The sequence below is a fragment of the Scyliorhinus canicula genome, chromosome 13 (genome assembly GCF_902713615.1).
Source record: "Scyliorhinus canicula chromosome 13, sScyCan1.1, whole genome shotgun sequence".
NCBI lineage: Eukaryota > Metazoa > Chordata > Chondrichthyes > Carcharhiniformes > Scyliorhinidae > Scyliorhinus > Scyliorhinus canicula.
Window position 1 is genome coordinate 26796507 of NC_052158.1, and position 71475 is coordinate 26867981.

At 49.0% G+C, this 71475-nt stretch overlaps 2 protein-coding genes and 2 pseudogenes across 4 annotated transcripts; 1 reads left to right on the plus strand and 3 right to left on the minus strand.

Annotated features, from left to right (window-relative positions):
- Positions 1–3243: 3243 nt before the first annotated feature.
- Positions 3244–15477, minus strand: vars2 (valyl-tRNA synthetase 2, mitochondrial). Its single transcript, XM_038816999.1, has 6 exons — positions 15114–15477; positions 13909–13993; positions 11895–11995; positions 10070–10191; positions 7780–7846; positions 3244–3365 (listed from the first exon to the last, which is right to left on the minus strand). Exons 1-6 carry the CDS (start codon positions 15288–15290, stop codon positions 3264–3266), a joined length of 654 nt encoding a protein of 217 aa, XP_038672927.1. The 5' UTR covers positions 15291–15477; the 3' UTR covers positions 3244–3263.
- Positions 10329–11538, plus strand: LOC119976463 (annotated as a pseudogene).
- Positions 15478–31927: 16450 nt separating the features above from the next.
- On the minus strand, positions 31928–51918 carry ppp1r11 (protein phosphatase 1, regulatory (inhibitor) subunit 11). Of its 3 annotated transcripts, XM_038816332.1 has the most exons (5): positions 51833–51882; positions 36524–36697; positions 35589–35781; positions 34693–34801; positions 31928–32394 (listed from the first exon to the last, which is right to left on the minus strand). In XM_038816332.1, the coding sequence occupies exons 3-5, from the start codon at positions 35682–35684 to the stop codon at positions 32198–32200; spliced, it is 402 nt and encodes a 133-aa protein (XP_038672260.1). In that variant the 5' UTR covers positions 35685–35781; positions 36524–36697; positions 51833–51882; the 3' UTR covers positions 31928–32197. The 3 variants fall into 3 exon arrangements, with proteins under 3 accessions (XP_038672260.1, XP_038672258.1, XP_038672259.1); XM_038816330.1 differs by lacking the exon at positions 36524–36697 and having other exon boundaries at positions 51833–51918; XM_038816331.1 differs by lacking the exon at positions 51833–51882 and having other exon boundaries at positions 36524–36829.
- Positions 51919–60883: 8965 nt separating this feature from the next.
- LOC119975463 overlaps positions 60884–71475 on the minus strand; it is a 16787-nt pseudogene continuing 6195 nt past the window's right edge.

Below are 71475 nucleotides of genomic sequence, written 5' to 3' on the forward strand. Positions count from 1 at the left end.
AAAATAAATTTAGATTACCCAATTATTTTTTCCAATTAAGGGGCAATTTAGCGTGGCCAATCCACCTACTCTGCACATTTTTGGGTTGTGGGGGCGAAACCCACGCAGACACGGGGAGAATATGCAAACTCCACACGGACAGTGACCCAGTGCCGGGATCGAACCTGGGACCTCAGCGCCGTGAGGCGGTTGTGCTAACCACTAGGCCACCGTGCTGCCCTCACTCCCTCAGTACTGACCCTCTGACAGTGCAGCACTCCCTCAGTACTGACCCTCTGACAGTGCAGCATTCCCTCAGTACTGACCCTCTGACAGTACAGCACTCCCTCAGTACTGACCCTCTGACAGTGCAACACTCCCTCAGTACTGACCCTCTGACAGTGCAGCACTCCCTCAGTACTGACCCTCTGACAGTGCAGCACTCCCTCAGTACTGACCCTCTCACAGTGCAGCACTCCCTCAGTACTGACCCTCTGACAGAGCAGCACTCCCTCAGTACTAACCCTCTGACAGTGCACCACTCCCTCAGTACAGACCCTCTGACAGTGCAGCGCTCCCTCAGTACTGACCCTCTGACAGTGCAGCGCTCCCTCAGTACTGACCCTCTGACAGTGCAGCACTCCCTCAGTACTGACTCTCTGACATTGCAGCACTCCCTCAGTACTGACCCTCTGACAGCGCAGCATTCCTTCAGTACTGATCCTCTGACAGTGCAGCACTCCCTCAGTACTTTTTTAAAATAAATTTAGATTACCCAATTATTTTTTCCAATTAAGGGGCAATTTAGCGTGGCCAATCCACCTACTCTGCACATTTTTGGGTTGTGGGGGCGAAACCCACGCAGACACGGGGAGAATATGCAAACTCCACACGTACAGTGACCCAGAGCCGGGATCGAACCTGGGACCTCAGCGCCGTGAGGCGGTTGTGCTAACCACTAGGCCACCGTGCTGCCCTCACTCCTTCAGTACTGACCCTCTGACAGTACAGCACTCCCTCGGTACTGACCCTCTGACAGTGCAGCACTCCCTCAGTACTGACCCTCTGACAGTGCAGCACTCCCTCAGTACTGACCCTCTGACAGTGTAGCACTCCCTCAGTACTGACCCTCTGACAGTGCAGCACTCCCTCAGTACTAACCCTCTGACACTGCAGCACTCTCTTGGTACGGACTCTCTGACACTGCAGCACTCCCTCAGTACTGACCCTCTGACAGTGCAGCACTCCCTCAGTACTGACCCTCTGACAGTGCAGCACTCCCTCAGTACTGACCCTCTGACAGTGCAGCACTCCCACAGTACTGACCCTCTCACAGTGCAGCGCTCCCTCAGTACTGACCCTCTGACAGTGCAGCACTCCCTCAGTACTGACCCTCTGACAGTGCAGCGCTCCCTCAGTACTGACCCTCTGACAGTGCAGCACTCCCTCAGTACTGACTCTCTGACATTGCAGCACTCCCTCAGTACTGACCCTCTGACAGCGCAGCATTCCTTCAGTACTGATCCTCTGACAGTGCAGCACTCCCTCAGTACTTTTTTAAAATAAATTTAGATTACCCAATTATTTTTTCCAATTAAGGGGCAATTTAGCGTGGCCAATCCACCTGCTCTGCACATTTTTGGGTTGTGGGGGCGAAACCCACGCAGACACGGGGAGAATATGCAAACTCCACACGTACAGTGACCCAGAGCCGGGATCGAACCTGGAACCTCAGCGCCGTGAGGCGGTTGTGCTAACCACTAGGCCACCGTGCTGCCCTCACTCCTTCAGTACTGACCCTCTGACAGTACAGCACTCCCTCAGTACTGACCCTCTGACAGTGCAGCACTCCCTTGGTACTGACCCTCTGACAGTGCAGCACTCCCTCAGTACTGACCCTCTGACAGTGCAGCACTCCCTCAGTACTGACCCTCTGACAATGCAGCACTCCCTCAGTACTAACCCTCTGACAGTGCAGCACTCTCTTGGTACGGACTCTCTGACACTGCAGCACTCCCTCAGTACTGACCCTCTGACAGTGCAGCACTCCCTCAGTACTGACCCTCTGACAGTGCAGCACTCCCTCAGTACTGACCCTCTGACAGTGCAGCACTCCCTCAGTACTGACCCTCTGACAGTGCAGCACTCCCTCAGTACTAACCCTCTGACACTGCAGCACTCTCTTGGTACGGACTCTCTGACACTGCAGCACTCCCTCAGTACTGACCCTCTGACAGTGCAGCACTCCCTCAGTACTGACCCTCTGACAGTGCAGCACTCCCTCAGTACTGACCCTCTGACAGTGCAGCACTCCCTCAGTACTGACCCTCTGACAGTGCAGCGCTCCCTCAGTACTGACCCTCTGACAGTGCAGCACTCCCTCAGTACTGACTCTCTGACATTGCAGCACTCCCTCAGTACTGACCCTCTGACAGCCCAGCATTCCTTCAGTACTGATCCTCTGACAGTGCAGCACTCCCTCAGTACTGACCCTCTGACAGTGCAGCACTCCCTCAGTACTGACCCTCTGACAGTGCAGCACTCCCTCAGTACTGACCCTCTGACAGTGCAGCACTCCCTCAGTACTGACCCTCTGACAGTGCAGCACACCCTCAGTACTGCCCCTCTGACAGTGCGGCACTCCCTCAGTACTGACCCTCTGACAGTGTAGCGCTCCCTCAGTACTGACCCTCTTGACAGTGCAGCACACCCTCAGTACTGACCCTCTGACAGTGCAGCACTCCCTCAGTACTGACCCTCTCACAGTGCAGCACTCCCTCAGTACTGACCCTCTGACAGTGCAGCACTCCCTCAGTACTGACCCTCTGACAGTGCAGCACTCCCTCAGTACTGACCCTCTGACAGTGCAGCACTCCCTCAGTACTGACCCTCTGACAGTGCAGCACTCCCTCAGTACTGACCCTCTGACAGTGCAGCACTCCCTCAGTACTGACCCTCTGACAGTGCAGCACTCCCTCAGTACTGACCCTCTGACAGTGCAGCACTCCCTCAGTACTGACCCTCTGACAGTGCAGCACACCCTCAGTACTGACCCTCTGACAGTGCAGCACTCCCTCAGTACTGACCCTGTGACAGTGCAGCACTCCCTCAGTACTGACCCTCTGACAGTGCAGCACTCCCTCAGTGCTGCAGTCAGTGTAGTTTGTTGCGCTGAAGGACCATGAAGCCCTGCCCTCCAACTCAGTAGTGTGCGCGCTACCCACTGACACCCGAGCCAGGCCGGGAAGCCGAGCGACAGTTAGCGAGATTGCTGAGAGCAGTACTTACATTTCCTTCCAACGCCACACCTCCCTCAAGAACTCTGCTCGAGGCAGGTCCTGTCGCCTGAGTCCTCGTTCCCTCAGCAGCTGTTTCTCCACAACCACCTTCCAACAGGAGGAGAAAGAGAGAGAGAGAACAGGCTGAGCGTGATTCTTGGCTCCAACCTATACACCGAGCAATCCCCGTCACGGCAAGAGATTCTAGCGACCATCATTTCTATTGTCCCACCACTGGTGGCCACGCTGACCGTGTCACCAGATCCTCTCAGCTCCTCTAAACCTCTCCCCACCCCCTCTCTCAGTCCTTAAACCCCCCCCCCCCCCCCCTCTCAGTCCTTAAACCCCCCCCCCTTCAGTATCCTGGCCAATATTTGTCCCTCAATAAACGTGGTACAAAAAATGATTATCTGGTTATTATCGCACTGCTATTGGTGGGATCTTACTGTGCACAAATTATCTGTCCGGTTTCCTACGTTACAACAATGACTACACTCCAGAAAGCACTTCCTTGGCTGCTGTAAAAAGAGCTATAGAAATTGCCATGAATCTGCCTGGAGACAGTATGCAAAGGGGCCCCCGTTGGTATGTGTCTCCCAGTCACAAATTTAGAGCGGCAGTTTAGATAATAATCAGGTATGACTAGCAAATGGAGGACAAACAGATTATAGCGATTAGATAAGTTCCTGAGACATACACATGTCAATGTATAGTTAAGGAAGTTGATAGGGGCAGACAGCCTACGCAGAATATATAATCAAAGAGCAACAAAGGTGCAATTGCCCAGACCCTGAGATGCCAGGAGAGGCAGTTATCATCGAGCTGCCTCAGAGAGTGGGCAGGCCAGTTTCCAGCCACCAAGCCTGAAGCAAAAAAAGCATCTAAATCTCAAGGCCAAGGCAATGCAGAAAACCTTCGTCACAGCAGTTTTAAAGTATCTTCACTGGACCAGGAAAAAGATGGTTCCCAGATTGGAGCATCATCCCTGTATTGTGGTAATTATAGATGGTTATTCATTTTGATGTTGTTTGGGAAGTTTTAGAGTTCAGCTATCGTAGACATATTTTTTAACAAGGGATATGTTCTATATAAACTTATTAATAATTAATCTGTTTATATAGAACATACCCGTGTTAAAAAAATATATCTACGATACCCAAACTCTAAAACTTCATACATCACAAATAGTGGGACGATATTTGCAACCTTCTAATCTTTCAAGGAATCTTTCAACACTCTGGGTTGGACATTCTGAATTCTCCCTCTGTGTACCCGAACAGGCGGAGGAATGTGGTGACTGAGGGCTATTCACAGTAACTTCACTGCAGTATTAACGTTCCCCCACTTGAAGGAGGGAGGGAGTGAGAAACTACAGACCTGTTAGCCTGACATCAATGGGAGGGGGAAATGTTAGAATCTATTGTAAAGGATGTGACAAATGGGCGCCTGGATAATAATAGTCGACACAGATTTATGAACGGGAAATCATTCTGACACAAACTTGTTTTGGAGTATTTTGAGGATGTTACTCAAGAAACTGATAAACCGAAGTCAGTGGACACAGTATTTTTGGACTTTCAGAAGGCTTTTGATAAAGTTTCCCCACAGGAGGTTAATTAACAAAATTAAAGCAGAGGGGACAGCTGGCAGGTTTGGTTCAATTGGCTGTACATCTGGTTCGTGATGCAGAGGGAGCCAGTAGTGACGGTTCAATTCCCGTACCGGTTGAAGTTATTCATGAGGGACCTGCCTTCTCAACCTTGCCCCTTGCCTGAGGTGTGGTGATTCTCAGGTTAAATCACCACCAGCCAGCTCTCCCAGTCAAAGGGGAAAGCAGCCTATGGTCATCTGGGACTGTGGCAACTTTACTTTTATTACACTGACATAGATTGAGGTTGGGCTAAACGGGCAGAAAACAGAGTAGGAGTAAACAGGTCATTGACTCGTTGGCACTTTGTGGCTAGCAGGGTAGCACAAGAATCAGTACTCGAGGCGTCAGCTATTCACAACGTATATCAGTGTTTTGGATGTGGGGACCAAATGTGATATTTCTCAATTGGCAGATGACACAATGCTCTGCGGGAATGTGTGTCGTGAGGAAGATGCAAAACGGCTACAGGAGGATTTGGACAGACTCAGTGAGTGGGCAAGGACGTGGCAAATGGAATGAAAGGTGGTTTGATCCAGTTTCAGAAGTCCTGAATGAGGGGCCATAAAAGGAGGGCTCCTTCAGTGCCGGCTTGGCTGCACAGAGTGCATCAGAGCGCGTCTGGAGTTTGGTGAAAAGGGGAATTTGGTGAAAGCGGGAGGACCCGAGGGGAGCACCTCTACCCGGGCAGCGGCTTGAGTTTGGAAAACAATCCAGTAGCGACGTCACAGAGCTAACCTTGAACATCAGGCAATTAGTCAAAGTGATAATGACCCCATCCGGGAGGGAACACTAGAATATTTTTTAAAAATTTAGAGTACCCAATTCATTTTTCCAATTAAGGGGCAATTTAGCGTGGCCAATCCACCTACCCTGCACATCTATGGATTGTGGGGGTGAAACCCACGCAGACACGGGGAGAATGTGCAAACTCCACATGGACAGTGACCTGGAGCAGGGATTGAACCCAGGTCCTCAGTGCTGTGAGGCAGCAGTGTTAACCACTGCGTCACCGTGCTGCCGTTTGGAAGTACCTCAGAGCAGTTTGGGCTTGGAGCAGTGTTTACCACCCGGGTGAAACGTCTGTAGAACGTTCCCGTGATGAGCGTGCGGACTAACACCACCAGCTCAAAATACTTCCAGCTGCACAGAGGCACAAGGCAGGGATTCCCACTCCTGCTCCTGGTTATGTTCTGAATGTGAGGTCCTCCACTTCAGAAGGAACATATGTGGAGCATTTCTTAAATGGTAAGAAATTAGAAAGTGTAGATGTACAAAGGGACTTAGATGTCCTTGTTCATACGTCACTGAAGGCTAGAATGCAAGTGCAGCAAGAAAGCCTCATGGAACGTTAGCCTTTGGATTTGTTTATTGTCACATGTCCCAAGGTACAGTGAAAAATATTGTTCTGCGTTCAGTCCAGACAGATCATTCCGTACATGAAAAAACATAGGACATACATAAATACACAATGTAAATACACAATGGATTGGTGAAGCATACGGAGTGTAGTACTACTCAGTCGAAATGATGCATAGAGAGATCAGTTCAGTCCACAAGAGGGTCATTCAGGAGGCTGGTAACAGCGGGGAAGATGATGATTTTGAACCTGTTAGTGCGTGTTCTCAGACTTTTGTATCTCCGACCCTATGGAAGAGGTTGGAAGAGAGAATAACCAAGTGGGGTCTTTGATTATGCTGCCCACTTTCCCCAGGCAGCGGGAGGTGTAGACAGAGTCAATGGATGGGAGACGGGTTTGAGTGATGGACTGGGCGATGTTTACGACTCTGTAGTTTCCTATAGTCTTGGGCCCAGCAGTTGCCATACCAAGCTATGATGCAATAGAATAGGATGCTTTCTCTGGTGCATCTGTACACATTGGTAAGAGTTAATGTGGGTTTGCCGAATTTCCTTAGTTTCCTGAGAAAGTACAGGCGCTGTTGTGCTTTCTTGGTCATAGCGTCGATGTGGTTGGGCCAGGAGAGATTGTTGGTGATGTGGACACCTAGGAATTTGAAGCTGTCAATCATCTCCACCACGGCACCATTGACGCAGACAGGGGTGTGTACAGTACGTTGCTTCCTGAAGTCAGTGACCAGCTCTTTAGTTTTGCTGGCATTGAGGGAGAGATTGTTGGCATCACACCACTCCACTAGGTTCTCTATCTCCCTCCTGTATTCTGACTCATCGTTGTTTGAGATCCGACCCAATACGGTCGTGTCATCAGCAAACATGTAAATGGAGTTGGAGCCACATTTTGCTACACAGTATGGGTGTACAGGGAGTATAGAAGGGAGCTAAGTGCGCAGCCTTGCAGGGCCCCAATACTGACTATCGTGGAGGGGATGTTGTTTTTCCCTACTGATTTTAAAGGGGGGGAGGGGTGCAGGGATTGTTAAATAGTGTGGAGGGTGCAAAAGAAAGGTCAGGGAAAGGTTAGAGAGTGGAGGAGATCTAATGAAAAAGAAGTTATGGAACCCAGGCAATGGGAGCCCTGATAGCAGTATTCAAGACACAGCCTGGTCAGTACAGGTGTTAATAGCAGATTAAAGGAGAGTGCTGTCGCAAGGCAAAGTAGCAGAATGTGTTAGCAGCAGAATAAGGCCCTCATTGTCTGATTTATCGCTGGCAAAGTGTTGTGGGATTAAATGTCAGTCACTGCGACAGAGCTACAGGAGACACACAGCCCCGATTACAATATGTCAAGCAGTGTTGGTCTAATACAAACTAGGGCAATCGTCAGACCCCATCCTCCCGTCGACAACCCATCCCCAAGTCACCTATTCTGTCCTTCAGCATTGGGAGCACAGCACCAACTGGGCGAGTATCCAGGGACCAACGCAAATGGCACCGAGAGGCCGAAGCAAGACTCACCTGAGTAGCGATTCCCGCATGGTCACAGCCTGGAAGCCAAAGAACCTTCCAGCCCTGCATCCTCCTCCTGAAAGAAAAGGTCATGCACTTTCAACTCTCAACTCCATGCTCAGCTTAACATTGTAAGAAGTCTTACAACACCAGGTTAAAGTCCAACTTGTTTGTTTCAAACTCTAGCTTTCGGAGTGCTGCTCCTTCCTCAGGTAAATCCTCAGGTGAAGGAGCAGTGCTCCGAAAGCTAGTGTTTGAAACAAACAAGTTGGACTTTAACCTGGTGTTGTAAGACTTCTAACTGTGCTCACCCCAGTCCAACGCCGACATCTCCACATCACAGCTTAACATTGCCTTCTTTGTGTTACAGGTGTCAACACTATACCCCACTGTTATACAGCGACAGACCTGTACCCACCGCACTGTACCCCAGTGTTATACAGTGACAGACCTGTACCCACCAGCACTGTACCCCAGTGTCATACAGTGACAGACCTGTACCCACCAGCACTGTATCCCAGTGTTATACAGTGACAGACCTGTACCCACCGCACTGTACCCCAGTGTTATACAGCGACAGACCTGTACCCACCGCACTGTACCCCAGTGTTATACAGTGACAGACCTGTACCCACCGCACTGTACCCCACTGTTATAGTGACAGACCTGTACCCACCGCACTGTACCCCACTGTTATAGTGACAGACCTGTACCCACCGCACTGTACCCCAGTGTTATACAGTGACAGACCTGTACCCACCAGCACTGTACCCCACTGTTATACAGTGACAGACCTGTACCCACCAGCACTGCACCCCACTGTTATACAGTGACAGACCTGTACCCACCGCACTGTACCCCAGTGTTATACAGTGACAGACCTGTACCCCCCAGCACTGTATCCCAGTGTTATACAGCGACAGACCTGTACCCACCAGCACTGGACCCCAGTGTTATACAGTGACAGACCTGTACCCACCAGCACTGTACCCCAGTGTGATACAGTGACAGACCTGTACCCACTAGCACGGTACCCCAGTGGTATTCAGTGACAGACCTGTACCCACCAGCACAGTACCCGTGTTATACAGTGACAGACCTGTACCCACCAGCACTGTATCCCAGTGTTATACAGTGACAGACCTGTACCCACCAGCACTGTACCCCAGAGTTATAGTGACAGACCTGTACCCACCAGCACTGTACCCCAGTGTGATACAGTGACAGACCTGTACCCACCAGCACTGTACCCCAGTGTTATACAGTGACAGACCTGTACCCACCAGCACTGTATCCGTGTTATAGTGACAGACCTGTACCCACCAGCACTGTACCCCAGTGTGATACAGTGACAGACCTGTACCCAACAGCACGGTACCCCAGTGTTATACAGTGACAGACCTGTACCCACCACACTGTATCCCAGTGTTATAGTGACAGACCTGTACCCCAGTGTTATACAGTGACAGACCTGTACCCACCAGCACTGTATCCCAGTGTTATACAGTGACAGACCTGTACCCACCAGCACTGTACCCCAGTGTTATACAGTGACAGACCTGTACCCACCAGCACTGTACCAGTGTTATACAGGGACAGACCTGTACCCACCACACTGTACCCCAGTGTTATACAGTGACAGACCTGTACCCACCAGCACTGTACCCAATGCTTATAGAATAGCATTTACAGTGCAGAAGGTGGTCAATCGGCCCATCAAGTCTGCACTGGACCCTGGAAAGAGCACCCCACTTAAGCCCGCATCTCCACCCTTTCCCCGTAACCCCACCTAATCTTTTTTGGAGACCAAGGGCAATTTATCTTGGCCAATCCACCTAACCTGCACATCTTTGGACTGTGGGAGGAAACAGGAAACTCACAGAGACACGGGGAGAACATGCAGACTTCGCACAGACAGTCACCCGAAGCCAGAATCAAACCTGGGACTCTGGAGCTGTGAAGTAACTGTGCTAACCACTGTGGTACCGTGCTGCCCACGTGCTGCTATCCAGTGTCTGTTCCCCATTGTACAGCTTAAACTGATTACCATCGAGGGGCGGCAGAGTGGTGAAACACTGCTGCCTTATGGTAGTGAAGCACAGCAGCCTCACGGCGTCGAGGACCCGGGTGCAATCTCGGCCCATGTCACTGTGCGGAGTTTGCACTTTCTCCCCAGTGTCGACACGAGTCTCACCCCCACTTCCCAAAATGATGCGCAGGGCAGATGAATTGGCCACGCTAAACTGCCAATAATTGGAAAAAATGAATTGGGTATTCTTAATTTAAAAAAAACACTTACCATCGAACCACAGCATCCTGGATCGCAACAGTCAGTGCGTGGCCCAGGTGGAGAGATCCAGTCACGTTGGGGGGAGGGATGCACAGAGAGAAGGAGGATTCCTGGCGGTGAGGCAAGTGTTCCTGGGGAGAAAGTTGCAGTCAAGATGATTCAACCCAGGCCCAGTATCTCTCTGCACCTTGTGATTCTCACTGGGACCATCGCGAATTATCTATCCTCCCTCCCACCCCACCTCTCGGCAGTCTCTCACTCACACACACACACCCCTGTGGTAAAATGGACAGCGGCCGAATTTTAGGCCCAATATAAAATTGGACACTCGAAATTAAGAATTTGAGATTTTAAATTGAACAACAGTCTGCTCCAGGCAGGCCTGCTGGGAATTCAAACTTGGCCAAGATCGAATCAACTGAACACAGACAGACTGCCAGGACATGTCTGGACCTGCCCTGTCAACAACACATCAGGAAACAATCGGTCCTATTCAAATGGATCAATTGTTGTGGACTTCCCTAATAAAGCTAGACTTTCTGGCACCCAGTTTACCATATATGGAGTAAAAGTACGTGCAAACAATGCACCTGGAGATGAACCCCTGGGGGTGGGCTCCAGGTATCCTGCAGAGTTCCAATCAGCTGCTCCATTCAGTGATACGGCCACCCCGCCCCCGAGACCTCATTGACTGAGGGTCAGAGAACTTTCTGGAAAGGCACAAAGAGGGGCATAAAGATCAAGCATCGGGACCCAAGAGCGGTTTGAAAAGCCAGAGCAGAGCGGACACGAGGTGATGGCTGGCGGTAAAGCAGGTAAAGACTCGGGCAAGGCCAAGACCAAAGTGGTTTCCCGCTCACAGCGGGCCGGGCTGCAGTTCCCGGTCGGGCAGATCCATCGTCACCTGAAGTCCCGGACCACCAGCCACGGCCGGGTGGGCGCCATGGCAACCGTCTACAGCACGGCCATTCTGGAATACCTGATAGCCGAGGTACGGGCATTGGCAGGAAACGCCTCCAAAGACTTGAAGGTGAAGCGCACCCCACCACCTCCCCCACCCTCGCCACTTGCAGCTCGCCATTCGAGGAGATGAAGAATTGGATTCCTTAATCAAAGCTACCGTTGCTGGTGATGGTGTAATTCCTCACATTCACAAATCTCTCAGGGCCTACAAAAGACCATGTGCAGGATTGTAGTTGTAATGAGAGTCTTTTTTTTTTTTACAAGTAAATTCAATTATCTCACTTCCATGTGCACTGGTCTGGGACCATACCTTCTATGGTGGAACTTTGTATTCGAATGGCCCGGAGACATTTCCTGGTTGCAATGTTTTAATGCAAGACACACTCATTGCTTGTATAACTTGTATTTTTGGGAGTGGATTTAAATCTGGATGGTTTGCTCTGACTGTCTATTGGTGGATGAAGTTTTCAATAAAATGTGTATTAAAATCTCAAAAAAAAACTTTAAAAACCATCGGGACCCACCCCAGCAATGACTCAGCGCAGAGGTAGCAGAGGTGGAAGGAAGCAGCGAGACTAACTTGTATTTGTCCTTCGGTCATCACGCAAAGAAAGGCGCCTCGGTAAAACGTTTGAGTAATAAACTGGTCGAAGTGTCTGAGGTTTTACAGACAACGCCCCTCTCCATCGTATCCCTCCCCCTGCCAATCCGTCTCCCCCTGCCGACCCTCCCTGCAATTCTACCATATCACAGATGGGCTTCCATCTTCTCCATGATTTCTCACCACTTTGTTTGGAACGAGGACCCCCCCCCCCCTCCCCCTCCCCCCAATCCCGCCCTCAGATCTGTCCTATGCACAGATGATACTCACATGATATTCGGGTTTGAAGAAGCCTTGCCGTTCCCACCAGGAGTACCAGGCAGCCTCCACGTACTGCGGACTGTACGAGGCTGGCAAGGGCACAGAGGTATCTGCGACAGATGTGTGAAGTTAGGAAACATTGATCTGTGCCAGCATTCCAGATGCTTGCGATAGCCTCTGAAAACACCCAAATACCCACCCCTCCTGCCTAAAGCCAGGTCTCAAAACCTTTATGGATGAGTAAGGCCATTCAGCCCATCTTTGTTCATCATTCCAGAGGACAGCAAGCAGATTGATTGAGGGGTCGAAGAATGCCATGTCCATGAATAAATGAAGATCATAAATGGTTTAGATCAAACCTTACCTTTTGCTCGTTTAAGAATTAACTTTGCTGGACCAAAAACATAGTTGCTACAGGTGACATGATTTGCAAGCTGGCTAGAGTTCTAGAAACTTTTAGCAGCAATCACAGGACAAAGCTCAACCCTCACCCTTACAGAATCTCACACCTATCGTTTTGTGGACCAATTCCAGGGGGTAGCAGACGATTTGTCACCTCGGCCTGGACTTAAAACAAAGAGACAGCCACGGAATCTTGTCAGACTGGAGGAGATGCTAATTGCCACCCTCTATCTCCCAAGGAGAGCAATGGATTGTGACCGAAAACATAGAAACTGATTGTTACCCTGAAACACCAAAGGACAGCAGTATATGACCTCAGCTCCTCCAACCATTAGAAAGTTCTGTTATACCCCTGGATTCCCAAGGCAATCTGATATTAACCTACTGCCTGACAACACCAAAGCTGGACTCCAGGCTGACAACAAAGCATGCCTTGGGTCTAAACCTCCTCAGAGTGGTTGGCTGGAAGATTCCTGCCATCGCCTGTACAGCAGACCAAGTCTCTGGTTACCAAACCCATCTTGTTGCATCATCACCAGCTTCAAAGGAAATGAAATGAAATGAAAATCGCTATTGTCACAAGTGGGCTCCACGGGGCAGCAGGGTAGCATGGTGGTTAGCATAAATGCTTCACAGCTCCAGGGTCCCAGGTTCGATTCCCGGCTGGGTCACTGTCTGTGCGGAGTCTGCACGTCCTCCCCGTGTGTGCGTGGGTTTCCTCCGGGTGCTCCGGTTTCCTCCCACAGTCCAAAGATGTGCGAGTTAGGTGGATTGGCCATGCTAAATTGCCCGTAGTGTCCAAAAAAAAAAGTAAGGTTAAGGGTTGTTGGGTTACGGGTATAGGGTGGATGCGTGAGTTTGAGTAGGGTGATCATGGCTCGGCACAACATCGAGGGCCGAAGGGCCTGTTCTGTGCTGTACTGTTCTATGTAATGAAGTTACTGTGAAAAGCCCCTAGTCGCCACATTCCGGCGCCTGTTCGGGGAGGCTGTTACGGGAATTGAACCGTGCAGCTGGCCTGCCTTGGTCTGCTTTAAAAGCCAGCGATTTAGCCCAGTGTGCTAAACCAGCCCCAGGAAATCTGCAACTCCTGCTTTCAGCTCACTAAGCCCACCAGAATCTTAACCCCAACATGAAAGAACATTCACGTGAATTAATATCATATCTTTGTCGACTTTTTTTGTATTCTTACTCGTCGTGAAGCTATTTCCCTTCCATTTCCTTCCTGTGTGCAGGATTGTAGTGATGTAGTAATGATCATTCCCCCCGGGTTTGAATGTATGAATAAACTATACTTCTGATTTAACCCTGAAGAGGGTTTGCTGTGAATCACTTCAAAATTGACCTCATAAACGGTGGGGTCGGGAAACATGCCGGGGCCCATCTCAAATATCGAACTACCTCTGCTTACGAACAACGGGCGAGAAAAATGAAGGAGTCCAGTTTGTTCCTCTCCCCGTCTGTAACGAGAGTGATTATATAATTTCCACATGCATGACATCCTCACAGGATAAACTCGAGTTGTGATTGCAGTACACAGGGTTCTGAAGGGACTGGACAATACAGCACACGACAAGCTGAGTCATCTGATCCAGACTGAAGTTCCAGTTTTCGTGCCTACCTTTTTTCTCTCCAGGTGGTGTAGGCACAGAGTAAGCGATCACCTTGGGCTCCAACCAAGACTGCTCTCCCCGACCCTGTGAGCACTGGAAACACAGTTATTCTACCCTGTGTAAGGCAGCATTGCACTGGGAACTGACCACAGACAAGGTACAACCCAGAGCAGAATCCCCATTGTCCAAACACCTTTCCCATCACTTCCATTGTAATTCCTGGATATTACCGGTGCATCTGCGAACTCCAGCAGATGGGTGATAAGGTCCCCCCCCCACCCTCACCATCTACAAAATCCAGACTCCACAGGCAGCTCCCCCCACATCATCCACTCCCAAACCGATGTCCCCATACGCTCCTTTCAAAGTTTCACCTGTCCTACCTCCCAAACCGTTATAAGTTGCCTCACACCACACAGACTAACCCGTTGGTCTGAAAGCAAATCCTCTTCCAGCCTCTCACACCCTCCCACTCAACTCCACCAATACCTGACCCATCCAAATTAATAACCATGCCCAGCCCCCATACACACTACCTGTGCTCACACTCTTCCTCTTCTGCCCCTCCCCCATTTATACACCCCTGCCACCCTCCTCAAAACGGCCACTTCTCTCCCTCTCCCCACACATGCAGCCCTGCCCTCTCCCCTTCCACCCACACACCCCCTCCCCTACACACACCCTGCCCTCTCCCCTTCCACCCCCTTCCCTACACACACCCTGCCCTCTCCCCTTCCACCCCCTTCCCTACATACACCCTGCCCTCTCCCCTTCCACCCCCTTCCCTACACACACCCTGCCCTCTCCCCTTCCACCCACACCCCCCTCCCCCACACACACCCTGCCTTCTCCCCTTCCACCCCCTCCCCTACACACACCGTGCCCCCTCCCCTACACACACCCCCTCCCCTACACACACCCTGCCCGCTCCCCTTCCACCCCCTTCCCTACACACACCCTGCCCTCTCCCCTTCCACCCACACCCCCCTCCCCCACACACACCCTGCCTTCTCCCCTTCCACCCCCTCCCCTACACACACCGTGCCCTCTCCCCTTCCATCCACACACCCCCTCCCCTACACACACCCTGCCCTCTCCCCTTCCACCCCCTTCCCTACACACACCCTGCCCTCTCCCCTTCCACCCACACACACCCTCCCCATCACACACCCTCCCCTCCGCACACCCTGCCCACTCCTCCTCCTCCTCTCACCTCATCCCTCACACTCCGTGCCTCAATCTCCTCCACCCTCCTCCGCTGCCGCCTCTCCTTCTCGACTCGGTCCCGGACGGGACTCCGGGCCCCGCTGCTGAGCAGGGCCCGGGCCGAGACCCCGGGGTGGAGCCGAGCCGGAGGCCGAAGCTCCCGCCTTAAGAACAGGAGCAACATGAGAAAGCGGCTCAAACTACGGCCATGGGCGCGGCCATCTTCCTGACCTCTGGCCACCGGAACCGGAACTGCGTAGACACTCAAGGGGAGCTACTTCCGCTTCCGGTATCCAAACTGAAATCATCCCCATCACAAAGAGAAAACATCCCCAATCACAAGGAGAAATCATCCCCAATCACAGAGCATAATCCCCAATCACAAAGAGAAATCATACCCAACCATGAGAGAAACCACCCCAATCACTCGGCTAAATCGCTGGCTTTTAAAGCAGGCCAGCAGCACGGTTCGATTCCCTGGACAGGTGCCGGAATGTGGAGACTAAGGGCTTTTCACAGTAACTTCATTGAAGCCTACTCGTGACAATAAGAGAATTTCATTTCATTTAATTCAGAGAAATCACTCCAATCACAGAGAAACCACCCCAATCACAAAGAGAAATGATCCCCATACACAGAGAAATCATCCCCAATCGTAGAGAGAAATCATCCCCAATCAAAGAGAGAATCATCCTCAATCACAAAGAGAAATCACCCCCAATCACAGAGAGCATTATCCCCAATCACAAAGAAACCACCCCAATCACAAAGATAAATTATCCCCATACACAGAGAGAAATCATTCCCAATCGTAGAGAGAATCCACCCCCAATTACAAAGAGAAATGATCCCCATACACAGAGATACCATCTCCAATCACAGAGAGAAATCATTCCCAGTTGCAGAGAGAAATCTTCCCAATTAAAAAGAGAAATAATCCCAATCACAAAGAGAAATCATCCCCAATCGCAGAGGAATCATCCGAAACAGAGAGAGAAAGCATCCCCAATCACAGAGAGAAATCACCTCCAACCACAGAGAAAACATCTCGAAATACAGAGAGAAATTATCACATATTCCTCTCTATGAATCCACTACCACTCATGTCCCACTCACCCATTCCACTGTCCCTTGTATCCCACTCTCCCATTCTACTGTGACTCATATGTCACTCTCCCATTGTTCTACCACTCATATCCCACTCTCCCATTCCACTGTCCCTTATATCCCACTCTCCTATTCTACTGACTCATATCCCCTTTCCCCTTCTGACAATATCAAAATCTCACATTCTACTGCCACCCATATCCAACGCTCCCAATTTACCTGACTCATATCCCACTCTCCCAATCTACTGCCATTCATTTCCCAGTCTCCCATTCTACTTTTTTTTTTTAATTTAGAGTACCCAACTCATTTTTTTTCCAATTAAGGGGCAATTTAACGAGGCCAATCTACCTAGCTTGCACATCTTTGGGTTGTGGGGGCGAAACCTACGCAGACATGGGGAGAATGTGCAAACTCCACACGGACAGTGACCCAGAGCCGGGATCGAACCTGGGACCTCGGCGCCGTGAGGCAGCAGAGCTAACCCACTGTGCCACCAAGTCTCCCATTCTACAATGATTCATATCCCACTCTGCCATTCTACTGCCACTCATACCCCACTCTCCCATTCTACTGCCACTCATACCCCACACTCCCATTCCACCACCGCACATATCCCACTCTCCCATTCTACTCTCCCGCATCTCCCACTTTCCCGACGTACTCCCACATATCCCACTCTCTCAATCTATTGTGATTTATATCCCACTCTCCCATTCCAGTCTGTAATATATCCACTCTACCATCCTACTGCCAGTCATTCCCCCCACACACAATCTACTGTGACTCATACCCACTCTCCCATTCAACTAATATTCATACCCCACTCTCCCAATCTACTGTTGCTCATACCCAGCTCTCCTATTCCACTGCCACTCATATCCCACTCTTCCAAGATCTTGACACTGATTAGCAACTTTGCCCTACTGTCAATTATGTATCATCCTCCCATTCCTCCCCAGGGGTTGTTTAGCACAGGGCTAAATCGCTGGCTTTGAAAGCAGACCAAGGCAAGCCAGCAGCACGGCCCGATTCCTGTAACAGCCTCCCCGAACAGGCACCGGAATGTGGTGACTAGGGGCTTTTCACAGTAACTTCATTTGAAGCCTACTCGTGACAATAAGCAATTTTCATTTTCATTTCATTTTCATTCTACTGTGATTCATTTCCCCCCTCTCCCATTCTACTGGCATTCATATCCCACTCTCCCACTCTACTGGCACTCATATCCCCCTCTCTCATTCTACTGGCACTCATATCCCCCACTCCCATTCTACTGCCACTCATATCCCACTGCCACTCATATCCCACTCTCCCATCCTACTGCCACTCATATCCCACTCTCCCATTCTACTGCCACTCATATCCCTCTCTCCCATTCTACTGCCATTCATGTCCCACTCTCCCAAAATACTGCCACTCATATCCCACTCTCCCATTCTACTGCCACACATATCCCACTCTCCCATTCTACTGCCACTCATATCCCACTCTCCCATTCTACTGCCGCTCATATCCCACTCTCACTCTATTGTCACTCGTGTCCCTCTATCTCATTTACTGTCACTCATATCTCTCTCTCATTCTATTGCCACTGATATGCAACTCTCCTGAACTACTGTCACTTAAATCCCATTCTACTACCACTCATATCTCACTCTCCTATTCCACTGCCTCTAACATCCCACTTCGCCATTCTACTGCCCCTCATATTCCACTCTCCCATTCTACTGTACTCATATCCCAGTCTCCCATTCTACTGCCTCTAACATCCCACTGCCTTTCTATGCCAGTCATATCCCACTCTCCCAAACCACTGCCACTTGTTCACACTTCCCATTCTATTGTGACTCATATCCTACTCTCCCATTCCACTGGCCTCTAATATCCTACTCACCGTCCTACTGTCATTCATATACCACTCTTCCGTACTGTTAATACTAATATCCCACTCACCCAAACTACAGTCACCCGTATCCCACTCTCACAAATTAGCTCTCATCTCCTGACCTGGGCCAACTCATGTCCAATCTACCATCGATTTGTCAGATTCGTTAACACATTTTAGTCTCTCCTATTCTAATTTCCTGTGTGAATTATTGAACAGCACCATTTTTCTTATAACCTATAGAGAACTCTCCAAATCTGCTCGACTTTTCAGTCCAAGTCCAACCAATTCTCCATCCTCTCAATTCGCCCCCCACCCCGTACCATCTTTAGATATTGATTGTTTTCCTTACCACTGTCTTCTACCGAGCTTAAAGCTGCCTTCTCCTGACACCCCAATCACCGTTCATGTCTGTTGACTTCCCTAATACCAATGAGTTTTCAGATGGGTCACATCATGACCATAATGCCCACGCGCTGAAACACAGGCAATTCTTTGCTCTGATATTTTCCTGGTGAACTTCACCAAGCCATTGGTGACTCCTCTCTGCACTGACTGGGGAGGTTCGGTTTGCAGTCGGAAGTGGCAGGACAGATTGAGGGGATAGTCGGCAATGTATTTAAGGTCTTCTGCTTCATAAATAGAGGCATTGAGTACAAAAGCAGACAAGTAGGGATGGCACATGGCACAGTGGTTAGCACTGCTGCCTACGCCGCCGAGGACTGGCCCGGCCCTGGGTCACTGTCCGTGTGCAATTTTCACATTCTCCCTGTGTTTGCGTGGGTCTCACCCCCCAACCCAAAGATGTGCAGGGTAGGTGGGTTGGCCACACTAAATTGCCCTTTAATTTAAAAAAATTAGGCACTCTGACTATAAATTTAAACGGAAAAAAAAAACACTTCCAGAGGGAAATTAGATGGACCATTGGAGGAAATAAACACATGGAGATGTAACTGCTGTGTGAAGAGGCAGCATGGATTCGATGGCATGAATGGCCTCCTTCTGTGCCGTGAATGTATAATTCCGTGTCCAGGTACAGGAGTATGGCAGTCATTTTAAATATCAACTATTATTGGCTCTTGCCTCAAGCTGTAGCAAATACACTTCTTGGTTCAAAATGCACACGAGGCAGTGCCTGATTTCTATCTGCTCTAAATCGTTCTCTTCATTGTCGGATCACAAGAATAGTTTCAGCACAATAGGCCTACCGCCCTCTCCAGCCCATGCTGCCTCACTGCAAGGGTAATTTAGCCAGTCAAAAATCTCCTCCACCCTTCCCCTGTCACCCTGCAAGCTATTTCCCTTCAGGCACTTACTGGATTCTCGTCTAAAAGCCACGATTGAATCTACTTCTACCGCCCTCCCAGGCAGTGTGTTCCAGATCGCAATTGCCCATTGTGCAAAAATGCTGTTGCTTAATATCGCCTTGCTTCTTCAATCTGTGTTCTCTTGGTCCTTGACTCTTTTGTCAAATTTGGAAAAAATGCCTCTCTACCATGTCTGGACCCAGGAGTTGGAATATACGTATCAAATCTCCTCCCAGCCTAGTCTTCTCTCAGGAAAACAACGGCAGCTTCACGAGTTACTGAAGACTCTCATTCCTGGAACCTTTCAGGGAATGTTCTCTGCATCCGCTCTAATGCCTTCCCTAAAGTCTGGTGCCCAGAATTGGACACAATACTCCAGTTGAGTCTGAATGCCAGTTTTATAAAGGTGCACTGTAACTTTGTTTTTGCACTCTATGCCTCTATTTATCTTTTTTAAAGTATTTTTATTAAGGTTTTGCAGAATTTTTCATAATAAAACAGTAGTAACCATAACAACAAAACAAACTAGAGTGAACATTAACATAGTGCAAAAAGAGAATATACAATAACAATTAAATAGGCATCACCCCACATGACCCAGTCTTCCCACACCATCCCAATGAAGCACTCACCCCCTCCACCCGCCACGGATTGCTGCTGCTGCTGACATTTTAATTTTCCCCGTGAAAGTCGACGAACGGCTGCCACCTCCGGGAGAACCCTAACGTAGACCCTCTTAAGGCAAACGTTATTTTCTCGTGGCTGAGAAACCCAGTCATGTCGGTAACCCAAGTCTCTGCACTTGGGGGCTGGGAGTCCCTCCACATTAATAAAACCGTCTCCGGGCTACTAGGGAGGCAAAAGCCAAGACGTTGGTCTCTTTCGCCCCCTGAACTCCCGGGTCTTCTGACACTCCAAAGATCGCTATCTCTGGACTCGGCACCACCCGTGTGTTAAGCACCTTGGACATTGCCCTCGCGAACCCTTGCCAGAACTCTCTAAGCTCCGGGCATGCCCAAAACATATGGACATGGTTTGCAGGGCTGCCCTTGCACCTCATACAACTGTCTTCTACCCCAAAAAAACTTGCTCATTCTCGCTGCCGTCATGTGTGCCCGGTGGACCACTTTAAATTGAATTAGACTGAGCCTGGCACATGATGAGGAGGAATCAACCCTGCCCAGGACCTCTGCCCACAGACCCGCTTCCAACTCCTCACCTAGCTCCTCCTCCCACTTGCCCGTGAGCTCCTCCACCAGGGTTTCCTCCGCCTCTTGCAGTTCCTGGTAGATATCCGACACCCTCCCCTCCCCCACCCAGGTGCCGGAGACCAGCCTGTCCTGTATCCTCAGTGGCGGCAGCGTTGGAAAGGCCACTACCTGTTTTTTTCAGGAAGGCTCGTACTTGCAGATACTTAAAGGCGTTTCCTGGCGGCAGATTAAATTTGTCCTCTAGCGCCTTCAAATTGGGAAAGTTTCCGTCTATGAACAGATCTCCCATCCTTCTGATGCCTGCCCTCTGCCAGCTCTGGAACTCACCATCCATCCTACCCGGGACAAACCTGTGATTGTTGCATATCGGGGTCCAGACCGCCGCTCCCTCCACCCTCTTGTACCTCCTCCACTGTCCCCAGATCCACAATGTCGCCACCTCCACTGGACTTGTGCAGTAACGGGTTGGCTAGAACGGCAAAGGAGCCGTTATCAAAGCTCCCAGACTAGTACCTTTACATGACGCCACCTCCAGCTGCTCCAAGTTCGGCAGCGCCAACCCACCCCCCACCCCCGACTGCGCTCCAACAGCGATCTCCTTACTCGTGGGGTCTTATTCGCCCACACAAAGCCCATAATCATCCTACTCACCCACTTAAAAAAGGCCTTAGGGATGAAGATGGGGAGGCACTGAAAGACAAACAAAAATCTGGGTAGGACAGTCATTTTCAGGGTCTGCACCCTCCCTGCCAGTGACAGCGGGAGCATGTCCCACTTTTCAAAGTCGCCTTCCATTTGCTCCACCAACCAGGTCAGGTTGAGCCTGTGCAGGGCATCCCATTTCCTGGCCACCTGTATACCCAGGTAACGAAAACCTTTGTCTACCATCCTGAACGGCAGCTCCTTCAGTCTCTCCTCCTGTCCCTTGGCCTGGATCACAAACAACTCGCTCTTTCCCATGTTCAGTTTGTACCAAAATCCCTCAGGATCCTCAGAACCTCCCCCATCCCCTCCACAGGGTCCGAAATGTAGAGGAGCAAATCATCCGCGTATAGCGAGACTCGATGTTCCACCCCCCCTCCGAACCAGTCCCCGGCCAGTTCCTCGAGGCTCTCAGTGCCATAGCTAGGGCAAATAGTAACGGGGAGAGGGGACACCCCTGCCTCGTTCCCCGGTGAAGCTCGAAGTACCCCGACCTCAGCCGGCTTGTACATACACTTGCTACAGGCGCCTGGTACAGCAATTTCACCCAGCCAATAAAGCCCTCACCAAACCCGAACCTCCCCAGTGTTTCCCACAGGTAATCCCATTCCACCCGGTAAGAAGCTTTCTCTCCGCCTCCCCTCTCTCTGAGGGCATCATAATAATATTCAAAAGTCTCCGGACATTGGTATTGAGATATCTGCCTTTAACAAACCCAGTCTGGTCTTCCTCTATCACCCCTGGGACGCAATCCTCAATTCTTGTGGCCAGAATCTTAGCTAGCAATTTGGCATCCACATTTAAAAGCGAAATCGGCCTGTATGACCCGCAATGTTCCGGGTCCTTCCCTCGTTTCAGAATGAGTGAGATCAAAGCCTGTGACATTGTTGGGGAGAGGGTTCCTTTCTCTCTAGCCTCATTGAAGGTCCTCATCAGGAGTGGGCTCAATATTTCCGAAAATTTCGTATAGAATTCTACCTGGTAACCGTCCGGCCCCGGGGCTTTACCCGATTGCATGCCCTCTATACCCTTGACAATCTCCTCCAATTCAATCGGGACCCCCCCAGCCCCTCCACCAGGTCCTCTTCCACATTTGGAAACCTCAGCTGGTCCAAAAATGGACTCATCCCTTCCGCTCCCATCGGGGGCTCCGACTGGTATAGCTTACTATAGAACTCCTTAAAGACTTTGTCTCTTCCCCCCCCCCCCCCCCCGGATCCAAGACCGTTACCCTCCTTATTCTTTACTCCCCCGATTTCCCTGGCCGCCTCCCTCTTTCGCAGTTGGTATGCCAGCATTCTACTTGCTTTCCCCCAAAACTCATGGACTGCCCCCTTGAATGCCTCCATTTATAAACCTCAGAAGCCCATTTGCCTTTAACACTTTCTCAACCTGCCCAGCTGCCTAAAATGATTTGTGCAAACACAAAAAAGGTCTTCCGTTTAGGCACTTCACAGCCCTCTGGACTCAACATACGTGTTCAACAACTTCGGAACATGAATTCGGTCTTGAATCTTTATTCCTCCCCCCAGGGCATATTTGTAAGTTTTTGCTTTCAGACAGTGTTAACTTTTACCTTATTACAAAATTCTGCCATTTTACGTTCACTTTTCTGTTTTTAAGTTTTGCTTTTTTTCAGACGATGCTGACCTTTATTCTGCAATGAACACATTCGATTTTGTGTTCCGACAGTGCTGACCTTTATTCTGCAATTAACATATTCTATTGTTTTTGTGTTATTTTCAGACAATGCTGACTGGATTTGAAACCGTTTACTGTTTTCCTCACTCCACAGATGCTGCCAGACCTGCTGAGCTTTTCCAACACGGTTTTCTTTCCAGACCTCCAGCAGCCGCAGTATTTTTGCAGCCAGTCCCCCTGTTCCTGCACCTCTGTCAGAATTGTCCAATCTATTTTTATATTGCCCCTGCTCAATCCTCCTCCCAAAACGAATCACGTTCCACTTCCCTACTATTGCAATGGAGAGGGACAGGACCATACGGCAGAGCCATGTTTATAATTGGGGGAGGGGTAATTATGATGCAATTAGGCAAGAATTAGGGAGCATAAAATGGGAACATAAACTGTCAGGGAAAGGCACAAATGAAAAGTGGAACTTGTTCAAGGAACAAATACTGCGTGTCCTTGATAGGTATGTCCCTGTCAGGCAGGGAGGAAATGGCCGTGTGAGGGAACCATGGTTCACAAAAGAGGTTGAATGTCTTGTCAAGAGGAAGAAGGGGACTTATGTAAGGATGAGAAAACAAGGTTCTGTTGGGTCGCTTGAGGATTACAAGGTAGCAAGGAATGAGCTAAAAAAAAAAGGGGGGGCTTAGGAGAGTGCATGAGAAGTCCTTGGCGGGTTGGATCAAAGAAAACCCCACGGCTTTTTACCCTTAAGTGAAAAATAAAAGAATGACCAGGTGAGGGTAATGCCGGTCAAGGACAGTAGTGGGAACTTGTGCATGGAGTCAGAAGAAATAGGAAAGGCGTTGAATTAACACTTTTCTTCAGTGTTCACCAAGGAGAGGAGCCATGTTTTTTAGGATGAGTGTGTGATACAGGCGGGTAGGCTGGAGGTAGATGTTCTGAGGAAGGATGTATTAGCAATTTTGAAAAACCTTAGGGTCGACAAGTCCCCTGGGCCAGATGGGATAGATCCAAGGATTGTTTGGGAGGCAAAGAATGAGATTGCAGAGTTTGGCTTTGATCTTTGGGTCCTCATTGTCCACGGGGATAGTGCCAGAGGACTGGAGAGTGGTGAATGTTGTTCCTCTGTTCAAGAAAGGGAATAGGAATGACCCTGGTAATTATAGGCCGGTTAGTCTTACTACGGTAGTCAGTAAGTTAATGGAAAAGGTCCTGGAGGATAGGATTTATGACCATTTGGAAAGATGCAGCTTAATCCGGGATAGTCAACATGGATTCATGAAGGGTAAGTCTTGCCTCACAAATTTGATGAAGATAACTAAGTGTGTAGATGAAGGTAGAGCAGTTGATGTCGTAAACATGGATTTTAGTAAGGTGTTTGATAAAATTCCCCATGGTCGGCTCATGAAGAAAATAAGGAGGTGTGGGATAGAGGGAAATTTGGCCAATTGGATAAGTAACTGGTTATCACATAGAAGACAGAGGGTGGCGGGGGATGGAAAATTTTCAGACCGGAGACCAGTTACCAGCGGTGTACCACAGGGATCAGTGCTGGGTCCTCTGCTATTTGTGATTTTCATCAATTACTTGGAGGGGGCTGAAGGGTGGGTCAGTAAATTTGCTGATGACACCAAGATTGGTGGATGAGGTGGAGGGCTGTTGTAGGCTGCAAAGAGACATTGATAGGATGCAGAGCTGGGCCGAAAAATGGCAGATGGAGTTTAACCCTGATACGTGCGAGGCGATTCATTTTGATAGAAAATATTTGAATGCAGATTACAGGGTCAACAGCAGGGTTCTGAGGAATGTGGAGGAAGAGAGATATCTTGGGGTTCATGTCCACAGATCTCTGAATGTTGGCACTCAAGTGGATAGAGCCGTGAAGAACGCCTATTGTGTGTTAGCGTTTATTAACGGGGGCTTGAGTTTAAGTGTCGCGGGGTTATGCTGCAACTATACATGACCCTGGTGAGACCACATTTGGAGTATTGTGAGCAGTTCTGGTCACCTCACTATTGTAAGGATGTGGAAGCATTGGAAAGGGTGCAAAGGAGATTTACCAGGATGCTGCCTGGTTTGCAGGATAGGTCTTATGAGGAAAGGTTGAGGGAGATGGGCTTTTCTCTTTAGAGCGGAGGAGGATGAGAGGCGACTTAATAGAGGTTTATAAGATGATGAGGGGGATAGACAGAGTGGAAGTACAGAGACTATTTCCTCAGGTGGATGTAGCTGTTAAGGGTGGGAGATAGAGGAGGGATGGCCGAGGTAGGTTCTTTATTCAGAGAGTGGTTAGGGTGTGGAATGGACTGCCTGCTGTGATAGTGGAGTCGGACACTTTAGGAACTTTCAAGCGGTTATTGGATTGGCACGTGGAGCACACCAGAATGACAGGGAGTGGGAAAGACTTGATCTTGGTTTCGGACAATGCTCGGCACAACATCGAGGGCCGAAGGGCCTGTTCTGTGCTGTACTGTTCTATATTTCAACTGCCACCAGACTGCCCATTCCACCAGACTGCCCATTCCCTCTTGAAGTCTATCACTGTCGTCCGCATGGTTCATTTTTATTAGGAAGTTGGAATATAACAAAAATTAAAGAATTGGATTTTTAAACAAATGATAGGGATTTAGCTGAGGACATGGGAGAAGCAGATCAGCCAAATAGCAAGGTGAAATAGGTACTTTGTTAAGCAAAGTGGAGACTCGCAGTGCAGGGACCTAGGTAATAGCCACACCCGGTTACTATCTCAGAACTCTCTCAGATGAATCAAGCTGTTGTGAAGAAAAGGAAAAAGCAGAATTCTGCCCGAGTTCCACGCAAAACTAGAAGTAGTTGAGTTAGGGACCTTCAAGCGGCTATTGGATAGGTACATGGATTAGGCTAGAATAATGGAGTGTAGGTTAACTTCTTAAGGACAGCACGGTAGCATTGTGGATAGCACAATTGCTTCACAGCTCCAGGGTCCCAAGTTCGATTTTGACTTGGGTCACTGTCTGTGTGGAGTCTGCACATCCTCCACGTGTGTGCGTGGGTTTCCTCCGGGTACTCCGGTTTCCTCCCGCAGTCCAAAGATGTGCAGGTTAGGTGGATTGGCCATGAAAAATTGTCCAAAATTCTATGATTAACCTAGGACAAAAGTTCGGCGCATCATCGTGGGCCGAAGGGCCTGTTCTGTGCTGTATTTCTCTATCTCTAAAGCTTCCCAAAGGAAAGCTACTGCTCCTGTATGGTAATTATTTACTTGATTTGGCACTGTGTTAAAACCGATCGGGTGTTGTTTTGGGGAAGGTGTATTCTCAAGCGTTTAGGAAAGTGGATAGATTTGGATTGGGGAAAATGTAAGCATACTGTCTGGGCAATCAATATTGTGGTTAATTGTAAATGCTGTTCTTTGGTGGTGTTTTGCTTATTGTTTGTTTTAAAGTTTAATAAACGTTTGATTCTAATAATATATAATGACACTGACCCCTTTCCTCACTTGGTTTCAACTCCTTTATTCACATTTTTTCCAAATCGCAAAAATATGGAGCGTTCCTAGCTTCCCTTCTGGGATTTGGGATGTCCTCGCTTTGAACATCAGTGGATTTCATAACGCTATACTTAAAGTTTGCGTTAGCTGCAAATTTTCAAATTGTGTTCCTCACACCCAAGTGGGTCATTAATATATATCAGCAAGAGTAGAGCCCCTTCCCCTGAGCCCATATGGAACCCCACTTCCTCCAGTCTGACAAATAACTGGTCACCACTACTCTAGTTTCCTGCCTGTCGATCAACTTAATGCCCATTTTGTTCTACGGGACTCAAATTGGCAGGACAGCCTATTACCTGCCATCTTACCAAACACCATTCAGAAGTCCAAACACAACATATCAACCAGCTTACTGCGTCGACCCTCCGCAAAAGAAAACCTGAAATCATTGAAGCATTTTCCATTAACAAACCCACGTTGGATATCCTTAATTAACTCACACCCGTCCACATCACTGTTCCCTTTCCTCCCGGGTTATCATTCCTCAGGGTCTTCCCAGCATCGGGATTAAATTGGCCAGTCTGTAGTTGCTCGGATTATCATTCCACCCTTTTTGAACAAAGGTGCAACGCTTGCCACTCTCCGGTCCTTTGGCACCAGGTCTGTCTGAGGAAGACTGGAGAATTAAGGTCAGTACCGTTGCAATTTCCACCTTTAATCCCCTTCGCACCCTCATATGTATCCCAGTTGGCCCTGGTGACTTCATCAATTCTCAGTGCAGCCAGTCTTTCTGATATTCCCGCTGTATTATATTTTAAGCCCACCCAGTGTCTCAATTACCTTATTTTAAAGACAAAATTATGACTTTGATATCTTCTTCCTTCTGAGAGACAATGTAAATTAAATCATTGAGTACCTGAGCCGTGCCCCCTGCTTCCTTTTGGTTCTTCAATCTGTTTCCCCCACCCGCCCCATATTTATATATATATATATATATATATATATATAATATGGTGCTTGTATTTGCAGAGTTGAATACCTCCAGTGGTTTAGGTAGGTCTTCGACCCCGACAGGGAGTGCCAGCTGTATTACGGCAGGCAAACACCTTATGGAAATCTATGAACCACAGGCCACTTAAACATTGTGTGAAGAAAATGGGGAAGAGGTGGAGCCAGGGCCAGATGCAGACTGGGGATAACAGGTCAGAGTTTGGACCGGGAAGCAAACGGGAGGGAGCCAGGTCAAAGCAACAGGGTGGCAGGTGGGGAGAATTCCACCATGGGGCAAGAAGGCAGCAGTGGCCAAGAGTTCATCAGGAGAGCCAGGGCTACTTTGCCTGGGAGCATCTTTATACATTGAATGGCAAACCCCAGGCAATCTCTCTCCCAGCTAACCGACGTTTGTAATGTGAGTGGTTAGTTTGCAAGGGCAAACATTATGTTGGATATTAGAACAGAAACAGTTGTTCTGGCACTGGTGGGAGCACAGGAATATTTGCAGCTACATCATAGAAGTCTGCAGGCAAGGAGGCCATTCAGCCCATCGTGTCTGCGCCAGTTCCTTTAAATAATAATAATCGATATTGTCACAAGTAGGCTTCAATGCAGTTACTGTGAAAAGCCCCTAGTCGCCACATTCCGGCGCCTGTTTGGGGAGGCTGGTACGGGAAGAGCTATCCAATTAGTCCCACTGCCAACTCTACCCCCTGGCCCTGCAGTGTTCTCCCAAGTATCTATGTAATAGAGATTCTTGTGGTGCACTGGTACCGTCGCTCCCTCTGGGCCAGATGTTCCGGGTTTGAGTCCCGCTTCAGGTCTTGACCGCTTCACGCAAGATGCGTCAGTAATGTGGCCAAATAGGCTGATAGTCAGCCTGCAAATCCTTCCAATATGCCTGTTTGGGAAAAGCGGGAGGGTTTACTGATCAGCTGGACGGCAAAAAGCAACAGTAAACCACTGCAGTACTTTGCTAATTCACCATCGTGGACCAATCCAATGGACGTCAGTGGTCCCCAACACCCTCCTCTGGTCTGGTACCTGGAGGCGGATCAAGGATGTTACGGATGATTCTCTGCTTGCCGTCTTTCAGACAGTGCATTCCAAATGCCAACTGGTTGGGTAAAAATATATTATCCTCATCGCCTCTCTGGTTCTGTCACCAATTTTCTTCAGGCGCCGACTGTTCATTATTGACAGCGCAGCGTATCAGTTTATAATTTAACATAGCTGGTGAGTCAGTCTATAGCTTAAGCAGTGTTCTTTTTTTAAAAATAAATTTAGATTACCCAATTATTTTTTCCAATTAAGGGTCAATTTAGTGGGGCCAATCCACCTACTCTGCACATTTTTGGGTTGTGGGGGCGAAACCCACGCAGACACGGGGAGAATGTACAAACTCCACACGGACAGTGACCCAGAGCCGGGATCGAACCTGGGACCTCAGCGCCGTGAGGCAGCTGTGATAACCACTAGGCCACCGTGCTGCCTTAAGCAGTGTTCTGATGAAGTGTCATTCATCCATCTTCTCCTTCAGTTGATCCACGCGGTGATAGGGTCCCTCTGCAGTGAATTAAAGAAGTGCCCCCTGGCTCCACAAACATTTACTTAATCTGCGGCCAAGCGCTGCAGCAACGCGCCACGGCTCCTTCAGCGCTGCCTCGCCAGGCCGCCTGAGGTCAACGGGGAGCAGGGGACCAGCGACAGCACCACCACCTCAAGCTTACCCATTGAAGTGCAGTGAGACTTGTAATGCAGGCAATGCAACGACCGATTCCCACACAACCCGCAAGGACCGGATGATCCGTATGGTTTGTGTGTGGTGTTAAGTCGGAAAGGAAATCACCGGGGTGGGCGTGGCGGGAATAGAAAAGACCACCTCGGGTGCCTGTCTGTGCGGAGTCTGCACATTCCCCCAGTGTCTGCGTGGGTTCCCTCTGGGTGCTCCGGTTTCCTCCCACAGTGTAAAGAGGTGCAGGTTAGGTGGATTGGCCATGATCACCGTGCGGGGATTACGAGGAAAGAGGTGGGTCAGTGGGCCGAGGTAGGGTGCTCTTTCGGAGGGTCAATGCAGATTCGATGGCCCGAATGGCGTCCTTCTGCATTGTAGGGCTGCCATGGAGTCTAAAAGGAGCAGCAGACCAAAACGGAATGTGGGAAAGGAAGAATGGAGTGGGAATGATGACCATGTAGGTTTTGGAGGTATTTCTCTAAAGATTTGCCAGCACTATACTAGTACCTGTAATAGGTCGAAGGGTCGCACCATGTTGATTTTCATTCAGTTAGAGAAACACTTTCGCAGCATCAGGTTATATTTCTCCGATATCAATCTGCTGATCACAACTGTCCGCTCCACTAACCTGACCTCCTGACTGATGATTGGGTCACTGGCCAACTCCTCTGAGTGGGTTCACACATTTATGTTTGTGTTCAGCAAGACCATTTATTTCAATACATTTTACCAGCAAAGGATCACCTCCTCCTCCAGCATTAAATAACAATCAGTAACAATGATCACAAGCAGAACAGCATCGCACCAACCCCAAGCCACACAGTACGATCACCCATCGTGTAGTGAGCAAGGCAGCTCAACCCAGCCCGTACTGAGTCTGAATTCCTCCCCATCCGGCGGTAAATGTGTGTAATGTCCACGCTCAACAGGCAGAGAGAGCGCCCTTGAACCCTTGCCACAACTGACACAGAAAGAGCTTGCATCTCTCCCACCCCTCACCTGCATCCAGAGACAGACCCAGACACACGCACAGACCCAGAGGTGCACACACACAGAAATGCACGTGCCCCCTCACACACAGAGAAACGCGAGCACAGTGTACACAGAAATGCACTTGCACCCACAGACCCAGAGGCGTGCCCTCCACCCACACACCCAGAAGGCGTGCCCCCCACCCACACACCCAGAAGGCGTGCCCCCCACCCACACACCCAGAAGGCGTGCCCCCCACCCACACGGCGTGCCCCCCACCCACACACCCAGAGGCGTGCCCCCCACCCACACACCCAGAAGGCGTGCCCCCCACCCACACACCCAGAAGGCGTGCACCCCACCCACACACCCAGAGGCGTGCACCCCACCCACACACCCAGAAGGCGTGCCCCCCACCCACACACCCAGAAGGCGTGCCCCCCACCCACACACCCAGAAGGCGTGCCCCCCACCCACACACCCAGAAGGCGTGCCCCCCACCCACACACCCAGAGGCGTGCCCCCCACCCACACACCCAGAAGGCGTGCCCCCCACCCACACACCCAGAAGGCGTGCACCCCACCCACACACCCAGAGGCGTGCACCCCACCCACACACCCAGAGGCGTGCACCCCACCCACACACCCAGAAGGCGTGCACCCCACCCACACACCCAGAGGCGTGCACCCCACCCACACACCCAGAGGCGTGCACCCCACCCACAGACCCAGAAGGCGTGCACCCCACCCACACACCCAGAGGCGTGCACCCCACCCACACACCCAGGACACACCCCACACACAGACCCAGAGGCGTGCACCCCATGCACAGACCCAGAGAGGCACACACACACACACATCTACAGATCCAGAGAGGCACACACACACACACACACACACAGACACCGCCACACACCCACGCAGTGAAAGAGCCACACATATGCCGTACTTAACCCACCCTCATCTATGGATCCTATAGTGCAGCACGGTGGCACAGTGGTTAGCACTGCTGCCTCACGATGCCGGGCTCCCAGGTTCGATCCCGGCTCTGGGTCACTCTCCATGTGGAGTTTGCACATTCTCCCCGCGTTCGTGTGGGTTTCACCCCCAGAACCCAAAGATGTGCAGGTTAGGTGGATTGGCCATGTTACATTGCCCCTTAATTGGAAAACATGAATTGGGTACTATAAATTTATAAAAGAAAATCTATGGATCCTATAAAACCTGGACAGTGACCCTCACCCTATTTTTAAAAACAAATTTAGAGTACCCAATTCATTTTTTCCAATTAAGGGGCAATTTAGCTTAGCCAATCCACCTAACCAGCACATCGTTGGGTTGTGGGGGCAAAAACCACACAAACACGGGGAGAATGTGCAAACTCACACAGGACAGTGACCCAGAGCCGGGATTGAACCTGGGACCTCGGCGCCGTGAGGCAGCAGTGCTAACCACTACGCCACCGTGCTGCCCCTGACTCTCGCTCTATTAACCACGTTCTACCCACCTGCCAGTGGCTGTACTGTTCTAGCTGACATGCCAGACTCGATGCATGTGCCTGTGCTGTGTTTGGCAGCCCAGTCAGCTCACACTGTGTTTTGGTGGCGCAGCGATTTGTTTCTGCCCGTCTCTCGCCCCGATTCCTAATGTATTTGAGATTATCTATCGTGCAAACCCGATTGGCGGGTCTCAAGTCGTGGCCCGTGCGCCGCATGCACCCTCCCGGGGATTCGCAGCAAATGGCAAAAATGGTTCCCGTTTAAATAAATTTACAAATGCCATAGAAATTTACAGATCTAGAATTTCCTTTAAAAAAAAACACCTCTCCTCGTAAAGAAAAGCAAATATCACAATTGTTTGAGAACCTTCAGTTAGCATGTCCAGTTACGGAGACGAGGGTCAGGCGGTGGGCAGGAGAGGGAGGTGGAGGGGTTGGGGAGGGGGGAAACAGTGTGTACAGGGGATGCCACATCAGGGGAGAGGCACATCATCCCACCCCTCTTCCTTTCCCCCCCCACCCTGGGCTTCAATGGTTCCAGCTCCCCCTTCCTGACCCTTCAGTTTTCTGGTGGCTGACTGAGTCCGTGATTCGAGTTCTGAGCATCGTGGTTGTGGTCCGCGGGATGTGGGGCGTCGCCTGAAAACGGTTTCTTGTGGCCCCTGACACAGTGAGCGTTGCCACAGCCGCCATCGTCATCCTCGCTCTCCGATGAGCTCTCACCAAAGGCCCTCGGCTTCTCATAGATGCAGCAGCCTGGAAACAGGAAGGGAAATTTAGTGAAGACGGCAAGAGAGAGAGAGAGAGAGAGAGAGACAAGGCGAGGGACAGAGAGGGCGAGGGAGAGGGAGGGTGAGAGAGTCAATGGAAAAAGAGAGGGGAGAGAGAGGGGGAAGAGAGAGAGAGAGAGGGGGGAAGAGAGAGAGGGGGGAAGAGAGAGAGAGAGGGGGGAAGAGAGAGAGAGAGGGGGGACGAGAGAGAGAGAGGGGGGAAGAGAGAGAGAGAGGGGGGAAGAGAGAGAGAGAGGGGGGAAGAGAGAGAGAGAGGGGGGAAGAGAGAGAGAGAGGGGGGAAGAGAGAGAGAGAGGGGGGAAGAGAGAGAGAGGGGGGAAGAGAGAGAGAGGGGGGAAGAGAGAGAGAGGGGGGAAGAGAGAGAGGGGGAAGAGAGAGAGGGGGAAGAGAGAGAGGGGGGGAAGAGAGAGAGGGGGGAAGAGAGAGAGGGGGGAAGAGAGAGAGGGGGGAAGAGAGAGAGGGGGGAAGAGAGAGAGGGGGGAAGAGAGAGAGGGGGGAAGAGAGAGAGGGGGAAGAGAGAGAGGGGGAAGAGAGAGAGGGGGGAAGAGAGAGAGGGGGAAGAGAGAGAGGGGGGAAGAGAGAGAGGGGGAAGAGAGAGAGGGGGAAGAGAGAGAGGGGGAAGAGAGAGAGGGGGAAGAGAGAGAGGGGGAAGAGAGAGAGGGGGAAGAGAGAGAGGGGGAAGAGAGAGAGGGGGAAGAGAGAGAGGGGGAAGAGAGAGAGGGGAAGAGAGAGGGGGAAGAGAGAGAGGGGGAAGAGAGAGAGGGGAAGAGAGAGAGGGGGAAGAGAGAGAGGGGGAAGAGAGAGGGGGGAAGAGAGAGGGGGGAAGAGAGAGGGGGGGGAGAGAGAGGGGGAAGAGAGAGGGGGGAAGAGAGAGAGAGAGAGGGGGAAGAGAGAGAGAGGGGGAAGAGAGGGGGAAGAGAGAGAGGGAGGGAGAGAGAGGGGGGGAGCGAGAGAGAGGGGGGCGAGCGAGAGAGAGGGGGCGAGCGAGAGAGAGGGGGCGAAGAGAGAGAGAGGGGGCGAAGAGAGAGAGAGAGGGGAGAGGGAGAGAGAGAGAGAGAGAGAGAGAGAGAGAGAGAGTACTGAGTATTTTGGACAGGTAAGGGTATAAACTTCTTCAAAACCAAAGCAAGGTTATGCTAAAATTTAGAGTTCCAATTACATTTTTTCCCAATTAAAGGGCAATTTAGCGTGGCCAATCCACTTAGCCTGCACATCTTTGGATTGTGGGGGCCAAACCCACACAAACACAGAGAATGTGCAAACTCCACACGGATAGTGACCCAGAGCCGGTATCGAACCTGGGACCTCAGTGCTGCGAGGCAGCAGTGCTAACCACTGCACCCCCGTGCTGCCCCTTCACTAGACTTTTCATTCCAGATTGTTCTAGAATTAATATTTCACCGTCTGCAGTGGCGGTGTTTGAACCTGGAACCCCAGAGCAGTACTCTGGCTCTCTGGATTACTAGCCCAGTGACAACACCACTCTCTTGTGTGAGCAAGCACCCTGGTTCGAGAGTGCTGCGTCTCAGATTGCTCCGAACAGGAGGAGGCCAATCAGCCCATTGTGCCTCTGAAAGTGCTGCCCAGTTAGTCCTGGATGGACAGCAGCTGTTCAAGATGGCCGCTCACCACCACCATCTTATTTAGGGTAACAATGAGGGGTGGGAATTCAACGCTGGCCTTTCCAGCCATGCCATAGTCCATTAGAAAAAATGGCAGCACAAGTGGATATCACAGTGGCTTCACAGTGCCAGGGTCCCAGTTTCGATTCCCGGCTTGGGTCACTGTCTGTGCGGAGTCTGCACGTTCTCCCCGTGTGTGCGTGGGTTTCCTCCGGGTACTTCGGTTTCCTCCCACAGTCCAAAGACGTGCAGGTTAGGTAGATTGGCTATGAAAAATTGCCCTTAGTGTCCAAAAGGTTACGAGGGGTTATTGGGTTACGGGGATAGGGAGGAAGTGAGGGCTTAAGTGGGTCGGTGCACTCGATGGGCCGAATGGCCTCCTTCTGCACTGTACGTTCTATGTATGTTCTATGTTAAAGAAAAATAGTCCCATTATCCTTTCAAGTGTTTACCCAATTACAGAATCTGCTTCTACTGCCGTTTCAGGCAGAACATTCCAGATCATCCCGTCAGAAGGAAAATCTTCATCTTGCCTCTGGCACAATTGCCACAATAGAATTAGTGCGGCATTTCTGGTGCAAAGGCCCGAATCGTTGCCTCTGGAGCAGCATCTTTCGACACCTTGCAATCGTGCCACTTACACTTGGAGGAGCGACGGCCCAGGTGCTCATTGTCCACGGTGTCGCTCGTCCACTCCACCTTCTTGTTGGTTTTCCGTTTCCTCAGTCTGATCGTAATGCTGCGATTTTCCTGTTAAAAAAAACAAGCAGGGGGTTGGGGGCGTACCATCACTGTTGTATCAAGAAGTGGTGAAAGAAAAGCAAGAATTAGCAACCCTCACAAACACCAGTCGCTGGGGGGGGGGGGGGGGGGAGAGAAGAAGGTGGCGGGGTGGGGGGGGGGGGGGGGGGGGGGGTGTCACACCAGCCTCAGGGTCGGAAGAATGTGGATCTAATTCCACTCTGGAGTCACCAACATAAAATCCTGCTCAACACGCCCAATGCGGAGGGGGGCACAGTGGTGCAGTGGTTCGAGCTACTGCCTCACAAGGCCGAGGGCCCCGGAATTCGATCCCGCCCTTGGGTCACTGTCTATGTGGAGTTTGCACATTCTCCCCGTGTTTGCGTGGGTTTCGCCCCCACAATCCAAAGATGTGTAGAGTAGGTGGATTGGCCACGCGAAATTGCCCCTTAATTAGAAAAAATAATTGGCTACTCTACATTTATATTAAAAAAATGAAATTAAAACCTTTCTTTCTGGGTTGCACCTGCTAAATAGGAGTGTCTGTCTCGGCCATGACTGTCCAGGCTCTGCGCTCACCAGTGACTTGTCCAGGATGGAGGTTCACACATCTGGTTCTGTGGTGCCCTAAGCCTGAGCGAACAATCATTAAAACTGATCAGCCAGTCATTCGTCACACTGCCTTTGGCGGGGCCTTGCTGCTGCTGCTGCTGTGCGCAAACTAGCTGCTCCCACGTTTGTGACAGCGACCAGATTTTTGGCATTGTGCGTGTGGCTGAAGAAAGAAAGCACTCACCGTGTCCGCTGGCGGGTTTCCATCCACCGTCTCGGTGACGGTAGAGGACGCGCTCGCTGCCTCCGCCATTGCGCTGCGCTCGATCTCTCGCTCCATTCAAGCTCTCAGCTGGGGAGGGGGGGATGGGGGAATGGAGGGGGAGCGGCGGGCAGGGCTGAATTCGGCACTGAAGAGACTCTGGCAAAGTTGAACCCTGTAAAAGAGACACAGAGGGAAAGACGCAACACACTGAGCCAACCTCAATGGGAAATGGGTGTCTGGATCTGAACGCAGGCTTCAAATTGATCACGTGCACAGAACATAATGCAATTATCAGGCAGACAAGCCGTTAAAAAATAAAGTCAGCCATGTTACCATTTGGAATGAGCAGCTCTCTTGTGTGCAGTGATTATACTTACTGCAGGGAATCAGCTGAGTTTACTTCTACACCCACCCCCCTCTCTCTGCCATTGGAGGACCTATTCGATCAGCAATCTAGTAAGCGTCTGCACTAAAATTCATTGCACATTGATGAACTCTTCAATAAAAGGTTTTGACTTCCCTCAGCTCAGCCCGTGAATTTAACATTCAGCTTGCCAATCTTTTTTTTTTCCTTCTTTTTATAAATTTAGAGTACCCAATTGTATATTTTTTCCAATTAAGGGGCAATTTAGCGCGGCCAATCCACCTTCCCTGCACATCTTTGGGTTGTGGGGGTGAAACCCACGCAGACATGGGGAGAATGTGCAAACTCCACACGGACAGTGACCCAGGATTCGAACCCAGGTCCTCAGCGCCACAGTCCCAGTGCTAACCACTGCACCACATGCCGCCCCAGCTTGCCGTTCTAGTCCGAATAATTAATAATTAACAATCAGTCTCTCTCTCTCTCTTTATAATACCATTATCCATTTATAGGATCATATGTTGCATTTTAGTTTATGAGCGACTATTACCTCCAAGTTAAGAAAGACACCAGGGCAGACCTTCCACTCTCAACATCCCAAGGACATAGGAATTAGTGGGAGTTGACCACTCGGCCCATCGAGTCTGCTCTGCTATCCAATACGATCATTGCTGATTCCACCTCAGCTCCACTTTCGCACCCACTCATCCTTTCCATCGATTCCCTGAATGAACAAAAAAAAACGCCTGCCCAGACTGACATATACTGGAAGGCGGAGCATCCGTGACACTCTGCGCTAGAGGATTCCAAAGCTTTTCAAAAATAAATTTAGAGGGCCCAATTCTTTTTTTCCCAATTAAGGAGCAATTTAGCGCGGCCAATCCACCTACCCTGCACATCTTTGGGGAGAATGTGCAAACGCCACACGGACAGTGACCCAGAGCCGGGATAGAACCCGAGCCCTCAGCGCTGTGAGGCAGCTGTGTTAACCACTATGCCACCGTGCCGCCAAGGTTCAAGAGGCTGAATGCCTCCTCCTGTTCCTCCCAGGCAATGGGAAGCAGGAGCGGGATAGCCTCCTTCGATCCCGGGAGGCCGTTGGTCGTTTCTGGTAGCTCCGTGGTGGCCTCCAGGTGCTGGCTCGGGGTTTGCCAGACGAACCCGGGCCCTCGGCGTCGTGAGGCAGCAGTGCTAACCACTGCGCCCCGATTCCAAAGCTTCATAATCCCTGCCCCACTGAAAGCATTTCTCTTCATCTCCGCACCTTGTCCCTAGACTGTGTGTCCCCAGCATTCCAGGTCTGCCAGTCAGAAGAAAGAAAAACAACCTCTCCCATCTCAAGCACCTTTCAGCATCTTCTAGTTTCAATAAGCTCAACTCTCAAGGCAGCATCAACCCAATTTACTTTGCACGTCATCACAGGGCAACCTTCCCACCACAGAGAGCCTTCACTGTCACAAAACTGGGGGCAAACGGAGCGGATTTTCCGAGGGGTGCTTCAAGCTTACGTTCAAACAGATCTGCCTAAATTTGCCACCCGGTACAAATGTGCAGCATATTTGCTTATTTATTTTCATCCACATTAAAATATGTATTTGAGAGCGACAGCCCCTGCCGTAGTTTTATCATTGCAACTGAAAATTGATTAATAAAACGTCACACCCTTATTCAAAAGAGAGGGAGGCAGAATGTAGGAAATTACAGATCAGTTCATTTAACATCTGTTGTTGGGAAACCGTTAGAATCCATTATTAAGGAAGTAATATCAGGACATTTGGACAGTCAAAGCACTATCCATCAGAGTCAGCATGGTTTTATGAAGGGCAAATCATATTTGACTAATCTGTTAGAATTCTTTGAAGATGTAACAAGCAAAGTGGATAATGGGGATCCTGTAGATGTAGTATATCTGGACTTGCGGATAGCATTTGATAAGGTGCCGCACAGAAGGTTAGTTCACAAGGTGAGGTCACAGGGTTTAGGGGTAATTTATTAGCTTGGATAGAAGATTGGCTGACAGACAAGAGACAGAGTGTCGGGATAAATGGGTCTTTTTCTGGATGGCAAGATGCAACTATTGAGGTGCCACAGATCATAAGGACAGTACAGCACAGAAGAGGCCCTTTGGCCCTCATAGAGACTGGATGAGTTGTGGTTGTTTTCTTTGAAACAGAGAAGGCTGAGGGCCAGATTAAGGTGTATAATATTATGAAGACCAACAGGTTTGTTTCAAATCAGTAACTTTCGGAGCACTGCTCCTTCCTCAGGTAAATCCTCTTGGCACAACATCGAGGGCCAGGTTCGGTTCTTGGGCCCCAGCTATTTACAATCTATATTAACGACTTGGATACAGGGATAGGAGGTTCAATGGTTAAATTAGCAGATGACACAAAAATAGGTGAGACAGTAAGTTGCAATGGGGAAATAAGAACCTTACAAATACATAGAGACAGCGGGCCAAAATGTGGCAGATGGAGTTTAACCTGGATAAGTGTGAGCTCATACATTTTGGTCAGAAAAATGGGACGGCAACTTATTATCGAAATGGGGAGACACTTCGGTGTGCTCTGATGCAGAGGGATCTGGGTGTACTCATGCATGAGTCACAGAAAACTAGCATACGGGTGCAGCAGGTAATAAAGAAAGCAAATGGAATGTTGCCATTTATATCAAAAGGAATAGAGTATAAAGGTCAGGAAGTGTTGTTGCAACTATGCAAGGCCTTGGTGAGACTGCACCTGGAGTATTGTGCACAGTTTTGGTCCCCTTATTTGAGGGAAGATGCAGGGGCATTGGACGCAGTTCAGAGGAGGTTCATTAGATTGATTCCAGAGATGCAGGCTTTTTCAGAGATTGAACAGTTTAGGCCTATACTCTCTAGAGTTTAGAAGAATGAGGGGAGATCAAATTTGGTGTATAGGATGGTAAATGGTGTGGATGAAGTAGACATGGAGCGGATGCTTCCTATTGTGGGGCATTCTAAAATGTGAGGTCGTAGACTAAGGATAGAAGGTTGCAAATTGAAAACAGATGAGGAGAAACTACTTCTCTCAAAGGGCTGTGATCTGGGGAATTTGCTACCCCAGAGTGCGGTGGATGCTGGGACAGTGAGTAAATTTGAGGAGTTAGACAGATTTTTTAAATTAACAAAAAATAAAGAAAAGTACAGCACAGGAACAGGCCCTTCGGGCCTCCAAGCCGGTGCCAACCATGCTGCCCGTCTAAACTAAAGTATTCTGCACTTCCGGGGTCCGTATCCCTCTATTCCCATTAGTAATAGGTTGAAGGGCTTGAGGATAGTGCAGTTGAGGCCATGATGAGATCAGCCATGATCGTATTGAAGGATGGAGCAGGATAGAGGCGCTAAACTGCCTACTCCTGATCCTAGCTCTAAGAAAGAACCCCACAACACAAAGATGTGCAGGGTAGGTGGATTGGCCACACTAAATTGCCCCTTAATTGGAAAAAAAATAATTGGGTACGCTAAATTTTTAAAAACACAACTCGCGACACTTCCGGTGGCGGCTATGAAGGAGTAAGTCGCACATTTGGTGGCTCCCGCTCGGGTCGGACTGTTGGACCTTTTCCCCGATTTTCCACCAGACTTGAATTGTAAAACTGATGACAGAGGCAATTGTGTACTGAATTCCCACATCGGTGCATGGAGAGGAGGACTAGAAGTGCTCGTAAAGGCAGAAACAGAAAGGCAGAGAAGGTTTGGGCTGAAGCTGCAGTAGGAGACAGCATGGCGGAGGACCGGACCTCTGGTTTGTCGACCCAGCAGCCTACGGAGCAGCTGATCTAAGTTATTCAGAAAGGCTTTGCTAAGCAGAAACGGGACTGCTTGGACCCGATAAAAGAGTCAATTGGGCGGCTGGAGATTAGATTGGATGCCCAAGATCAGGCGATCCAGAAGGTAGAGAAGGCGCTGGCTGAGCGGGAGGAACATCAAACTGCGGTGGAGTTGGAGGTGGGGATGCTGAGAGACCAGCAGAAGAAGCTCCTGGAGAAGGTGGAGGATCTAGAGAATAGGTCCCGCCGGCAGAACCTGAGAATCGTTGGGTACCTGGAGGGGTCCGAAGGAGCGGACGCTAGGGCATACATAGCAGACATGTTTGAGAAGTTGCCTGGGATGGGGCATTCTCCCGACCCTTGGGGATGGACTGGGCTCACAGAGCACTTGCGAGGAAGCCAGGAATGGGAGACCCCCCCCGAAGGAGCGGACGCTGGGGTATACATCGCCGCCAGGGAGAACAGTTTCTCACTATCCACTCTGTCCAGGCCCTTCATGATTTTGAACACAAATCCCCTCTCAACCTTCTCTTCTCCAATCTATCTATGGAACTGAAGTCTGTCATTCCTAAAAAAACATTCTAATAGCACCCTGTCAAAAACAAGGGGTGAATAACCTAGTTTTAAAATTGCTGACTTAAAAAGGACACTGTTAGTTTTACTGGTGTACTTGGTCAGTGCCTTAGTAACATGCAAAAACTTCTAAATCACGGCTACATGCCTTGAGAAATTGATTTGGAGAGCTCCTCAAACAGCCCTGTGAGGAAAATGCACCACCCTCGTTATTTCAAATCAGGAGGGCGAGGTGGGCTTCGGGCAAGGTCATTTGTAAACCGGGTTAAAGATCACAGAGACCAAGTTTGACAGCGATGGAACTTGCAATGAAAAGTCCCCCATTGCTTTCACAGAGTCTGCCAATAAAACAGCGCCAACCAGCAAAGGGTTTTTGGACAAATGTCTTGATATTTTTCTACTCAAATGTCCAATATCAGCTTTGCTGATGGGTTCGACAGCATTAACTACATTGGGTGACAGCATGTCAAATGGGTTTCCCATCTTGTGGCATTTGTTGGCCCTCACACCGATTAACCCGTGGCTCAGAGAGTAATTCAGTGATCATTCCCTGGTGAGACGGTGGCACAGCGGCATTGTCACTAGACTATTAATCTACTCGTCCGCCACAGTAGGAGCATCTTTCCAGTGGCGTTTTCATTCGTCAGTTGTTCAGAATTATAAACGATGTGGAGATGCCGGCGTTGGACTGGGGTGAGCACAGTAAGAAGTCTTACAACACCAGGTTAAAGTCCAACAGGTTTGTTTCAAACACGAGCTTTCAGAGCACTGCTCCTTCCTCAGGTGAATGAAGTATAAAGTATTACTTTAAACATTCCCCATTGCTGATTTATAATCATACATTTTACGATGTGGTTACTAATTGACTCAATCTCATTGCACAACACTGGATCTAAAAATAACCTATTCCCGAGTCATTTCCTTGTCTCAGTGTTGATGGAAAACTGCTTAAATGCATTCCGCAAACTCGTCCTCCAAGCTGTAATTTGCCGATTTGGTTTGCCGAGCGTTTGTGAAGTTTAAAGTTTATCGCATTGCCCTTGTTACAATGCTCCTCTCATTTCCTGCCTAACACTGCGGTCACTCGCCAGGGTCCTGTGAATACCTCCCGCCTGAGCTTTCTTCCCGACGTTATTTCACAGCTCCACATTCCGGATTTTCTGAACTGTGATCCTTTCTCGCGACCGTCTTTAGCTCGCTCTTTATCGCCATCACCTCCTCCCACCTTCAATTTTCCCGTCTTTTCTAAGAACACTTAGCTCTCAATCTTGGTCACCCTGTAACCATCTCTCGATAATGCATAGGAATTAGGAGTAGGCTACTCGGCCTCTCGAGCTTGCTCTGCCATTTAATAGGATCATGGCTGGTCTGACTGTAACCGTAATCCCACATTCCTGCCTACCTCCCCCCTCTAGTTAATTAAGAATCTATCCACCTCTGCATTAAAAATATTCAAAGACAGGGCAGCACGGTGGCGCAGTGGGTTAGCACTGCAGCCTCACAGCGCTGAGGTCCCAGGTTCGATCCCGGCTCTGGGTCACTGTCTGTGTGGTGTTTGCATGGATTTCGCCGCCACAACCCAAAAAAAAATGCAAGCTTAGGTGGATTGGCCACGCTAAATTGCCCCTTAATTGGAAAAAAATGAATTGGGTAGTCTAAATTTATTTTTTAAAAATTCAAAGACTCTGCCTCCACTGTCTTTTGAAGAAGAGTGTTCCCCAAGACTCATGACCCTTTGAGAGAAAATTCTCCTCATTTGTCTTAAATGGGTGACCCTTTATTTTTAAACAGTGACCCTTAGTTCTAGATTCTTCCACGAGAGGAAATATCCTCTCCACATCAACCAAGACCCCTCAGATCTTACATGTTTCAATCAAGTCACCTCAGATTCTTCTGAGCTTCAGTAGATACAAACCTGGCCTGGCCAACCTTTCCTCATAAGACCTCCCATTCCAGCTAACAGTTTGGTAAACCTTCTCTGAATTGCTTGCAACACATTTACATCCTTCCTTAAATAGGGTGACCAGTACTATATACAATACTCCAGATGTGGTCTCACTAATCCTGCAGTACTGAGGGAGTGCTGCAGTGCCAGAGATGCTGTACTGAAAAGCAAAGAACAAAGAACAATACAGCACGGGAACAGGCCCTTTGGCCCTACAAGCCTGTACCGGTCATGATACCAACCTTTGCCGAAAGCCTCAGCACTTCCTTGTGCCGTATCCCTCTATACCCATCCTATCCATGTATTTGTCAAGATGCCCTTTGAACGCCATTAATGTATCTGCTTCCACAACCCCCCCACCCCGGCAGCACATTCCATACTCAACACCCTCTGGGTAAAAAAACCCTTCCTCGCAAATCTCCTCTCAACGTTGCCCCACAGATCTTAAACCTATGCCCCCTGGTGACTGACCCTTCCACCCTGGGAAAGCGTGCCTGCCCATCCACTCTACCCATGCCCCTCAATCTTGTAGACATCTATCAGGTCACCCCCTCAACCTCTGTCTTTCTAGACCAAAGCCTGCAATTTGTGCCATTGACTCATCCATCGTGTTACACATGCGCTCACTCAGATGTTTTTATTATAGTTTTCCCTGAGCCCGGTTATTGTGGTTAAATTCTCTGGAGCTTCCTGCCACCATCAGGTAGATCCTCCCCAAATGGCAGCTCTGCTCTACAGCCTTGATTTCCCACTCTAGTATTTCAATTTGCTCTCATTTTCAAGTCCAGAAATGGGATTTGAATTCGGAACCTTCCGAATCAAGAGGCATTTGGGAAGACGAGAATGCTGTCCCTGGAGAGTCGGCTGTGGTTCAGTTGCTAGCTCTCTCGTCTCGGAGTCAGGAGGTTTCAGGTTAATAGCCTGCTCCAGCACTTAAGCATATAACTGAAGGCCTACCCTCAGGATCTTGGATGTTTTAATCAAGTCGCCTCCCATTCCAGCGATCAGTCTGGTAAACCTTCTCTGGACTGTTTCCAAAGCATTTACATTCTTCCTCAAATCAGGTGACCACAACGCTCCAGATGCGGTCTCACTAATGCCTGCACTGCCGGAGGTGCTGGCTTTCGACCATAGAACAGTACAGCACAGAACAGGCCCTTCGGCCCTCGATGTTGTGCCGGAGCTGTTAAACCGAGGCCAGCTGGGTGTGAAAGATCCCATGGCTAAAACAAGAGTCGGGGAGATCTCCCTGGTGTGCCTGGACAATATTGACCCCCATTAACAACATACAGTGCAGAAGGAGGCCATTCGGCCCATCGAGTCTGCACCAACCCACTCAAGCCCTCACTTCCACCCTATCCCCGTAACCCATCTAACCTTTTTGGACACCAAGGGCAATTTATCATGGCCAATCCACCTAACCTATACGTCTTTGGACTGTGGGAGGAAACCGGAGCACCCGGAAGACACCCACACAGACACGGGGGGAACGTACAGACAGTGACCCAGTGGGGAATCGAACCTGGAACCCTGGCGCTGTGAAGCCACAGTGCTATCCACTGTGTTACCGTGCTGCCCACCACAAAGACAGATTATCTGGTCATTAAAACATTGCTGTTTATGGGAGCTTGCTGTGCACAAATTGGTGCTGCGTTTCAGACATTAAAACAGTGACCATATTTCAAAAAGTACTTCAGTGGCTGAGATATCTGGTGGCCATGATAGGTTCTATATAAATGCAGGTCTATCTTTCTCACCTGAACCCGCTCTCCTCCTTATAAGGCCATGGCCAGGAGGCTGATCCCTTCCTGGTTCATGTGGTGCCTGCTCCAGTGGAACAGCTCCTTCTTTCCCCAGTACTGGTGCCAGTGGCCCCTGGATTGAAATCCCTTGCCCCCTCAAACCACTCTTTTTTTTTTTATAAATTTAGATTAGCCAATTATTTTTTCCAATTAAGGGGCAATTTAGCATGGCCAATCCACCTACTCTGCACATTTTTGGGTTGTGGGGGCGAAACCCACGCAGACACGGGGAGAATGTGCAAACTCCACACGGACAGTGACCCAGAGCCGGGATCGAACCTGGGACCTCAGCGCCGTGAGGCCCTCAAACCACTCTTGCTCGGGTGTTGAATGAATACCTCATCGATCTTCACTCAGGAGAAGGAGGACGTATTCAGGAAATGGACCTTGAGCAGTTTGACACAGGAAGTGAGGAGGTATTGGAGGCATTCACGGGCTTAAAAATAGACAAATCCCAGGCCCGGGTGAATTGCTGCTGTAGGAAGCCAGGAAGAAAATTGCAAGAGCTCTGACGCAAGTTTTTAATTCCTCTCTGGCCAGGGGGGAAGTGCCAGAGAGTTAAACTCCACTGGTGAAGAACAGCTAATGTTGTTCCACTTACCAAGAAGGGTAGTAGTTATAAACTCGGGAATTACAGACCGGTGAGTCTAATGTCTGCGGTAGGGAAACTATTGGAGAAAATTCTGAAGGAGAGAATTAATCTCCACTTGGAAAGGTGTGGGTTGATGAGGGTTAGTCAGCATGGCTTTGTCAGAGGGAGGTCATGCCGAACAAATTTGGTAATTTTTTGATAAAGTGACCAGGTGTGTGGATGAAGATACTGCAGTTGATGTAGTTTATAGGGATTTTTCCAAAGCCTTTGACAAGGTCCCACATGAGAGACGGATCGAGAAGGTTGAAGCACAAGGAATTTCAGGAAACTTGGTGAGATGGATCCGAAATTAGTAATAGGACACAAAGGGTGGTGGTAGGAGGCTGTTTGTAGGCCGGTGACCAGCAAGGTACCACAGGGGTCAGTGTTGGATCCCAGTTGTTAAGGGCCTCAGTTTAATGTTGGGGGAAGGTTGTTAATTGGGGCTCTTGTGCATTTATTGCGTTCTTTTTGCATTGTAACTTGAATTAACTGTTTTATATTATTTTGTTTATAATGAAACATTTTCAATAAAAATATTCTTTAAAAAGTGAAGAAAAGGGTGGGTTACAGGAAGATTTAGATGGGTTGGTCAGATGGGCAGAGCAGTGGCAGATGATGTTTAACCCTGATAAGTGCGAGGTGATGCACTTTGGAAGATGAAACAGGACAAGGGAGTATGTAATGAATGGCAGGACACTAGGAAGCTCAGAGTAACAGATGGAACTTGGGGTACTTGTTCACAGATCCCTGAAGGTGACAGAGCAGGTGAATAGGGTACTTAAGAACGTATATGGACAAGACTTCCGGTGACAGCCATGGAGTAAGTGGTCGCATATTTGGCAGCACGCGCTCTGTGTTTTTTTGGTCCTTTTCTCCATTTGCTGGGCGGATGTTTTGGTGGGAAAAGGTATAGAGGTGACTGAGGAGAGTTAAACTCCACTGATGGCGCTGGTGGATGGATCCACGGAGCAGAAGTGGGTCGAGAAGAAGGGAGCAGGTGGAACAAGAGAATCGTCATGCGCCACAGGTCAAGATGGCGGAGGGTAAAGGGCCAGCCCTGCCTTCCCAGTGGTCAACGGAGCAGCTGGTGGACTTCTTAAATGAGAAGTTCGGCCGGCAGGGGAGGGAAGCGCAGGAGGACCTGGCCAAGGTGGTGGAAGCACTAAAAGCGGGGATCGATCGGGTGGAGCAGAGGCTGGGGTCCCAGAGCCAGGCAATTCAAAAATTGGAGGAGGCAGTGGGGGAGCACGAGGAGGAGCTTACCTCATTGGCTGAGATCAGAATGATGCGGGAGACCCAGAAGCGACTAAAGGAGAAGGTGGATGATCTGGAGAACCACTCCCAGAGACAAAACTGAAGAATCATGAGGATGGCAGAGGGCATCGAGGGAGCAGACACTGACTCATATGTAGCCACGACGGTGGAGCAGTTGTTGGGGAAGGGGCCGTCGCCCGGCCCCTGGAGATCGACCAGGCGCATACGGCATTGATGAGGAAGCCCAGGCGAATGAGCCGCTGAGGGCGATGGTGTTGCAGCTCCACCGATTCCTCGACAAGGGGAAGATATTGTGGTGGGCAAGCTAGATGAGGAGGTGCACCTGGGAAAGCAATGAAGTCCGGGGTACCACAACTGGGCGCGGAACTGGCAAAGAGGAGAGCCGGGTTCAATCGGGTGAAGGCGGCCGTTTTTAAGGAGGGGGTGAAGTTTGGGATGCTACACCTGGCCCGCCTCTGGGTGACCTACAACAGCTGGGAACATTATTTTGGGACACCAGAGGAGGAGGTGGAATTTTTAAGAAACAATGGACTGGCAGGAGAGGGAGGACAGAGGTGGTGTGAGGAGGTGTTGGTTTTCTCTGCCTCTTTTGCTTTTGTTGCCTTTTGTTTGTTGGTTATGGGAGAACCTCTCTTTGAGAGGTCTTGTTGGGTTCTGTGGCGGGATCATGGAGGGTGAGTGCATCTTTTTCTTATTTTATTGTTGTTTGTGCTATGGAGGTGTTGTGAGCGGGGTGGGGGTGCGTGGAAGGGGAATCAGTGGGGGGATGAGGTTTAAGTGCCATGGGCGGGGGCTGCCAGGCTAGCTGGGCGGGCTAGTTAATGGGAGCGCAGTGGGGGGTGGTGGCCAGGTGGTTAGCGGAGCAGAGGGGAATGGAGTTGTTGTTTTATTTAGGGGAGGTGAGGCTGCTGACAAAGGTGTGGCTGCAATGGTGCAATAAGAAAGAAGGTGGTGACGCTGGGCACCCGAGGGTGGCCTGGAGGACCGCGTGACACGGGCTGCGGGCTAGCTCAAGAAGGAATGTAGTTGGTTGGCAGGGAAGGTGGGTGGTCACATGGAATATGAGAAGGCTAAATGGGCCAGTCAAACGGTCGCATGTGTTCGCGCGCTCAAGGAGCTTGAAGGCGGACGTGGCCTTTTTGCAAGAAATGCATTTGAAGATCAGACTAGGCTAAGGAAAGGGTGGGTAGGGCAAGTCTTTCATTCAGGATTAGATTATGAAGACGCGGGGGGTGGTCGGTGCTGACAAACAAACATGGCTTTCGAGTTGGGGAATATTGTGGCAGATTCGGGAGGAAGGTTCGTGATTGTGAGTGCGAAGCTGGAGGGGATGCCAGTGGTCTTGGTGAACGTCGATGCCCCAAACAGGGATAGAACATAGAACATAGAACAGTACAGCACAGAACAGGCCCTTCGGCCCTCGATGTTGTGCCGAGCAATGATCACCCCACTCAAACCCACGCATCCTATACCCGTAACCCAACAACCCCCCCTTAACCTTACTTTTTGGGACACTACGGGCAATTTAGCATGGCCAATCCACCTAACCCGCACATCTTTGGACTGTGGGAGGAAACCGGAGTACCCGGAGGAAACCCACGCACACACGGGGAGGATGTGCAGACTCCACACAGACAGTGACCCAGCCGGGAATCAAACCTGGGACCCTGGAGCTGTGAAGCATTGATGCTAACCACCATGCTACCGTGCTCCCCTTAATGATGCGGAGTTTATGAGGTGAGTGCTGTGGAACATCCCGGACCTGGACTCTTACCGACTGATCGTGGGAGGGGATTTGGGCTACACCGTAGGACAAGGCAGGGTGCCCATTCTCTCCATTGCTTTTTGCCGTGGTAACAGAGCCATTGGCAATGAGGTTTAAGAGCAGCAAGGAGTTGGAGAGAAAATGTGCACGGGCCGGGGGGAATGCCGGTGTGGATCCTCACGGTGTGGATCCTCACAAACGTCTATATATGCTCATAATTTAATTCCAGTCTCATTCAATTAATTCACTGGGTTTATTTTAAAGCAACTTAGTTAAAGGAGCAGCTCCTTCCCCCTCTGCACGGGTTCTGAGATTCTCACTCAGTTACTGCTGCAACCTACAGTTACTCTTCAGTGTGGGATTGAACAGGAAGTGCCAGCTTCAGTCTGAGGTAGTGACCAGGGCGGAGATGGAACTAGGGACCTGACAACACAGGGGTGATAGAGGAATGACAGTGCTCAGTAGAGCTCAGTATCATATGCATACTTGGAGTAGATCACACGTGGGAGGTGATGGTGTCAAAGGGAAGCATTCCATTGGTTACAATCTAGGACTTGGAGTCGCAGGACGGGATTTTGGGATCACAAACTCCAAGACCAGACTTTAACAGCTCCAAGTCCCCTTAAACGTCCGTGGGTTTTTAAATGTCTGTTAGAACATACATAGAACAGTACAGCACAGAACAGGCCCTTGGTGGGTATGGTTTGATCATTTTCTGAAGCCAGATTTCTGTCGCAACCACAGCCTCTAAAAAGGTGGGACAGGGAAGCAGGAAGAGAATAGAGCATTAACAGAACATAGGAACTGAAGGAGGGAGCCCCTTCAACACCTCCAGCCATTCAATTAAACAGTCCAGACCATATCTAATCTGTATTCAACTCAACACTCCATTACCTTGACTGGCTTTAATTTCTATCCTAAACGGCTTGACTAGTTTAAAGATGGTGCCTCTGAGATAACTGCATTCAGCTAATTCTGGCCTCTCCATCACCAGGATTATAATCGCTCCACCATTAAGGGCCGTGCCTTCAGCTGCCTGGGTCCCAAGCTCTGGTATTCCCTTCCTAAACCCTTCTGCCATGCTTCCTTTCAGACACTCCTTAAATCCTACCTCTCTGATCAAACTTCTCAGTCATCTGCCCTATTAGGTGGCTTGGTGCTAAATACTGTAAGACAACACTTCAATGAAGTGACTGTTATTGTTTTATTATGTGGAAGAGCTATATAAATATGAATAGCTCCGAGGACCCGGTCCGATCCCAGCCCTGGGTCACTGCCCGTGTGGAGTTTGCACATTCTCCCCGTGTTTGCGTGGGTTTCGCCCCCACAACCCAAAGGTGTGCAGGGTAGGTGGATTGGCTACGCTAAACAGTCCCTTAATTGGAAAAATAAATAAATATGAATAGCTGTCGCTATCACCTGTTTCTCCTAGTTGAGGAGCGGTCCCTCTCTATCCACCCAGCGAACATTTCCTTATTTCTTTTTAAAATTGTCGTGGGATTACAAACCATCTTTATGTAACGCTTCTTCAGAACGGAACCCTCTGATTCCTTTTTTTTTTTTTAAATTTAGTGCACCCAATTCATTTTTTCCAATTAAGGGGCAACTTAGCGTGGCCAATCCACCTAGCGTGGCCAATCCACCAGTGCTAACCCACTGCGCCACCGTGCTGCCGTAGCACCCTCCAAGCTTAATTATTGAAACATTAAAGATCCTGAGGGGATTTGTCAGGGCGGATACCAGGAGGATGCTTCCGCTTTTGGGAGTGACGAGACAGGGAATTTATTTTCTCTCAACGGGACGCTACTCCGTGGAATTCTCGTTCCCCCAGAAAGGCGTGGAGGCTGGGCCACTGAATATACTCAAGGCTAGCTGGAGTCTTGATAGACAAGAGAGTCAAGGGTTATCAGGGGACAGCAGACAACAAAGTTTGAGACCATAGCCAAATCTTATATGAATGGCAGAGCTGGCACAAAGGGCCTATTCTAGCTCCCAAATCCAATTTTCCTACATCCTTTCTGAGATGTGCTGCCCAAAAGAGAGGTATTATCCCATCATGCGGTTTACAGGTAAAATATATATTACCTGTTACTGTTTTAGTAATCGCAGAATGATACAACACAGAAGGAAGCCCTTTTGGCCCCTTGTGCCACTCTTCGAAATAACAATCCAATTAGTTCCACTCCACCCCTCTTTACCCATAGCCTTGCAAGTATTGACAGTTTCCTATTGAAAGTTACTACTGAATCTACTTCCATCGCCGTTTCGCACAGCACGTTCCAGATCACAACTGGCTGCATTGAATAAAACTGTTTCCCTCATGCGGCACAGTAGTTAGCATTGCTGTCTCATAGTGCCAGGAACCTAGGTTCTATTCTGGCCTCGGGTAACTATCTGTGTGGAGTCTACACTTTCTCCCCGTGTCTGCGTGGGTTTCCTCCGGGTGCTCCGGTTTCCTCTCTAAGTCCATAGATGTGCAGGTTACGTCGATTGGCTATTAGTGTCCAAAAGATGTGCGATTTGGGTGGGGGTTTCAGGGATGGGCCTAGGTAGGGTGTTCTTTCAGAGAATCAGTGCAGACTCTATAGTTCGAATGACCTCCTTCTGCACTGTAACGATTCTGTGTTGCATCTCAACTCTGTGTCTACTTCTTACCGACCTTTCTGCCACGGAAAACTGTTAATTCTTAAGCTCAAAACCTTTTTGTGCTTCTGTCAAAACGCCCACTAACCATCGCTGCTCCCGTAGAACAGCCCCAGCTTCTCCAATCTCTCCCGTATTAACTGAAGTCCTTTATCCCTAGTACCATCTCAATAAATCTTTTCGACACTCTCTCTTCAGATCTTGACAGCACACCTGAAGTGTGGTGCCCGGAATCAGCTACAACTTTCCAGTTGGGGTCTAACTGTTTTAGTTTAAATAAGGCAGAACATAAATGACTTTGAACCCTCTATCTATAAAGCTGTATATCCCATCTGCTTTTTAATTTTTTAATACTTTTTTCAACTTATCCTGCCACCTTCAAAGATTTGCCTAGGTACATTGCCCTCTGTTCCTACAATCCCCTTTACCATTCAGTTTGTATTGCCTCTTCTCAGTCTTCCTACTAAAGTGTGTCACTTCATACTTCTCTGCATTCATTGCGCTTGCCACGTAACTGCTCATGTCACCAATCTACATCCTCCTGAATTTCCCACTTTTAAAAAAACCACATTTTCGAGATTCACGCCATCTGCAAACTTTGAGATGGTGCATTTTCACCCAAACCCAGGTGATTAATACTATCAAAAAGAGCAGTGGCTCCAATACCAACTCCTGAGTATTTCCAGACCTGAAAACAACCGCTCGTCGCTACTCTCTGCTCTCCGTTATTTCACCAATTCTGTATCCACACTGCCACTGTTTATTTCTTCCCACGAGCTTTGCTTTTGCTAACACACCGATTACATGGTGCTTTTATCAAAACGCCGATCCAAAGTGCTCATCGATCGGATTATGGGCATCAACCTCCTCTGCTCATTCCAAGAACCTTAATCAGGTTTGTCAAACAGGCAGTTACAGCGCATAAATCAAGTCACATTAATCAATTTATGTGCTGCTTCTATGGTACACATTATATTGCACAATAATTATATCAATACTGACTACGGTATAACATAATATATATTCTCCCCTGTAAATTCATGCCAGCTGATCCTCTCAATTGTACAATGTATGTATACTGGTTGGATCATACCATTACATTAATTTACAGGCTATGTTAACTATGTATTGCCTGCAGCTGTTTATAGAATTAGTCTTGTTATGGAATTATACAAATTTACGAGAATATGTATTGTTATAGATTGCTTTTCTCTATTATTAAGTGTACCATATTGCAGCATTATTTGTCGTCGTCCCCCCCCCCCCCCCGTTTTAAAATGCATGTTAGTTTAATTATAGCATTCCTAAATTTACAGGAGACAATATATATTAATGTATGTACGACTTGTCCCTCTCGAGCACAATGTAAATTATGTTACAGTTTGCTATATTCGTTTACGGGCGACAATGTCTATTCATGCATTTATTACCTGTGCCCCACTCACAGCGCCTCCATCTTCCAGACGTTTCCCTGTACTCTGGCCCCCATCTAATTCCTCCGGCTCTATTTCCGGTTCCGCCTGGTGTTACACCTTTCCGGAGTCCCCACCCACCGGCGCCATCTTTGATGCAGGTCTTGCAGGGGGAGAGTCACGTGGACCGCGCGACTCCAGTTGCGGAAGAGGGAACAGGCCCGGCCGCCATGTTTGAGGCAGGAAAAACGACTACGGCCACACGAGTCTCTGGCGCCGACTGCCTTTGCTAATTCACAAAGTTCATGTAGGATGGGGGGAGTGGGACTCATGAGGTTCGCTTCCAGGAAAGGGCTAAAAATAATCTCCTCAAATGGGCCAGTATATATATTTTTTATTAATTTACTTGATGTGGGCGTCGCTGGTTGGGCCAGCATTTATTGCCCATCCCTAGTTGCCCTTCAGAAGATGCTGGTGAGTTGCCTACTTGAACAGCTGAAGTCCTTGAGGAGTAGGTGTACCCACTGTGCTGTTAGGGGGGGGGCTTTGTCCCAGCGATAGCGAAGGAATGGCGATACATTTCCAAGTCAGAGGGCAGCACGGTGGCACAGTAGTTAGCACAGCTGCCTCACGGTGCCAAGGTCCCAGGTTCGATCCCGGCTCTGGGTCACTGTCCTTGTGGAGTTTGCACATCCTCCCCGTCTTTGCATGGGTTTCGCCCCCATAACCCAAAGATCATAGAACATAGAACAGCACAGAACAGGCCCTTCGGCCCTCGATGTTGTGCCCAGAGGATTCACCTGAGGAAGGAGCCGTGCTCCGAAAGCTAGCGATTTGAAACAAACCTGTTGGTCTTCATAATATTACACACCTTAATCTGGTCCTGCCCTCAGCCTTCTCTGTTTCAAAGAAAACAACCACAACCCATCCAGTCTCTATTAATAACTGAACCGCTCCATTGCAGGGTAGATGGATTGGCCACGCTAAATTGCCCCTTAATTGGAAAAAATTAATTGGTTACTCTAAATTTATTTTTAAAATATTTCCAAGTCAGGCTGGTGAGTGACTTGGAGGGGAACCTCCAGGTGGTGGGGTTCCCAGGCATCTTCTGCTCTTGTCCTTTTAGATGGTAGCGGTTGTGGGTTTGGAAGGCGCCAAGGAACCTTGGTGAGTTCCTGCAGTGCATCTTGAGATGGTACGCACAGCTGCCACTGGTCGGCGGTGGTGGAGGGTGCCACTGGCACTTGTGTGGCGCGCATGTAACTTGCCACTTGTCAGCCCAAGTCTGGATATTGTCCAACTCTCGCTGCATTTGGACACAGGCTGCTTCATTATCTGAGGAATGGTGAATGGCGCTGAACATTGTGTAGTCATATGTAAACATCCCCACGTCTGACCTTTTGATGGAATGGAGGTCATTGATGAAGCAGCTGAAAATGGTTGTGGTGGGGGGAGGGGAGATAGGAGAAATTCAAACGCAGGGAAATGTAACATCACGTGAATCAGCAATACTCAATAGTACAAGCAATATCAGAAAATACTGGACAATCTCAGCAGGTCTGACAGCATGTGGAGAAAAGGGAGCTAATGTTTCGAGTTTGGATGACTCTGTCAAAGCTGGAGAGAACTGGAAATAGGGTCAGATTTATACTGTCGTCGGGGGGCGTGGAGCGGCGGGACTGGATATATATAAGCCAAATGCAGCGCAGGTCTAGCAGCTTCTGTAGGGAAAGAAAACACGAATTAACGTTTGGAGTCTGTTTGACTCTTCATCAGAACTAAAAGAGGGAAAATGTGTTGGATCTTAAACTGTAGCCGGGAGAGATTTCATTAAAGATGTAGCAAAGTTACAAACAAGCGACAGATCGTCCCGGTGTGGGAGGGGTTCTTGCACTGAGACAATAAATGTATGGATATTAAGAAAGGGGGGTTTGGGGGTAGCACTACCGTCTCACGGCGCTGAGGCCCAGTTTCGATCCCAGCTCTGGGTCACTGTCCGTGTGGAGTTTGCACATTCTCCCCATGTTTGCGTGGGTTTCACCCCCACATCCCAAAGATGTGCAGGGTAGGTGGATTGGCCATGCTAAATTGCCCCTTAATTGCAAAAAATGAATTGGGTAGTCGAAATTTATTTTTTAAAAGAACAAAAAAAGGGAGGGGATTTAAGATGGAAGAGAAAGGTCAGCTTAAAGTTGTTGGAAGTCAATGTTGAGACCCGGGATGGGGAAGAGGTGGAGTGGGGGTCTGCAACGTGCCCAATCGGAAGATGAGATGGCGCTCCTCCAGCTTGAGTCGGGATTCACTGCTGGAACATTGCAGCAGGCCCAGGACGGACATGAGGGCATGAGAGCAAGGTGCTGAGTTAAGAGGGCAGACGGTAGGAAGGAACAGCAATACTCAAAGTTGATCAGTTCCCAACTGCATGATCCGACCCCCCCCCCCCCCCCCCCCTCCCACCCCCACAGTTACAAAATAATGCCATTACTTAGGAATCCATGTCCAAAGTAATTTAAAGTGGAATACACAATGTGAATATGCAGATATGCAGCCTCTAAGGGAGGGTATACTTTTGGCAGTATATGTATCCACCATACCCTTAAGTGCAGACAAACCAATGTCTAGTTCAGCATTTCCTTCACTGTAATTGAAGATTAATAGAAGCTCTCCTTGAGGAAGTTCAGTTCTAGGCAGTTCACTTTGTTACAAACCATTACACACGAGATTCTAGTGTTTCCCAGTTGGTTGTGTCGCTAGGCTGGCATCATGTCCAGAACTGAAGGCAAGCCCACAGGTTGGCATGCCTCGATAATATTTGGAATGATTCCCGTACCAGCCTCCCCTAACAGGCGCCGGAATGTGGCGACTAGGGGCTTTTCACAGTAACTTAATTTGAAGCCTACTTGTGACAATAAGCGATTTTCATTTTTCGATTAATTCAATATTTCTAAGCAGTACATTGATCCCAATAGTGACCGCGTTTGAATGCATATTTTGGTTCTCTCTTCACAAGGACACAAATAACGTACCAGAAATGTTGGGGAAAACCGGGTTTAGCGAGAGGTAGGAACTGAAAGAAATCAGTATTCGGAGGGAAATGGTGTTGGGGAAATTGATGGGATTGAAGGCTGATAAATCCCCAGGGCCTGATAATCTACATCCCAGAGAACCTGTGATTAGCACTGCTGCCTCCAAGCGCCAGGAACCTGGGTTCAATTCCATCCTTGGGTGAGTGTGTGGAGTTTGTACATTCTCCTGGTGCCTGCGTGGGTTTTCTTTGGGTGCTCTTTTCTCCTCCCACAGTCCAAAGTTGTGCAGATTAGATGGATCGGCCATGCTAAATTGTTGTTAGTGTCCAAAAAAGGGTTAGGCGGGGTTACTGGGTAACGAGGATAGGTTTGAAGTGTGGGCTTAAGTGGGGTGGTCTTTCCAAGGGCTGGTGCAGATGCGATGGGCCAAATGGCCTCCTTCTGCACTGTAAATTCGATGAAATCTGTATCCTCAGATTCCCGAACATTTCGCTCATGGAAACACTTTCCACATATCTAATATGTCCGGACCCATTATTTTGAACAATTCCATCAAATCTCACCCAGTCGTCTCTTTTAAAAAAAAATTTAATGCACCCAATTCATTTTTTCCAATTAAGGGGCAATTTAGCGTGGCCAATCCACCTACCCTGCACATCTTTGGGTTGTGGGGGCGAAACCCACGCAAACACAGGGAGAATGTGCAAACTCCACACGGACTGAGGAATGTGGAGAAGCAGAGAGATCTTGGTGTTCATGTCCACAGATCTCTGAATGTTGGCATTCAAGTGGATAGAGCCATGAAGAAGGCCTATAGTGTGTTAGCGTTTATTAACAGGGGGCTTGAGTTTAAGAGCCGCGGGGTTATGCTGCAACTGTACATGACCCTGGTGAGACCACATTTGGAGTATTGTATGCAGTTCTGGTCACCTTACTATTGGAAGGATGTGGAAGCATTGGAAAGGGTGCAAAGGAGATTTACCAGGATGCTGCCTAGTTTGCAGGATAGGTTTTATGAATAAAGGTTGAGGGACTAGGGCTTTTCTCTTTGGAGCGGAGGAGGATGAGAGGCGATTTAATAGATGTTTAGAAGGTGATGAGAGGGATAGATAGAGTGGACGTTCAGAGACTATTTCCTCGGGTGTATGTAGCTGTTACAAGCGGTCATAACTATAAGGTTCAGGGTGGGAGATACAGGAGGGATGTCCAAGGTAGGTTCTTTACTCAGAGAGTGGTTAGGGTGTGGAATGGACTGCCTGCTGTGACAGTGGAGTGGGACACTTTAGGAACTTTCAAGCGGTTATTGGATTGGCACGTGGAGCACACCAGAATGACAGGGAGTGGAATGGCTTGATCTTGGTTTCGGACAATGCTCGGCGCAACATCGAGGGCCGAAGGGCCTGTTCTGTGCTGTACTGTTCTACGTTCTATGGACAGTGACCCACAGCCGGGATCGAACCTGGGACGTCGGCGGCGTGAGTGCTAGCCACTGTGCCACCATGATTCCTTCCCACTCCGTCATCTCTGAGGAAAACATTGTCAACCTCTCGAGTCTAAGCCATGTAACTAAAGTCATAGAATCCCAGAATTTGGGAGGGGGGGGGGGGGGGGGGGCGGAGGTGAAAGCACACAAGAAGAGGAAGGGCGCCGAAGCCCAATGGGGCGGTGGGAAATCATAGACCAATCCAGAGGGCAATGAAATCTACATAGTTAAATGAAGGATAATCTCTGTAAAATAAAGTAAATTAGCGCGGGCAAGAATAAAGATTTTCAAAAAACCATAGAATCCCTACAATGCAGAAGGCCATTCAGCCCATCGAGTCTACACCGACCCACTCAAAGAGCACCCTACCTGAGGCCACTCCTCCGTCCTATCCCCGTAACTTCACCTAACCTAAACATCCTGGACACTATGGGGCAATTTATCTTGGCCACTCCACTTAATCTGTACATTTTGGACTGTGGGAAGAAACAGGAGCACCCGGAGGAAACCCACGCAAGACACAGGGAGAACGTGCAAACTCCAACCAAAGCTGGAATTGAACCTGGGATCCTGGTGCTGTGAGACAGCAGTACTAACCACCGCCATCCCTGGTATTCTTCTCATCAACCTTTTCATGCCAGGAAAGTAAAATTTAGAAATAGAATCAGAGGAACATAGAGATCTCAGAGGATTGGAGGGTTGAAGGCGATTAGAGATAGGGAGGAATGAGGCCAATGTGGGGTGGTAAACCACTGTCACTGTATTATATATAACAAGGATAGGAAATTTCAACATCGGGATGTTGGGCAGCACGTAGGCACAATGGTTATCACTCCTGCCTCACAGTGCCAGGGAAGCAGGTTCGATTCCCAGCTTGGGTGACTGCGGAGCCTGCACGTTCTCCGTGTCTGCGTGGGTTTCCTCTGGATGCTTAGTTTTTCTCCCACAGTCCAAAGATGTGCAGATTAGAGGATTGGCCATACTAAATTGCCCTAGTGTCACAACAATCAGGTGGGGTTATGGGGGTAGGGCTCTGTTTCGGAAGGTCGATGCATCCTGATGGACAAAATGGCCTCCTGACTATAGGGATTCTATGTGGCTTGACAGAGAGCCAGTGTAGATGAGTGAGCACAAGGCTGATGAGTGAATAGGATGTGGTTCGAGTAAGGACACGGGCGAAAGTTTTGGATGACTTTGAGTTCCCTTGAGGATAGGAAGTGTAAGGCCGATCAGGAGTACATTGGAGTCCAGAGGTAACAAAAGACACGGATGAAAATGAAAATCGTTTGTCACGAGTAGGCTTCAATGAAGTTACTGTGAAAAGCCCCTAGTCGCCACATTCCGGCGCCTGTCCGGGGAGGCTGGTACGGGATGGCGTATTCAGCCGCAGATGAGCTGAAGCAGGGGCAGAGTTGGGCAACATTACAGAGTGGGAAAGAGGTGACCAATTGGAGATGTAGGGTTGGAAGCTCACCGGAAAAAAACTCCAGATCCCAATGAATGTTCTGTTTTAGTTCCCTCTATATAGAGGTGGTGCACAATCAGGCTTATTAGACAAGTCAAAATAACTCAGCTTTCCTGTAGTTAGAATATCATCACGTGGGACCAGTTTCCCTGCGATCCCTCATGAAATTGTGAGGCCAAACCTCTTTAATCTCGAGAGAATCGGCTGAGGGGCATTAATTTGGGTGACACAGCAGCACAATGGTTGGCACTGTTGCTTCATTGGATCAACTAGCAGTTTTTGGCCACGTCATAGAATCTGTTGCTGGTCTAACTCTGGAACCCGAAGCACCGATTCACAGCGTGGGGTCACCGTCTGCACAATCCCTCCCGTGTCTGCGTGGGTTTCCTCCCAAAAGACCGTGCTTGTAAGGTGAATTGGGACATTCCAAATTTTCCCTGTCTATCCGAACAGGCACTGGAGTGTGGCCACTACAGGATTTTCACGGTAACTTCATTGAAGTGTTAATGTAAGCCTACTTGTGACACCAATAAATATTATTTCAGACTTTCCCTCACCCACCCTCCCATCCCCATGTGACATAGCATGAAGAAGCTTGAGATGTTTCCACGCCAGTCATGTTGGGCTTGGAAAGGCAAGTTTTCCCAGCCGTTACTGATCTGTCCTGTTTCAGAGTGTGACTGGCACTGAGTACAAAGTAATTTCAAGAAACTACTGTATAGTTACAAAAAAAGCTGTCAGAAGCCATTGGACACTGTGGTGGAAGTGTTGCAATTTGGGATGTATACCATTGAAAGCTTGTAGCAGTACGGGTTGAAATATTTGGTTTTAGCCAGGTTAATTGCAATCTTTTCCCTTCATAAAAATTTGTGAACTTGTGATCTGGGTGTTTGAGCGCATGAGTCCCAAAAAGATGGTATGCAGGCACAGCAAGTAATTAAGAAGGCTAACGGAATGATGTTCTTTATTATGAGAGGAACTGAACATAAAAGGATGCTATACTTCAGATAAACAGGACATTGGTAAAACTACATCTTGAATATTGTGTGCAGTTTTCATCTCCTTATTTAAGGATGTGTTGAAGGTGATTCACTAGAGAAGATCTGCAATCCAGTTGGTAAACTGTATCAGGGTGCTGGTGAGATGCCAGAAGGCTTTCCTAGTACTGCTCCTGGAGGAGGATCTTCTGGACCAACCATTAAAGAAGTTGACTGAAACCATTTATGTACAGTAATAGGAAATTTGATGTTTGTGCACTGTGATTTAGGAGAATTCAACTGTACTACTGCCCTTTAATTAATATGGTGTAAAAGTTTAATGAGACTAAATTCTAGTTGAAAACATCTCATCTTCTAAGAGCAATACACAGAAAAAAAGGGCAACAGGTGGCACACTGGTTAGCACTACCACCACAGCACCAGGACCCAGGTTCAATTCTGGCCTTGGGTGACTGTGTGGAGTTTGTACTTTCTCCCGTGTCTGACTTTTGAGGGTCACCGAATAATTTAAGACGTAGATAGATTCTTGTTAGGCAAAGGATTCAGATTACTGGAGAGGAGCCGAGGTGGGGGTGGGAAGAGGAGAGAGAGAGAAAAGAGAGGGGGTAAGGACGAGAATGCGGACTTGAAACACAAACTAATCATCCATGGCCATTATTGAATGATGGTGTAGGTTCGAAGGACCAAATGGCCTACTTCTATTTCTTATTTCCTAACTAGTAATCTGGGGGTGTCTGATACTTCGCAGAAGGGAACATTAATTGGTTTGAGGCTCACACCAATATACAATATTTCTCAATAAATGTAGTTAAGAGTTGTCAACAATCAATATTACTAGTTCTTTATTCTGGGTGGAGCTTGAAGTTTTCGCCAGTCACCCCATCGAGCTGTGCCCATCCACCTACCGTGCATGTCTTGGGTTGTGGGGGTGAACCCACGCAGACACAGGGAGAAGGTGCAAACTCCACACTGAGCAACCTGGGGCCAGGATCGAATTCCGGGTCCTTGGCAGTGTGCTGCACCGCCCCAATTATGTGACATTACTCTCTCTTGACCTCAATGGGCAGTGTCTCCGTTTAAAAGGGCACACATGATTTAGCTTGATATTTGCCAAGCAAAAGATGTTTATTACAGTCTGTGCTTACTCCAGGCATATGTCAGGCCACAAGGGGTATAATCTCAAAGTTAGAACCCAACGAGATAGTGGAAATCTGGAATTGTCCTACAATCTGGAGATCAATTTATAAATTGAGTGAATAGATTTCCGTGGGGCAAGGATGTTAAGATCTGTGAAACCAACAAGTCTTGGTTTCACAGCCAATGGACTTGAGATACAGATCAGCCATGATCTGAACTAAGTATTGTTACTGCACAGGAGGCAACCATTTGGCCATTCATGTCTGCACTACCTCTCCAAACCCCCGAAACTGCTCAACTGAGAACACGGGAAGAGATGCCCAGTGACAATGCTTTTGAGATGTCCTCAAAAGCATCCCAAAGTGGTCAAACAACCTGGCTTACTCATGGGAGCACCTGGCTTGTGGCCAATCAAAATGGAAAAGGCACCCAGAGGCAAGATGGATCATCGAGTCTGCACCGGTCCTTAGAAAGAGCACCCTACTTAAGCCCACCCCTCCCCCCTATCCCCACAACCCCACTCGAAGCAATTTAGCATGACCAATCCACCTAACCTGCACAGCTTTGGAATGTGGGAGGAAACCGGAGGAAACCCACGCAGACACGGGGCGAACGTGCAGACTCCGCAGACAGTAACCCAAGCTGGGAGTTGAACCTGGGACCCGGGAGCTGAGAAGCCATGTCGCCCCCATTGATGTCAGAGTGCGCACAATCCTCCAACAACTCATGTGACCGACCCTCACCTGTACCACGTGGCACAGGACTTTTCTGCCATGTCAGAATCCATCAGACCAGACCGGAAGGAGGACTCATTGTTGGAACAGGCTAGGTGTGTTGGCCGATTCAGTGATTGCTTCCAGGTCAAGCGACGCATGATCTCTTTTCTCTGCCCAAGGAAACTGCCACACTTCCCTCCAAAATGAGACACATGTTAAAAACCATTTTTACACAGACTCGGTATCATGTCAAATACTGATTGTTTATTGCAGGCTACTACAAGGAAGGGTGGCCATATTGCAGCCACATTCGTGTTTAAACTAGAGGGTAATTCCACGTCAGACAGAGAGCTCAACTATCACAGAACAGTTACCAGCAACACAGAACTAAATTTTTTTATTCTCTTTCTTTGTGGGGGTAGGGTAAGGGGGAAGCAACATACAGAACTTCAAAAAAAATGCAAAACGGTCAAAGATCATCTTGGGAAATGAGAAAAAAAATCAAATTAAAAGAGAACCATCAATATTTAGGTACATAGATAGCATTATCCCCCGGTGTCCTCCGCGCTATATCCCGACGGTGAGTGTAATCCGCACAACGTACGACCCGAGTTTGTGTACACACCAGGGGAACCGCGGTTCTCATCAACGGGTATTACCAAACCTGTGAAAGGAAGCACATCACAGACTGTTCAAAGACACGCTGTTCGCCACAGGATGAGTATGCACACAACTCGCAAATACGAGCGGCATTTGGCAACATTCACTGCCACTTTAAAACTCTGCCCAGTATCTTTCTTTCAAAACAAAAGTATGAGACCTGGAGGGTGGAGGCTGGAAGGAGGGGATGGATGGGTGGGTGTGGAGAGAAAGGGGAAAGAGAGATGATAGAAGAAAAAAAAACCTTATTTAAAAAAAAAATATTTTACCCCCTTGCCTGCCTCCCTCTGGTTGCTCAGTTTCTGGAGTGTACCACTTCAGCATGGTACAGTGGAGGCAGGTAGTCACCCAGGATCACTTAGCATCTACAGGCTGGCTGGGAGTGGGGTGGCGGGGGGCCTTTTGGGATGGGAGACAAGTTTACAGTAATCTGTCTTGGGATTTGAAGCTGAGGGAGGGAAAGGCCAGGCCAGGGTTCCTGATTCTGATCACTTAGCTAGCGACCACAGCTGGAGACATGTCTGGCGAAGCCACAAAGAAATCCGACTGAATAACAGCAAGCACATTAACTGATCGGGTTCATTGGTATTCTATTACCACCCCCCCCCCCCCGAAACACCGGTAACCAACTCAGCCCGGGCTGGCATCCCACCTCCAGGAACCCAAACTGTGCTAACCTAACCTGCACTAATCCATTTTTGCCTGTGCATGCTAATAATCTACTTTGCTCCCGTTCCAGCAATGCCACCGATTATAAAACGCTTGTTCTGAAGGTTCAAATCGCATCAGGGCCTTGCCCTTCCCCATTTCCATAACCTCATCCAGTCCTATGAACTTCAAGATCTTGGTGCTCCCCAACTCTGGCCTACTGCGCATTCCTAATTTCCATCACTTTCAGTAGCCCGTGGTCTCTAACCTGGAAAATTCCATCTTCGCTATCCTCCTTGCTCTCTGCCCAAGCTTTGGGCCACCTGTACTAATTATGCTCTGTGGCTCATCATTAGGTTTTGATTGACGCTCGCTCCCGCTGAACGCCACGATAAGCTTTACTGCGTTAAAGGAACTACACGAATGCAAGATTTTATGGAACTGCACACAATCGGGAACACCTGTCTCCCGGAGCTGACAAGGCGGTAGCCTCCCACTGGAGTCCTCCTTAGATTGCGATCAGATTCTTACACACGTCACCACGCAGCAGTCAGTTTAATTTCTGTTTTCGGTGGAGTGGCTAACATTCTGGCTCCGTGCACACTCTGCACTTCGGTCCCTCTCTCTCTCGAGCCTCAGCCGATGGCGAAAATGGCGACTGGGAAGGGACAAGAGCAGGAAGTTAAACCGGCGGCCGGGTTGTCAGCGCGCCCTGGGATATCCTCCCTGTGCTCGGTGCCTCTCCACCGTATTAGGCCCGAGACCCGAGGAGGTAGGGACAGCGGGGTTTGGGTGGGGGAAGGGTGCGTGTGCCCGCGCGCTCGCATACGTACGCGTGTCGAGAGATCACGCACTTGACCCGCGCTCCGTCGCTCCGCGCTGCCGACACCCGCTGAACGGAGAAAACAAAAAAGGAAAAGGGTCACTCGGGAAGGGCGCCTATTGGAACCACATCCCAGTGAGAATTGGGTGAGGTTGGAAGGGGGATTCAATGGGAGGAGGCAGGTTGGGTGGGGAGGGTAAAACAAAAGTGAAACACTTCCAACAGAAACAAAAAAAAAACGGAAAAGATAAACAGTTGGTGCGCCAGTTACCACAAAATGCAACCTGAAGCTAGTCTGAGAGTTGCTACTTTCCACTGGCTCCGATGGTGGGAACAGGAGCTGGGTTTCCAACAGGCACAAAACTGTTAAAGAGGAGGGGAGACGACACAGCATTTCAGTTCATTCAACAAACCTACAATCTCCGCGAGATTCAAAGTGGCTTTTTAAAGAAAAAACATACAGAACTTTTAGCATGGCTGTCAGACATCGAATGTCTCGACACTTGTAACTCGCTGTCAGTACCGCTGCACGGGATACGACTGGCCTTGGTAACACTCATGCAGGTCGCTTGCTCCTCGCCTCTGCTTCCATCAATACCTTTTCCCTCTTGCCGCTTCACTGAGCGGGGAGAAAGGACTAGGACTCTTGGAAGCACTATTTATCGCATGCCCAATGTTTTTTCAAGTATGGAACGGCCTTTATGCAGAACAGTACTTTTCACTGTATCCCGGTACAAGTGACATTAAATCAAATCACTCAATCAAACCAAAGATTGGCCTGGTGTGGGGGGGGGGGGGGGGGGGGGGGGGGCTATCCTTTTCCCCTCTCCCTCGTGAATAATAGGGCAGAGCACACAACATACAGAGGTGGATGGGCGTCGAATGGTAAACTTGACCATTTAAAGAGGGGTATAAAATGTTTGATAAAATGCCAAACAGCTCTCCTTCACAGGTGACAAAGAAATTAAATGGTCTGAAAAAGAAAACATCTGGCACAGGGAGTGGGCTACTTGTGGCATCACTGGCAGTGTGTAAATAACAGCCGGTTGCCAAAATGCCCCAAAAGTCTCTAAGTTCAATGTGAAAATGCGCAGCCTGGTGGATTATGCAGTCCTGCAGAACGGCCAGGGTTTGCAACTTCAAACCATAGTCGCAGAAAGTTAGCTTCAGCTCTTCTTGGAGAGACAGGTTGCAGGACTGGAGGAGAACACCTTTCCCAATGCTACAACACTATTTAGTGACGCCAGCACCACCCAAACCCCAGTGGAAAGTGTGCAGGTTTGGAACTGCCAACCACCTCCAGGGTCAACGAACAAAGAGCAGACCAAAAAAAAAAAATCCTTGTCCAGGCTGACACTATGTAAAATGGGACAGGTACTGAAAAGGTGCCTGTACTAAGTGTAATTATACAGGACTCAGTACCTTCAGAGAAGAAAAACCAATAGGGGCAACAACAAAACAATTATAAGAGCGCCAACTACATGTACAAAGTGATGCAATCTCCGAGTTCATTTCAAGGTAACACACACAGAAACAGACACACAGCTAACCCACCCTGGAACACACAAGAGACAAAACAAACCTAACTGAAACCCAGAATAAGGCATGGTTATGACAGGTGGCAAAGTTTTGAAAAGTCAGCACAGCGATCGGTCTAAATGACCGCTCGTGCTTAAGCAGCCAGCACATAAGACACCTTTTTAGATAGATTCAGAACCAAGGGTGAGTTCCCATCACAGCCGGCTGACTCCTGCCGCACCACGGCACGGGAAGAGTACAGCCTGATTTTCAGTGGTTGAGAAGGAAACCAGACGCTAGGCAGACCAACGACTGCAGCGGATTGCCCAGCTCGGAGTTACTGCCGAGACTCCAAATAAAAAAAGGGGAAGCCCAGCTGGTTCCACATCACATTCATGCACACTGCCAGTCGCTGTTCAGCTGCTTTTCACACCTTACCTGCAATCACTCAATTTCCCTTTATCAGCAAAGCTGTGGCTGTTGGAACCAATGAAGATAAACGGCTCAATGTTTCAATTTTATGCAATTTTCAGGGGATGGAGGAGGAAACATGAGGGTGGGTTCAGGCAATGCATTTAAAGAGTGACAGAACCAAGTCAATTGTAACTTTCAATCGAATTGAATCAATACCTGAAGGGGTCGGATAATGGGACAAATCGGGACAATTCTTACAAAGGGCCAGCACAGACATGGTGGGTTGAGAAGCAGGGAGATATTAAGTCATAACAACCATATTCCTCTTTCTTCTCATTAAACCTAGTCAGGTTATACAGAATTTGGAGACTCTGAGGATGTTCCCCCCTCCCCCCAACACCGGAGTCTGGAACATGGGCAGTCTCAGGATAAAGGGACGGAGGTGAGGAGAAAATTTGTTAACAGCGTTGCGAATCGTTAGTTTCTCCAAACCAGAGATCTGTGGACAGGCATCGAGTATATTCAAGACCAGCCCTTGGGAACTGAGGCACATGGGGATAAAGCAGAGATGTCATGTTGCAGACCTGCAGTGACCTCAATGAATGGTGGGGACAGGCTCCTATTTCTTACGTCTCGAATGGTTCTCTGTAAGGGGAATGGGGTTTGATGCTGTGGTACAATGACTCTGGACGTGCAGAACAAAGTGCAAGTGATGCACCTGGGTAAAGCACCGTACATGTAGGGCAGATAGCTGATTGGAGATGGGGGGGGGGGGCAAATAAAGAGTAAAAAAACACCCCCCCAAACTCGAGCTTCGTCAAGACATGCATGGAATCACATACTACAGCCACCTCCACGCATTGGAGCTGCGATGAACACCAACAAGAATGCAGGAAGTACACAGCAGGCCGAGTTAGCTTCCAAAATAAGTAAAAGACGTATTCGTTTGAGGTGAATCTGGAACATGTGGCAGAAAACCAGGTCAACAGAAACCCACCTTCCTCTTTTCAAAAAAGATGCCAATCGAGCTGACGTGCACTTCCGGCATTTTCAGCCTCTGCCTCAGGGAACACGCAGACATTTCTCCCATCCCGGCACGAGCTGGAGAGAATACACAAACCAGCTCGAGAGCGGCTGCGTGCTGCTCAACGAGACCGAAAACTCGCCCTCCCCCACGACGCAGACACAGGCCGCGTAGCCGACGGACCGCAAACACAGCGAGAAAAGCCGGTCTTTTCTTTTTCTTAAGACGGAAGGCATCAACCTACCGAGCAGGACGCAAATTTACCCCAGGGAAGAAATCTGAGCCAGGCCGATGGGAGTTGCCGTGCGTACAGGCACGCTGTCAAAGGAAGAGCACGATCCAACAGTGTAGATGTGTGTGGGGGGAAGCTTCCACCCCTCCACCTGCTCGCCCTCTCCTCTCCCTCCTAGTCAGGTAGGCAGCAGAAGGAAAAGACCCATTTGTGCATGGAGAGGACCTGAGGATGAGAAAGCAGGCACCAACACCGCGCGAGCTACGATTCTCAACAGCGTAAAAAACAGAAGCAGTTTAGAAACAAGGAAAATAAAAAAAAACACCGCGCACAAACAGGAATGGTGATCCAGGGAACCGCTCAGAGACACTGCACCACTACCACCTCTCGGAGCTGGAATCTTATGGAAAAGAAAAGGCAGAGCCAATTCATGGAATCTATAAGCCACCCAATTACAATCCCAGTGTATTCTGCAGAAAGTGCAGCCGTTCCATAAACAATATTGAAAGGACGCAGGTGACACTGACTCACTCACCTTTTGGCTAATAAGCAGAGTACTGCGCGTGTTCGCCATAGGCCTCGCTCGCTGCACCTGTGGTGGAGTAGGCGCTGTTACTCATGGTATGTCCGTAGTCGTACGCGTAGGCAGCAGCATAGTCACCAGTGCTGTAGTTACCACTGTAGTCGGCAGCAGACGCGGCAGTGGCATAGTTGCTGGTAGCATAGTTGGCGCTGGCGTAGTCTTGGGCGGCGTACCTGGCGGCAGCAGCAGCGTAGTCACTGGCAGAATACTCAGCGGTGGAGGTCGCTGCGCCGTAGTCTGAATTGGTGGCGGCTGCAGCAGCGGCAGCTGCCGCGTACTCAGTAGCGGCGGTGGCATAGTCGGTGATTGTCGACGCTGTCGGCCGCCGGAGGGGGCTCCGGTCACGGGCATAATAGGTCGGGGGTTGGCTTATAGAGCTCTGGCTGTACGCCTCCAGCGCTTTGGGCATGCGCTCCCTCATGGAAGTGCCATAGCCAGCCATTGGGTGCCCCAGCGGTCAGGATATGGAGTGCCCACCGCTCCATAGGCCCCAGCCCTGTACTTCTCGTAGTAGTCGACATACCGGCTGTCGTAAAAGGGCTGCTCCCCATACCTGTGATGCATGGCATAAGTGTCAAGGTAGTCGTGAGCAAATCCGATGCCCATGTCCTGGCGGTCAGTTGGGCACTCTTTGGACCAATGACCATCTTTACCACACCGGAAGCAGGTGTTCTTCTCGCCCATCCCGGGTTGTATCCGCCCGGCTTTTGGACAGCTCAACGTGAATCCGTTTGCCTTTATAAAGGAAATTTAAAAATTCAAGAGAATGTTCTCAGTTAATGATCGGACACAGATTTAAGGTAAAAGAAACGGGCAAAAATTGAGAATTTTTTTTCTTTACCAAGGGAGGTGTGGTGATCATGAGCACACTGCCTGAAACATGGGGAAGTATATTCAATGTTACTTTTCGGACCTGGTAAATAACCGAAGTAAATATAAGTGTTAAGGAAAGGGACCAGATTGGGGCTTTATCGGTAGTTCTAGTCACAGAGGTGACACAGATATGATGTACCAGGCTGCTTGAGCCTGTAGAGGCTGCTTGAGCCTGTAAGGAAAGGAGGGCTGAGACTCTTTCAATATGAACCAAGAACAAGGGTTAGATGGGTCAGGAAAACATTTCCGTCCAGCAAACCTGTTTATTTGTCCCCTGACACAAACGGTGATGCTTACCACAGCCAATTAGCTTGCCAACACTCGGTATTCAAGCCTGCATACGAGGTGCTGGGGATTGGTAGATGCCTGTGAAACCATGTGCCAGCTGAAGTTCGATTGCGAGGCTTGGTCAGGCAGAAAATTAAAGTAAGGGAAATAATCCGACATGAGACAGCACTTCAGAATTTGGTGAGGCACGCTACCGCGTATACCAATCTCCCTCCCTAAAGGAGGAGCCTGTCACGTAGTGGTAACATCATTAGACCAGTAATGCTGAGGCAAGTGTCATGAGTGTCACTTTAAGAAATGTTTGGCTGCTCATGTTACTGCAGTGATGTCAGAGTGTGGGTGGAACTGAAGTCTGGCTCTGTTTTTTAGCTTCACTTTGAGAAAAGCTTGGGTGTGTCCATTTTTTTGGTTTTGTATTTCAGTGTTGGAGCTGAAGCCAGACACAGCAGGTGTACTGATGTTTCTCTCTGCCATGAAAAGACTATCTCTTGATCATTTGGTGTCTCAGAATTATAAATGTTCTCAGTAGTGAATGTAAACCTGATGTGCTTCTGTTAAAAGGTGTTTCTTTTGTCTTCTGGATGTTGTTTGGGAGGTTATTAAGGATTACTTAGTGTTGTATTCTTTGGGGATTGTATTTAAATTAATGGTTGCTAAGATGTTCACTGTACGTTTTAAAAAGGTTAACTTGAGTTCATAAAATACACATTGTTTTGTTTAAAAAAATGATTTTCCATTTCTGCTGTACCACACCTGTAGTGGGTTGTGTGCTTCCCCATACCACAATCTATTAAAAGTTGTGGGTCAGATGAACTCCATGATACACGTCCCATAACACAAGGCATATGCTGTGGGGACTGGCTAGATTTAAATTAAGAAAAAAAAAAATCTAGAAGTGACTTGGTGACCGTCAAACTATCATTGATTGTTGGTTCACTATTTCCTTTAGGGAAGAAAATCTGCCGTCCTTACCTGGTGTGGCCTACATGATCACCATGGCAATCAAACATATTTCTTACTGGGAGGAGAACGAGATTAAATCTCACACATTGGCATTTAACTGCCCATCATCTCAGCATGCACCAGAGAATATTAGACATGAAAATGCACATTGTACATCGAACCTGTAACGGCAACTGCAGTGAGCAGTCTCATATACTGTACTGAAAGAGACTGGTCTGTATTGCCCTTCACTCAAGATAAAATTTAAATTGTTATGTAATATACATTTAAAATGTTTGGGATAAAAGTATAGTTTTGGAAAAAGAAAATCTATTTCAACCTTCCATGAATATACAGTAGTCCCCCCGTTATACCCGCGCTCCGCGATATACCGCGGGGGGCTTATGGACCCCAACTGTCAGTTGTGTCAATTTCAGCGGCCGGCTCACTTTGATCCGGAGAGGGAAGCTGCTCTCTCACGGAAACAATCAGCCGGCCGCTGAAATTGACACTGCCCGCTGCTCTCTCCCTCCAATCAGAAACATTAAAAACTTAAAAGTTGGATTGGAGGGAGAGAGCAGCGGGCAGTGTCAATTTCAGCGGCCGGCTGATTATTTCAGTGAGAGCAGCTTCCCTCTCCGGATCAAGTGAGCCGGCCGCTGAAATTGACACTGTTTTAATTAGATCCACGATGGGGGTTTTAAGTTTATTTAAAAATCGATGCTAGCGCTTCCCATTGTGAGTCTACGGGGGGTCTGACCTCTCCGTAGACTCTCAATGGGAAGCGCTAGCATAGATTTTTAAATAAATTTAAAACCCCCATCGTGGATATCCGCGGCTCAGTTGCAACGCGGGTGGCTGTCTTGGACCCCAACACCCGCGTTATAAAGGGAGACTACTGTATTGTTTTGGCAGAAGATGATGTACAGAATGGAGGGATTAGTGTTTACGTAAAGAAACCTGCATTAACATGCACTTGCATGTGGCAACCATTTACAGTATGCTGCTGCCTTGTTTATCATTCTTGAAAAGATTCCAATCTACTGGCTTCAAGGGTGAATACAAGCTCAATCAGGCATATTTGGCTGACTTCTGTTTTGTGTCAAGGTTGCGGGAAGATTTCTATTGTTCATTCATGGGATGGGGCGTGCTCTGGCCATCCCTAATTGCAGATGGAGTTGGCCTGAGTGGCTAGCTCAGCCATTTCAAGAGGGCAGTTCAGAATCGACCAAATGTGACCAGACCAGATGAAGGAGACAATTTCCTTCCCTCAAAGGGACTTTGACAGGTTTTTACAACATTCAAACGATATTTCAATGGTCACCATTACTGAAACAGATTTTCAATTCCAGTTATTCACTGAATTTAAATTGCACCAGTTGCTGTGATGGGATTAGAACCCTTCTCCCCAGAGTATTAGCCTGGACCTATGGGTCAGTAATCTAGTGATATTACCACTATGCCGCTGTCTCCCCTCCCGTTGTCCACAATGTGAATTCAACGGCCTGGTGAAGAAGAGGATAAGAAGACAGTCTAAATAGATTATGGTGAGTGACTGAAGTACAATTTATCAAAAAGGATAAACCCAGAATATTACTTCAATGTGGGGCATAGCAAGAGATTATTAAAATAAAAAAAGGTCAATCAGATACCAGAAATGGGGATCTTCACAAAACAAGTGAGAAGGTGTCAGAATAATCAAGAATAGGGCAGCACGGTGGCACAGTGGGGTAGCCCTGCAGCCTCACAACGCCAAGGTCCCAGGTTCGATCCCAGCCCCGGGTCACTGTCCGTGTGGAGTTTGCACATTCCCCCCGTGTCTGCGTGGGTTTCGCCCCCACAACCCAAAAAGATGTGTAGGGTAGGTGAATTGGCCACGCTAAATTGCCCCTTAATTGGAAAATTGAATTGGATACTCTAAATTTAAAAGAAAAAGAGAATCAAGACCTTATTAATTACAGCATCAAAAATAATTTTGTGCTACTCTGAGACTCTTTGAATACAAAAATGGGACCATTTTTTCAATCTGAGACACCTGGAACCAACGTACCTTCTAATCCCCCCCCCCCCCCCCCCCCCCGGATGGGCTGTGGTTGTTTTCTTTGAAACAGAGAGGGCGTGGGCAGCATGGTGGCCTAGTGGTTAGCACAACCGCCTCACGGCGCTGAGGTCCCAGGTTCGATCCCGGCTCTGGGTCACTGTCCGTGTAGCGTTTGCACATTCTCCCCGTGTCTGCATGGGTTTTTCCCCCACAACCCTAAAATGTGCAGAGTAGGTGGATTGGCCACGCTAAATTGCCCCTTAATTGGAAAAAATAATTGGCTAATCTCAATTTTAAAAAAAAGAAACAGAGAGGGCGGAGGGCAGGAGCAGATTAAGGTGTATAATATTATGAAGACCGGCAGGTTTGTTTAGAATCACTGACTTTCGGAGCACTGCTCCTTCCTCAGGTGAATCCTCTCGGTACAACATCGAGGGCGAAAGGGCCTGTTCTGTCTGTACTGATCTATGATTCTATGAAAAGCCCCCAACAAAGGAAGACGAGGCCCCGTGCCATCGACAACACGAAACGCTACGGTACCGGCCCTCGCAATCAGTTAAGAGACTGAGCAAACTCAGTGGTTGTTAATCCCAATGGCTTGGCGCAACTGCCCTCCATTAATTTCACCTTTAAACTCTGTGCCATCGAGCCCCTTGATGGCCGTCATGGCGTCCTCCCCCCTCTCCATGTGGACAAACGCATAATCTTTGATGATGTCGCACTCAAGGACGGGCCCATACTCCTCAAACTTGGCCTGCAGCTCCTGGCTGGTGCAGTTGGAGCTGACTTT

Coding starts and splice junctions, on each gene's coding strand:
- ppp1r11 (XM_038816330.1), bottom strand. CDS start 35,684: ATGGAGCGAGAGATCGAGCGCAGCGCAATGGCGGAGGCAGCGAGCGCG. Junction 34,802..35,588: donor GAAACCCGCCAGCGGACACG/GTGAGTGCTTTC, acceptor TTTTTTTAACAG/GAAAATCGCAGCATTACGAT. Junction 32,395..34,692: donor GGGCCGTCGCTCCTCCAAGT/GTAAGTGGCACG, acceptor TCCTGTTTCCAG/GCTGCTGCATCTATGAGAAG.
- vars2 (XM_038816999.1), bottom strand. CDS start 15,290: ATGTTGCTCCTGTTCTTAAGGCGGGAGCTTCGGCCTCCGGCTCGGCTC. Junction 13,994..15,113: donor CACGGAGTGTGAGGGATGAG/GTGAGAGGAGGA, acceptor CTGTGTTTCCAG/TGCTCACAGGGTCGGGGAGA. Junction 3,366..7,779: donor ATGCGGGAATCGCTACTCAG/GTGAGTCTTGCT, acceptor TCCTGTTGGAAG/GTGGTTGTGGAGAAACAGCT.